Below are 72,089 nucleotides of genomic sequence, written 5' to 3' on the forward strand. Positions count from 1 at the left end.
GTTATTGTTGTGCATATATTGAATTATTAAGCTGTTCTATATTGTTTTTTGTAGCTCTACTTATTCTATGTTCATTTAAATGTGAAAACATAATTCTAATATGCATACATTTTTTTGTATGTTACAGTTTTACAATCAACTCTTCAGTAAACGCCCAAAAACAGCAAGAAGTCTTTACTGAAGAAACCATTCGCTATCTGTAAGGCTACGTTCAGACTGCAGGGCTTAAAGCTCAATTACGATTTTTTTGTGAAATCTGATGTTTTTGCGAGGTTGTTCACATTTCCAATTAAATGCGACTTGTATGTGACTCCAGTGTGAACATTAAACGGTGTCCCGCATGTGCACTGGAGACACGACGACATCAACCGCAGCGAGCGTGCTCTGTGTTTACGGAAGTTGTCCAAACATGAACGCAGCATCGAGCACCTGGAGATTTTAAAGTTCCTCTTGTACCGAAGTCAGAACATGAACAACTTACTTGTTTTAAGGAGGAGATTGAGAAGGAGAAGGACGAGGTTTTTGGTTGTGGTGTTTTGTGGGACAGCGGCAGCGACGTCCATTGAAAGGAACGTGTGGATGTGGAGACGGAGCCAAGAGTGGTGAGTGGTGATGTGCTTCGCTTCAGTGACATTAACAATTTTCGCCTACTTCAGCGCAGAATAGTGACGTTTGTGGCTTGTCGATAACATGTAGGTCGGATGAATGCACTTTGGCCGTTCAGACTGAAGTCGCATGTCAAAAGATCGGATACGTATCGGTTTCAGGATCACATATCCAAGTGGCCTGGGTCACATTTGAAAAAATCGGATCTGTGTCGTTCAGACTGTCATTAAAAGATCAGATACAGATCACATAGAGGAAAAAAAATCGGATTTGGGTCACTTCAGGCTGCAGTCTGAACACAGCATAAGGCTAGTTTCTAAACATTAATGGAGGCAAGAATAATTATAACAAAAACAATGTAATATCAGCCCTTTAAATAAAAACGCACTTCGTCAGCTATCTCTAGACAAACTTTATTGATCCACAAGGGAAATTATTTGGACACAGTAGCTCACACATCACAATATATTATAATAACAACGAGTAACAATATAAATGGTAAATACTAACATTTTATACGTATATGAACATGTGACTATAGCCCCCGCGCCGCACACTTGGACCACTTTGGCCCTTATGTTGTCCGAGGGGAGCGTTGCCTTTGACAATGGTGTCACGTCTCCCCCGGGGGGCAGCGTGGAGCGGTGATTTGTGGTGGGGGAAGACTGATGAAGTGCTATTGCCACCCTGTTTCTTTGCAAGATCAATTCTACATGTAGGAGTGGTGCTTTATGAATGATGGAGACCTCCTCTAGCCATCCATACAGCTGCCCACAGACACCGAGGCCAGCCCCCAGTGCACCTACAGGCAGGAATAAAGCAATCACTCTTTGTGCCGCTCCATGCGTTATATGGACACACACATGCAAACACACACACACATGAAGACGCACAAACACGCTAAAAGGCTGCGAGCGTGTTCATTCAACGCAGATAGAGATTTCAACCCAGAAGGCACGGCGCTCGGAAAAGTTTCAGATAATTTCGCTCAGTTCTGCAGTTGTATTGTTAAAGGTGCATTATGTAATTTTTTGACATGCTTATTTCTATGGATACGCCATTGCTCTGCCTGGAGTGTTCCACATTGTGACAGTAAACAGCTCTACCTTACATTTGTTCAATTACAAGTGGTTTTATAGCTCAAAAATACCTACAAAAACAGATATTCTGACTGTGAGCGGGGTCGCCTCTCCACAGATCTGACCTGTAACTTGGCCCGGTTTGATCTCCATGAAGATAGAAAGGTTTAATGCCATACTGTGAAACATTCCAGCATTTAACAGGCCTTACACCAGAAACATTACACAATGCACTTTTAAGTCTTTTTAGATAAATTTTACACAAAACAAATTCAAAGTAACAATCTATAGATGTTATAATTGAATACTAAAAACGCACATAAAAACTGTGTATTCTTTAAAATCATTGTGTATAGGCACCGTTTAATGTGATGATACAGAATCAATATCGTGGACTGCTGTATTGATATATCACCAAGAGTATTTTATGGTATATTTTACTAAATTATTTTGTTTTAACACTACAGTTTTGTTGCTTGTTCAGAGGAAGGAAACTCGTTTATGCGACACATTTGACATTTTCACTGTTTTGATGATTAAAATGTTTGTGTTTCATATGAACTTTGCACAAGAAGTGGTTTAACAAAGACTTTTAGTATCACAGCCATGATTTAGCCTTTATTTTTATTGAACCGTATCATATCGATTTGAAATATATCGTATCGAACTGGAAGCTCACTGTATGTTTAGAGCTGCTTAATGTCATACTGTGGAACATTCCAGGCAGAGCAATGACATATCCATAGAAACAAGCAGGTGACGGACTTTGAACCAAAAAGTTGCATAATAGTTTTTCAAAACAGCCTTTTTTCTTGCAAATCAGTAAAGATTACATAATTGAAATTATCCAGGTGATCCTAGTGAAGGTGTATGGAGTTTAAAAACACAGTGGAGCACTTCCTTCCTTTGTTACTACATGACATCACAATGTGGAACAGAGTGTTTTCTGTTTGAGAGAAGAACTCAGCCTAAATATGCAGAGTTTGTGTGTTAAACATGTTTGAATGAAACAAAACACAACTCCAGGTCTGTTTGTGATGATGAAACAACATTACAACAGATCAGAAAATGGTGCAATTTAAAGGTGCATTCTGTAACTTTTGGGTGGCAGGGTCCTTCAAATGTTTTTATCCATGAAAATATTGTTTTGCCTGGAATGTTTCACAGTATGACATTAAGGTAAAGCAAGTTTATTTGTATAGTAGTAAAGTGCTTTACAGAATATGAAATACATTAAAATCACAATACAAACAAATCAAAACAAAATCTACTTTCTACTATTCATGGAGACCAAACCAGACCAAGTTACAGGTCAGATCTGTGGAGAGAGGCAAATTATACAAATGTAAGGTAGAGCTATTTAATGTCATACTGTAGAGCAGGGGTGTCAAACTCAAATTCACAGAGGCCAAAATTAAAAACTGGGACTAAGTCGTGGGTCAAACTGAATGTTTATTGACATTTACTGACATCAGCATGTTTTCTCTTCTTTCGGGATATGTAATGTTAAACCTTTCCTTATTAAAATAAATGTTTAATAATAGTTTTGCTTAAACATTGAATCCAGAACAAGCAGAATATAAAAGAATAACACATTTTTTTCTCTAGTCTATCTGTAGCCGGTGGGCAGCTCTAATACATATTTGTTTGACATGTCTGCTGTAGAATATCTAAATTTCAGTGGACAATAAGATTAGGATCAGTCTCTAATAAATGAATATACAATAAGGGCCTGTCCACACAACAACGTTTTTTGGTCGAAATGGTGAAGTTTGTATCCGTTTTGGTGTTTTGTTCACACGGAGCTGGCGTTTCGGGTGGGCAAAAACGGTGATTTTTGAGAACGGGTTCCAGAGTGGAGAAATCTGAGAGCGCGGGCGTTGCGTTGTCGTGCGGACGAGCAAACCACAGCTTTTCGAAAACGATGACGATGGAGCGAAGGCCCTCGAACTGGCCTCCACGGACACCAAGAGCGTTGCCGAAATGTGACAGGTGTAGCCTACGGAACCGCCCCCGTCGTCCAGCAACCGAGACACGCTGCAAACGCTAATGATAACAACAGAATACGCACACGGATCAATAACAAAGATTACACACAGGTAATTAAACTGTTGGATTTTGAGACCCAAGTTATGGCAATAATTCTCAAATCTTATGGCTAAAAACGAATATTTATGTTTAACTTTTGCAAAACAAAACGGCGATATTTTTGGTATACATCTAAAATCGCCTAAAATACCTTAAAGTTTATTTAAAAAAAACAAAAACAAAAACGGTGATGACATCTGCATGATTTAATATTATTATCATTGTTAACAGCGCCACATACAGGTGTGGCGTATGTATTACCGTTTTCGCTCCGTGCTCCGTTGTCGTCTGGATGTGAAAATGTCTTTATCCGACACGTTTTTGGACGCAAATTTTTTTCAGCCCGTAAAAGAAAAAAAAATCCTGGCGTGTTGTCGTGTGGACGCAGCCTAAGTGAAAGTCAACATATAGGTGGACTGGCGTGGGTTTCGGTGCCAGGGCCCATTAGGCGGGTTCGTGCCCATGAGTCTGATCCGATGGCATTGAGCGATCACGAGCAGCACACGTCTGAAGTCTGAATGGCGGTGAATGGGAGCGTACATAGATGTCACGCCTCCCGCTGAGAGGTTGAAAGCAAAAACTAGAACGCAATGAATACTTGAGTGTTCGTCTGCGGGCTACGGAACTGAAAGGCCTCTCTCGTGTTTTATGTTTTTTTTTTACTCCAAAAGATTTCAATAGAGGAATACAGAAGAGCTCCAGTCCGCTTTAATCACAACTACGAGACGAACAAATCAATGCAGGTCCTGACAGATGTTTTACTTTTATCTTAATCTGGGTTTTATGCAGATATACTTGTTATAATACAGAAAACCAGCCTAACGGTGTGACTACTGTATATATAAACTTAATTTGAGCTTTTCTATTTTAATTTAGACAGCATAAAATCATTTAAATCAGTGTTTCCCAAACTTTTTTTTCCACAAATATCAGTCATATTTAAAAAGTCACAAACCTTCGCGACCCAAGTCAATAGAAATTATTCGTAAATCAGAAAATAAAGGTGGATTTGACCGTTATTGAATATTAATGAGGATATTTTATTGTTGACTGACTGATCGTGTCTCAATTAGTATTAAGTTTTAAACAATGAAAAACAGTCACTTAAGCAGCAATAATAGGGCAGTCGCGAGGTCTTAAAAGTCTTAAAAACGTCTTAAATTTCATGTTCTTAAATTAAGGCCTTAAAAAATCTTAACTGATGTTGTCCAAGTTATTTTTTTCACGAAGGTTTTTCTGACAAAGAGGGTCTTTGTTCCCATTTTTTCACTTTATTTCATTTACATCTATCAAGTCAAATAAACAGCTAAATAATTACTATCCCGGGTTTGTTTTATTTAATCTTTGTTTAGTTCAATTGATCACATTCACACAGTTACTTTAAATTAATTTTATTTGGTTATATCTATTCATTTTGCTTAACTTACCACCTTCACCTGTGACTCCACATGGTCTGGAGACAAAAGAGGGGGCGTGTCTATCGGTCGCCATATTTAAAGGCTCTGGGGGAGGTGTTGGCCCAGACCATGTGGAGGGAAGCCTCAGATTCGGTTCTTTTTGTTTTATGAAACTGGTTTGTAGGATTTTGGTTTCAGTGTTTCTAGTTTATTTGGGGCACTGTTTAATTTAAAGGGGGGTTTAGGCCTCAGATAAGAATCTTACGTAGCACACCGGGAAAACAGGGAAGTTGCAATAATCTAACCTGTGAGTTGGTGCAAACCCAGGGGGAGGGACTTCCTTTCTGGGCAGTATAAAAGTGGAAGCAGTTTAACCAGTTGGGGGATCATCATCAGTGCAGCCGGGTGCCTGTGGGGTATTTTCTTTTGTTCCGTTAATTTCTGTTGCTTTTGCTTTATTTAAGCACAGTTATTTTTGTAAATATGTATTTTAATTTTGCCCACAACTCGGTGAAGGATGCAATAAATATTTTTTGGTAACGGGACATTTTTTTTCATCTGACTCCTACTTCGACCACTTGGGCCAGCTTCCCGACAGTTTTAAATTTCATTGCCTATTTTTTTGTTTACTCAACCGGGCCGCAGTGCAATGTTAAATGAAGGGAGAAAAAACAACGTGAAATAGCGTCACGTCTAATTTGGAGCGTGCGCAAACAGTACTTCGTTTTTTGGTACCGGCGGCAAAGAGTAAACAATCAGTTCCGTCTACACTGCCCAAGACGCAAAACTCTGGTCAGATCTGCTCACGTCGCGTACGCGTTTACGTCACATATGTCACCACCGAGCCGCCCGTCATGCATACACAATCAAATTCCACACACTTTTGCTTCACCGTATGCACGCAGATTTCCTCCCGAAAACACTCATCTAAATGTGGAATAAAAACTAAAGACGCGACGCCACTTTTGTGTCTTCTGTTCAGATCGTCATCATATAAACGCAGCCTTAGATTCTAGATATAGTACTGGTAGTTGAATGGTCATTTTTAGAAGTAGACCTGATGTTTTTCACCCGCATAATGGGTGTGATGTTGGTCTTAATTTTCATTTAAGTGGACTTAAAAAGGTCTTTAAAAAGTCTTCAATTTGGGGTAGTCAAACCCGGGGATACCCTGAATAAAAGGATCCATAAGTCGCCTATTTGGACTTTAAATGTAGACTATTTCTTTTTCTTTTCAACATTCAATTGAACCATTCATAATATTGGAACAAAACAGTCAAGAAAATAATGACAAAAAGATTAGAAATTATACAAAACATGTCTTAACATTTCAACTTTTCTGATGAGATAGATGAGCCTGTCTGTTTTTGTGACGTGTTCCAGTCCAGGCTGCAGGAGGAGAGCGCATCAGTATATCAGTGTCAGAACTGTACAGTATATTACAGACCTACATACAGACAGTGTTGGGGAGTAACAGATTACATGTACCGGAGTTATGTAATCAGAGTACAAATTATGAGTAACTGTATTCAGTTACAGTTACTGTTTCAGTGAGTGGTAATTGGATTACAGTTACTTTGTTGAAATAAATGGATTACACGGCGGTATTTTCCTGTTTTCACATTTTGGGCTATATCTCCCTTTTTTTTTTTTTTCTGTAATTCCACTCATTGCCGGAAGCTAAACCAGGTCTAAACCAGGACAAAAACCAGGACTAAACTAGATCTAAATCAGGACTAAAACCAGCTCTAAACTAGATATTAACCAGATCTAAAACCAGGTCTAAACCAGGACTAAACCAGGACTAAACTAGATCTAAACTAGATCTAAATCAGGACTAAAACCAGCTCTAAACTAGATATTAACCAGATCTAAAACCAGGTCTAAACCAGGACTAAACAGGACTAAACTAGATCTAAACTAAATATAAATCAGGACTAAACCAGGACTAAAACCAGCTCTAAACTAGATATAAACCAGATCTAAAACCAGGTCTAAACCAGGACGAAACCAGGACTAAACCAGGACTAAATCAGGATTTAACAGGACTAAATCAGGCTGCGTGGACAGTGTCTCCTTCTCTTCTATCAATAATATTTTTAATTTGGTTGAGTAAAGTCTGAGCTTTTTTATTTTCTTTTACCAGACAAAACTTCTTATGTGAAGATTTCCTCGTCTTTGCTTCTCTACAGCAAACCAAGTAATCCAAAGTATTCAGATTACGTTACTCACTTTAAGTAATTTAATGGATTTCGTTACAAACTACATTTTGAGGAATGTAATCTGTAATCTGTAGGGGAATACATTTTAAAAGTCACCTTCCCAACACTGCATACAGATCATGACAAGGCGACCCCCCAAAAAATCTCTTGTGACCCAACTGAGAGTCGCGACCCAGTTTTTAAAGGGTCTGTATTACTCTATTTTTTGATCTATGTTATAATGTTGTTTCCTCGTCATAAACAGACCTGGAGTTGTGTTTTTTTTCATTCACACATTTTTAACAAGCGAAAAATGCTGGAAATTCTGTTTTTTTTTCTCTCTTAAATGGAAAACACTCCACCTTGTTCCACCTTGTGATGTCATGCAGTTATACATCAAGTGCTCCTCTGTGTTTTTAACGTCCGTACAGTTTCACTAGAATGATTTGGATGATTTCAGCCCTGGAGTTGACAATATTTACTAAACTAAAAGTAAAAAAGGAGCTGTTAAGTTGAAAACTATATCACTTCATGACGTCACAAGGTGGAACAGAGCATTTTGAGCTTTGGAGATGTGGACAGAGTAATAATAACTCAAACATGTGTGAATGAAACAAAACAAAACACAAGTCCAGGCATGTTTTTGAGGAGGTAGCAACATTATAACACGACTTTAAACTCACAATAGTCAATTTTGTGTAATATACTAATGTACATTCAGTCATTGTGGGTAAATTTCTGCTTTCACAATCAGGGGGTTTAAAACACTTTCAAGTTACTCACTGCATTTTCATCATCCAGAATATTTTTTTTTTATTTTTTTAAATATAAACACTAACAGTAAAAAGTTTGGACTCTTTTTCTATTTGTTTACTACCTTCTACTTCAGGGGGCCACATGAGAAACAGAAAACATTGTGGAGGAAAATGCTTAACTCAATTCTTCATAATATTAATTGTATTTCTTTATAAAAAAAAGCAGTACATATTATTGTTTTAATGAGCTGGTCAGACTGGTAAGAGTTTATGTTATGACTAAGCAATGAAAAAATGAGGTTGTCTTACAAAAAATGTCATTTAAAAACATCTCTAAAATAAAAACAACGCAGCTTTAGTTGATGCATGAGGCAAAATTATAAAATATGTTTATTTTGTAATTCCAAATGAGCTTAAAAGGGACGATCAGAGTCAACCAAAGGACCAGGTTTGTTCTACATTTTATATACACACAGAAGATGTTAGATTTGAAGTAAAACATGTAGAATTATGTAGTAAAAAAGAGTTAAAATCTCAAATATTTTAAACAATTCCATGTATCTTGGTTCATATATTTGATGTCTTCTGTATTTATCTATAGTAATGTATGTTTGCAACAAGTAAACAACACGATACAAAGCTACACCCTGGTTTAAATTAAATTAAATCAATACAATTCAGTGAAGCTACAGCAAGTATTGAACTGTTTGTAATTTTTTTTTTCAGTCAGGAGTTGCCCACTGAACCAGATTTTGTTGAATTTAAATGAAAAAACTACAGTAAAATGTGAAAGTGTGAGATTGGTGTTTTGGAGTTCAGTGCCTTGAGTGTCCACTAGAGGCAGGATTGCTTTCAGACACGAGGAAATTGTTGAAATTTTCTGCATTGTCTCGTAACCAGTCGTTCCAGCAACCTATAAATAACAGCTCCTGGCGTCTGAAATATTCGGTAACATTTTGCTTTTGAAGGTTTTAGGGTTTACCTCGGTTCACCTCCAGCATGAAATCAGACAAAAAGATACGTTTGTGTACGGATTTGCAAATTGTGTGTGTTTGTTTGGATTTACTGGCAATTAATGCATTTAATATTCATTCTGTTACATGTTCATGACGTTTTTTGGCTTTTTTGACTTAAAGAAAACAAGAATTAACCTTTACAGTCGACATATTTTGTAAAATTTTGCTGTTTTTAGATTGACTTCTGCAAGTTTAAGCGACACATAAATGAAAATGCGATTAACTTTTTCAAAAAAATTTTCTCCGTGGACATGTTTTTGCTTTGTCTGAAGTGTTTCACAGTATGATATTAAACCTTTTTTTTTTATCTTGACAGAGACCAAACGAGACCAAGTTACATGTCAGATCTGCGGAGAGGCGACCCCGCTCACATTCAGAATATACTTTCTTCGTTCTTCTAGGTATTTTTGAGCAATAAAACCACCTGTAATTGAAAAAAAAAAGTAAGGTAGCGCTGTTAAATGTCATATTTTGGAACATTCCAGGTAGAGCAATGTCATATCCATCACCAAAAAGTTACATAATGCATCTTTAAATTGATTCATGCACGTTTAAATAACAGAATGTGCAAAAAATTTGACAATTTTGAACAGAAAATCAGGTAATCTCCTTCTATTATTAAGCCGTTTTACACCAATATTATGTTTTTAATGTACAAAAAATGTATGATTTATAGTTGTTATAGTTTAATATAAAAACACAAAAACCAAAATGGTGTCTTCTTTAAAAAGACAGTGTAGAATCGCACCGTAACCTTCGGCGTATTCTCATTTTTTGTCGTAAAAAATGAGCTCCGACGCCGCCACACATCCAAAACGTGAAATAAGATAAATCAAAAGCTGCATTTCACTAAACACTGTCTTTTTTTAATGTCCTTCGGTGATAAACGTTGACATGGAATGGATCACAATTATGTTTTAACTCCGAGCGAGACAGATAACTTCATATGTGAGCCTCGCGGAAGCACCTCACCCTGGCCGTATCGTATTTATGGGTTAATCGATACAGTAGCTGGATGACACCATGTCCCTGTAATGTTCTGTCATCATGATGGTTCACTAATTTTAGGAAGGCCCCCGCTTTCTCCTGCTCCCTTTTGCCCGGCTCGAGACACTTTAATTTGGCCGTAAAAGCGCCAATCACCGGGTTACTTCTTGTTCCAGGGGGAGGTCACCATGGGGCCAAGTCCATAGGAGGAAATATATTCACATAGTTCTCCTGGAGACACTGCTAACCCCTGACATCCCATTTGGGTTGTAATTTCATGTTGTTAAAGTGACAGGGACCCGGGCTCTGTTCTCTTAAAGGCAGGGGAAGGTGGGAGGTGGGGAGGTGGGAGGGGCTTCTCTTCTTCTCTGCTCAGGATGTTATGTTAATAGTCTGTTAATTATTGTTTTCGTGCTGGGTAAGTTTCCACACACTAAAATAGTGTTTTAGCCGGTTTACAGTAGAAAATCCAGTCACCTTCACGGTTCCTGTTAAATGTTTATTTATTATGATTTTGTCTGTTGCTTATTTCCAATGAAAAGCTGTCTCATGGGTTATAAATGCGTCAATATTATTACAACATGCCTGATTCAGATGTTATGGTGAACAGAATTTCGCCATGTTAAGGTTGTGCTGTAGTTTTCCGTTATATTGTTGATTAAAAAAGCCTCGTGGTAAGTTTGTCTTTACCTTTACCTCTGCTCAGGTTTGTGTTGTTAAAATGAGTGAAAAGCTGAGCCGGTCTGCGCTGGAGCTGCGTAATAACGCGCTAATACCGTGTCTCTTCTTTCCCAGGCTGTGATTCCTGTAAAGACAGCGGTAGGAGGAGGACTCGAGCTCGTAGTGTCCGCCCTCTGACAACTAAAGAGTTAACCGCGTGGTGGGTTTACCCATTCTCCCACTGTGAGTGACGCGATCATCGCTCTTATCCCTCAACTTTGCCTGTTGCCAGAAGAAGCAGCCGCGGTGGACGCGCTATCGGCGCTTGTGTTTTTGACGCGATCTCACGCCGCAGAGACGTTCCTCCTCCACCTTCACGTCTCTATGTTTCCGCTGACTTTGACTGCTCCGTGCTATTCGTGACCATGATTTTAGTTTCCTGTCCGTCGGACTCCCCGGTGTCATGCAGTTTACTAAACGAAGGCGTGAGTCTCTTTGAATAGAGGTGGATCTTCCCGGATAACGCGAGGCTTTATTCACTAAAACAAGAGTTTCACCGAATCATCCGGATCAAAATGCCAAGAAGGAAACAAGAAGCGCCCAAACGCGCTCCAGGTATGTTGTAACATGCGTAAAATGATTTCTTGGATAGCGTAAAGCTGCGGGTGTTACCTTTGTTTTGTGAAGACCTGTTTACTGTCATTGCATTTCCGTTTTCACTTGACTCTCCAACTCTGTCGGTGCTTTTATTACGGCAACAGTCGCCGTTTTACAACAACGTTATTCTGCGCTCTGCTCTTATTTGGTTTGCTGCTCGGCGCGTCTAACTTTCGCTCGCTGCTCCTCCAAAAGTTACACCGTTCACTGTGTACATAGTGACAATAATATAGTATTTGTGCTGCTCGAACTCCTGTTGGATAAAAGTTTATTTTCTTATTGTTAGAAAGCGCGTGAGGCGTAGCACGAGGACCGTAAAGATCCCGGTGCGCATTCACACCAAGGGCATTTTCTTTTCTGGGGCGAGAGAAAGAGCTTTGCCTCTTTTTGTCCTTTCTACTCGCCCAAGTAAAAGATAAACAATTTGTGGACAGACAATGGAGTTTTGTGAGCTGGAAGGAGCCATAATCGACAGTTGCCATGTCGGATTTGACGGTTGATTGATTGGCTGTCATGCGGCTTTGATCTGATCCTCCCCGATTTGCATCAGAAAATCACTTCCCACCATGTGCTCCGGGCCCCTGACGTCACAGTGAAAGGGCCCGTAGTTTGAGTGCACGCAGACACACAGCCAGACTCTTGATGGTCAAGTGAGTCAGAAAAGAGTGAGAGAAGGGGGACAAAGTGGTTTCACAGTCAGACATCATGCACACAAACAGACGCGCAGTCTTCCAGCAGAGAACATCACACTGCCATGTGCACACTTGTTTCGGTGGGAGAGCGCTGAGCGGGAGGGAGGGTGCAGTGGGTTAGGGGTTGTAAAAGGAGCCGTGCGCTATGTAATGGAGGGGAGGAATGGGTTTGCTCTGTCAGACTGGGCCGTCACAACGGCTTTGTTTCATGTTTGATTTAATTGTCTCTCCCCTGACAGGCCCATTCATCAATGGCTTTAATGGTCAATCAGAGACAGGCTGAGTGAGTGCTCCCATTCTGTTTAGCCATAAGCTGGCCTGGGCTTTTATTTCATCAAAATGCCCCAGCCTAATGTACATGCTCACTGGCTCAGAGTGGCCGCGGGGAGCACATAAAGAATGACTGAAAGCTTTCTGATTTGAGATCAGTGAGGGATGTTTTTTCTCCATCTCCTCCTCTCTCCTCCCTTACTGCACGACTGCGTCTCTGTTGTCGAAGAAGAATAAAAGGCTGTAATATGGATCGTTTTGTGTTTTTAGAAAACAACTTTTCTCCCTGAAACCATGCCTCTTTGTTCATTCATTCATCTATTCATTTCTTCATTTTTTCGTGCTCCCCTTCCACCCCTGTCACTCAGCCTGTGCAGCTGCAAGTTATAAAGTTGTCAACTGTTCAGTGGCACACAAAGGCTGATGATGAATTGATTGCAGCACAGAGCATGGTGATAGAGAGAGCAAAGAAAAGGATGACAGATGATGGGCCTTGATTAGGGACTTAGGGGGAGAGTCTGCCCACTGCAACCTTGAGACTTGCATGAAAAATCTGCCCCCCTCCACCAGCCCATTGCTTTCTCATTGTCTCTCTAACATAAACCCTCCCCTGCTTCCTCCAGCGAGAGGGCCTTCTCTGCTCTACAAAACTTGTTTTGCCTGCTTCATTAGCGTTAGTCCAATTAGCCATGAGTCTGATGGAGTCCTGACAGCCCCTGTGATTGGAGATGACAAGCTCGAGGTGCCCACCCCAATGAGGTTTGCCACCACTTTGATGTAATCAACTTGATATTACACAGAGAGCTCGCCTTTGGTAGTGTTGTAACTCAATTTTCCGCTGCGGGTGACAAATGGGCTGCGTACCTGGGTCAGGTCTGAGTGCTCTTAACAACAGAGGGCAGTGGGCCACGTAAACAGGACAAATACACACGTCCTCCTCACACCTCGTCTGCAGCTGCTCATGTACAAACTGAAAATGCCTAGAAATTCGGCATCAGCTACACAACACGTGAACCTCGACGCTGCTGTTTAAGAGGAATGTCTAACGCGTACAGTATGCTGCAGTGTGCCTTTAGCGTTAGCACAGGTCAAAGGCTCCTCGGAGACACACATGACATAATACTGTAGGTTGCTTTTATAAAGCCTGGACCAGTTCCTGTGACAGAGCTGTTTGGTTTGGGCCTGTCTCCACAGCAGTCTCGTCTTTCTGCAGGGTCAGGACGCCAGCTGCCAGACTGGCAGCCATCACTCATGTATGTGTGTGTGTGTGTGTGTGTGTGTGTGTGTGCGTGTGTGTGTGCGTGTGTGTGTGTGTGTGTGAGAGTGAGTGTGTGAGCTGGAATCAGCCTCGTCTGATTTGTTAGCTTTGAGCTTAGAGTGCGTATGTGTGTTTGGCTTGTAATAGTGATGAAAGGAATTGTAACTGTAGACCACCTGCAGAGGTCAGACCATAATTCTTAGAAGCCGTTAAGATTTCCTTCCAGTTTCTCGTCAGTCTTTACTGGTGCAGACATTTGCCTAAAAAGAGAGCTACAGTGTTTATGGCGCACACTGTGGACACATGCACGAGGCCACTAAAGTGAAATTAAGTGAGCCGTTGTTATCTCAAGGCTGCCTTCCTGTTGTTTATGTGTGAAATCCTGACAGAGCCAGCAGGGGACAGTGGAATAGTTAAACTGACATACGGGCTGACTGTGTTTAGCCTTCTTTAACTGCCCCGCGCCCCTCCCTCTGCCGTTCTGTTTGCAGGTGCGAGCCCAGAAAAGTCTTTTGGCCTCATTGCTAATGAAAGTCCGAGATGGCGGCGAGCTTGAGTCACGTCTGTGATCTATGTGTCTGATAAGTGCATAGCTAATGAGTGGTGTGTACAGGGCCTGATGGAGCGTTTCCCACAGGTATTGACAGATGCCTTTTTGTTTTTGCCACAGGCCCTGACTCCATAAATCTGTGTAATGATAACAGTGCCACTCTGCCAGGGAGAGGAGAGGGGGGTGAGGAGAGGGGGGTGAGGAGGAGAGCAGTGCGGGGGCGCTGAAATGGGCCTTCTCCTTTTTAACACTCACTTGGCAGATGTCAGGCCACAGGGATAGCCATTGAAGAGCAGAGAGAGCAGTGTAAGTGCAGTAGTAGTGTCACAAATAGAAAAGCTGTAGCCGTACTTTCAGTGGTCTTTCACTGGAGCTTTTTCAGACCGACTGTTGTCTGGCTCTTTGTAAAAATAGTCCCAGTGTTGTTGTGATAGATGCAGCTGCACTGTGGTGACAATCGGACCAGGCCGGTCCCCTCCTGGTCCCAGAGCCAGGCGGGGTGTGTGCTGTTTTCGGGGGGAAGCTGAGCCGCTCTGGTCTTTAGGGGTCCTGAAACCCAATCCAGGAGGAGAATAGGGCGGCCATGCCACAGAGCCGATTTCCTTTTCAACACGCTCATTTATCACTGACCCACCCTTCGCTCCTGACACTGTGACGTGTGTCATTTATCAAGCAGGCTTTAGCAGACACACAGAGGAGGGAGGCAGGGGCAGGAGGAGAGAGAGAGAGCACAAAACAAGACAGAGACTGGACTCAGAGCAACAAAGAACAGGACAGGAATGGAGAATGAGGTGCAGTCAGTGGAGACACTGTCACTGTCTGCCTGTCTGCGTCTCCCAGCTTTTCCAGGATAAAATGAGTTTCCTTGGGCCCAAGAGGAGAGCCGTTTGGGAGGGAGATGTTTTGGAGATGACAGAGCAGATTGAGTTACACCGACTTGTGTTTTGATGAGTGACACAGAGTTCTTGTGTGACACGTCGCTGTGACATGTCTGTATGAAGTGGAGAAATGTTTTGTAACCCTAATAAGAATGATCCTGTTTGTGTGTGTGCTGTGAGCCTGTGCACAGGGCCCCTGAGCTGTGTGTGCACTGGTCCATATGGCGTCAGTGTTTAATGTGTGTGTAGATGTGTGCCTCTCCCTGATGAGCGGAGCTGACAGGTATCAGTCATGCAGCTGCCTGGCCTTTAAATGAACCCGGCCGCTCGCCTCTCCCGTGGCCCTAACAGGCTCTCTCCAAGATGGATGCTTCTTTAAAAATCAGATTAATGATGGATACCAGGCTTATAGTGCCATTTATCATGAAGAATATTATTTAGGCCGGCCGTGTATGGCTGTAACTGGAGCCAGGACGAGGAGAAGCAGGGTGGAAAGCCTGAGACAGACACTCACTGTGTGATGGATGACTGAGCCCTCTCTCTGAGTGTTACTAGACACCAGCGCCGCAGCAGTAGGCCATAATCAGATAGCCCAGGGATGTTTATCCCGAACTACACTACCCAGATTGCCTTGCCTGGAGGGTTGTTTTTATGAAAGGTATAGTCGATCATTATTATCGTCTTCAGAAAGTGAGTGGAGCCATAAAAGTGAGAGGATACAGGCAGAGTGTTTTTGGAGATTATTGGTATGTGTGAATATCTTCAGATGAGACTGATTGTAATGACTACCTTGGCGTGTCCCTTTGCCCTACACAATCATGAATAAAAGAGTACAGTGAGAGGTCAGGCCAGGGCCAGCTCCACGGCTGCTCCTGAAGAAAAAAAAAACAAAAAAAAACTCTTGTTTTGTTTTTTCGTCCTGTTCCTCTGTGGCTTCTGCCTCCTACACACTCGGTGATTTATGGTGGCCATCCATCTTCAGGCTGCGTCCATCACCTCCTCGTTGCTAGGCAATCATGCAGCAGCTGCGGTCGTGTTCCAGGGTTTTGGGGTGTCCCATTCCCAACACGAACCCGTGCACCCCGGCTCCGCAGTCTGAACCACTACGTCTTTACAGAATATAGACAAATCACAGATAAACCAACGAGCACGAAGCAGGACTGAACGTTCAGCTCCGTCAACGCTTTGAAAAAGAAGATTGACAGTTTTACAGGGGTCAAAGGTCAGGTGGGGAAGAGGTCACATGAGGCTTTGTCCAAATAAATGTTCGTGAAGAGAAGTGTGAGGAGAAAGTAAAAAATGCGGTTGAGGGTTTTTAATATTGATGTGGAATGTAAACTTAAGTGTTTATTTCTTTAACCACGTTATATGTGGCCATCAACAAACAAAACAAATATTACAATTTCAGATTTTAACATCCGTAAAACAAAACTGAGACAGAGGTGTGCACTATATGAAAACGATCACTAAGATTATGAACGCTGTTTTGAAGAAATTTACAAATCTGGTATATTGTTTAAAAAAAAATAAAATGAAAAATAAAAATAGTTGATTAAAAAACAACTCAACTAGAACATTCTAACACATAAACTACAGAGATATACATTTTTATCACTATCACCCTCCCTTATGTTGACATACAGTGTGTTGAGACAATAATAATCATAGTTTTTGAATCTTCTAAGAAATATTTTGTGTATATATTTGTATTATATTAAAGAAAGAGCCTTCTGCTTGTTATCACTCATGACTTGGACGCTACACAAGGCCAAATGTAGTTTTAAACAACATTTAAGAAAACACTTTAATGGTTAAAAGACAGTTTTCCAAGACAGTTGTAGAATCAGTCTCAAAAAGTTATAAACGATAAAAATATTTGAGTTTACGACATCATTTTTCTCAAATAAGTGATCTCTTTTATGAAATTTGTGAACATTACTATGGCGTTCTGTGTGTTTTAGTTATTAAAAACACATTGTATTTCTATTTTTATGTTGTTTTGTTTTAGTTTGCATTTCCATATTACGTCATGTTTCTCTTTTCAGATAATTGGGGGCAGAGTCTGATGAAAAGTGACAGTTTTTTCATTGTGTATTCCAAGCTTTAACCTGCAAAATGTAAAATAAATACAAATAAAACCACATTTTAGCAGGTAAATGTACAAATATCAGGCCATGTTATAGTAAATACAACTGCACAGACGCACAAAACAATAGAAAGGAAGAAACGTGAGTGAAAAGTGTGTGTGTTTTACAAAAAAGACAGTGTGTGTGTGATGACAAAACCAGTAAAAGTTTGGGACATACCCTCACAAATTCCTTTTTTCCTCTTTATTTTCACTACTTTCTAGATTTTAGATACATACTGCAGACATCAAATACTAAAAAAAGTGAGATAAATGTCAAATCAAATCACATTTAAAACAGCCAATGCTTACCGAAGTGCCGAACGACATTTACAGTGGAATAAAACATACAATAAGCAAAACAAAAGGAATTATAATTATAAAAATAGTAATAATAACAACAGCTAAGTGCCAAGGTTTCTCTTTCTAACTCTGGACAAATGCCAAAAGGAGAAAAGGTGAGTTCTGAGCAAGGATTTAATGTGCTTGAATTAAAGAAAGTGAAATAACACTACTACATTTTCCTCAAATCCTCAAAGTAAACATTTTTTAGTTCACTTTTTTTCTTTAGTACATAATTCTATACATTATGAGTCAAAAGTTTGAACACACAGTCTTTATTTTTACTACTTTCTACATTTGATATACACAGAATTCATCAAAAATATCAATCAAACTTCATTTATAGAGCTCTTTACAATGTTCAAGGTGACCAAATTGCTTTCCAATAAAACCAATAAACCAATAAAAACACAAAATATTAAACAATGAAATAAAACTAATTGTGCAAAATGTCACAACAGGCCCAAGTCTGTGATGATGCGCAAAAATATGAAGTAAAATAAATGAAATTATACTGCGAAAATCCTTAAAGTAGCCATCCTTTGCTTTGTCGAAAAGAGAGTTAGAATTAGAGAGTTATTTCACTTTTTACTTTAATATATTGGATTATTTGTTTTATTTTGGAGGAGTACGAAATTTTACAATAGAATATAACTTTAATGAAATCATAGCACAAATAATAACAACAACAAAAAGTAAAACAATTGGTCCAAAAAGGAGTGGGAAGAAGAAAACTTATTTAATCCCAATCCCGCTCTTCTAATCGAACACAAAGCGCTTTATTTTGCGTTTTTTCAGACATTTTACCTTAAACTATATGAACTATTTGCAAGTGCGAACAAAGAGTCACTGTTATAGTTCGGTAACAGAACTGTCCTGCAATAATACAGAAGGATTCCAACAATGGTGCGGAAACAACAAACGTAAAGCCGCACTACAGAAGGAAGTATTGTTCTAATATGGAGACCCGCTCTCTATATACTGTGACCAGACCGTATGTTTATCTATATAACGTGTATTTGATGTCTTCAGGATGTATATAAAATGTAGAAAGTGGTAAACATAAAGGGGGAAAAAAGAAAAGCAAAGAATGAGAGAGAGTGTGTCCAAACTTTTGACTTGTAGTGTAGGTTCATAGTGGTTATACTGTCCTGAAACATTAGGGATGCAACAAAAACTGAAATATCATGATATCGTATCGTCAAAAGTCTTACAATAATATCATGAGCTGTCACAATATATCAAATTACAAGTTCTTTCACTTAAATGTGTTGTTTTATAGTAGGAACAGCTTATAAACATAGAGAACTACGTATCCCATGATGCATTTCAGTGCAGACAACATGAAGAAATATGTGTTTTACTTGAATTCTTGAGATTATGACGGAAATAATTCACACCAAAATCTTGTCAAGGTATTTTAAAAGCAAAAAGGTGTCCTATCTACAATTATTTCAGCCTCTCCAAAATATCGCAATAAATATCGTACCGTGAGATGCATATCCTGATAAAATCGTATTTGGATATCATCATTACGTCCCTATTAAACATACACACATACATAATTCCATATAACTTACTTACTTCATGTATTTGATGTCTTATGTGTGTATAAAAAGTGTAGAAAGTAGTAAAAATTTGGAAATTATAAAAAAAATAAAAAAAACAGAATGAGAGTGTAGTGGCTTTATTCAAATTGACTTACGCATTTGTTTCATACTAAAACACGTCACAAAAATAGTTATACTTAATGCATTAATATCAATAACACCCGTATCAATATCAGTATCATCAATATTAGTATCAGTATCATTAGTATTAGTATTAGTATTAATAACACCAGTATTAATACTAATACTGTATCATCAGTATTAATATCAGTATCATCAGTACATCTGTATTAGTATCAGTATCATGAGTATTAGTATCAATAACACCAGTATCAGTATCAGTATCATCAGCATTAGTATCAATAACACCAGTATTAATATCAGTATCATCAGTACATCTGTATTAGTATCAGTATCATGAGTATTAGTATCAATAACACCAGTATTAATATCAGTATCATCAGTACATCTGTATTAGTATCAGTATCATGAGTATTAGTATCAATAACACCAGTATCAGTATCAGTATCATCAGCATTAGTATCAATAACACCAGTATTAATATCAGTATCATCAGTACATCTGTATTAGTATCAGTATCATGAGTATTAGTATTAATAACACCAGTATTAATACTAATACTGTATCATCAGTATTAATATCAGTATCATCAGTATTAGTATCAATAACACCAGTATTAATATTAGTATCATTAGTATTAGTATCAATAACACCAGTATCAGTATCAGTATCATCAGCATTAGTATCAATAACACCAGTATCAGTATCGGTATCATCAGCATTAGTATCAATAACACCAGTATCAGTATCAGTATCATCAGCATTAGTATCAATAACACCAGTATTAATATTAGTATCATTAGTATTAGTATCAATAACATCAGAAAGACAGTTTTAAATTTTGAAGTAAATGTTAAATGACGTGTATGTTTTATGATTTTATTATTATTATATTTTCTCTATATTATGTCATAGTTGAGTTCAAACACTTGGTCTGTCACCGTCACACAGTTTGAAGTAATATTTTGGACCTTCACAATATATCGAATCACAAGTCTCTTCGCTTAAATTGACAGTTATGGCGCAGCAACAGCTAAAAGAACAGAGGGAACTACATAGACCATGATCCTTTGCTCCATTTCAGTGCAGACTACAAGAAGAAATAACAGTTCTAAACACTTTTAAAGCTTAGTTCTTTGGTTTAAGTCTTTAAGAGGAAACAGTAACATATTCACAGTTTTGTTATTGCAGTAAATATCGGACCTTGAGATGCATATTGTGAAAACATCGCCCAGAGAGATAAATTATAGTATTGAAACTAGGACAAATAAAGCAGGATAATCCCAGTAACAGTTTTAAATACAGAATGATTAAAAGACAAAAGAGAGGCAAAAATATAGGGCAGAATCAGTGAAATGTTACACCCCTCTGTAGCTCAAATTTTATCTTAATACAACCCAGTTTCAGTTTCACAGTTTCAGTTTCATAATATGAACCGTATTTATCTCCACGGAGACTAGGGGCATGCAAAAATATCAAAATATCAGTGTATCGTCTTTTTCAATGTGCTGATACAGCATCAATATCGTGGGCTGCTGTATCGATATATCGCCAAGAGTATTTTTTTGGTGTATTTTACTTCATTATTTTGTAACAGTGCTACAGTTTTGTTGCTGGTTTAGAGGAAGAAAACTCGTTTATTGGACACATTTGACATTTTCACTGTTTTGAGGACAAATGTTTCATGTTAAGACTTTTAAGACTTTTAGACGAAGCGGTAGAATTCATATTTTTCAATGTATTTTTTACTGTAAAAAACACACTTTAATTAAATATTAAGCAAGTTTAATGCCATACTGTGGCACATTCCAGAAAGCAATCTCCTTAGTGTATCTCCATAGATGCAATCAGGTGCTGGACTCATACCAGGAAAGTTACGTAATGCAGCTTTAACAAGTAAGTCGATATAGTAATCATCTTTACAGGCCTAATGACAATAATAATAATGTCTGTTTTTTTATTTTATTATTATTATTAAAGGTGCACGGTGTAACTTTTCTGGTATTCAACCTTTCTATCGTCATGGAGACCAAACTAGAGCAAATTACAGGTCAGATTTGTGGAGAGGCGACCTCGCTCACAGTCAGAATGCTGTTTTTCGAGGTATTTTTGAGCTTTAAAACCACTTGTAATTGAATAAACGTGAAGGCAGAACTGACAGAAAAGTGAAGTATCCATGGAGACAAGCAGGTGACGGACCCTCCACCAGAAAAGTTACACAGTGCACCTTTAAGCGATCCGTATACGTGATAGCTGAAACCAAACACCGACTAACCTGACGCTCTGTTCGCACTCGTAGCCGCCTCCGGTCCGGTCGCAACCCCCCCAAAAAAGCGAGCAGACAATTAAACCTTTTCTTTCTCTTTTTGTCTTACCTCCTCCCCTCTTCTCTTCACCTCGTCCCCTCCTTCGCCCTCCACCTCTCCGTTCGCCCGTCCGTGCTCCTCCTTGACAAGGTTCAGCCCAAAGCTTTGCCCCAGGCCACGGCCATCTCTCTGTTTTTTCCATCTCCCTCATCTCCACACATCCTGCTCTACAATCAGCGGACACCGTGTATTCACAGAAGCATTAGGGGGTCCAGAACACACACAAATAAACACCGAGAAAGACATCTGCGGGGGCTTTAAACGCGATCGGTGTTAAAGGTGCACTGCGGAACATTTCTAGATGATTTCCCGACGTTTCTAAGGCTGTGCAGGTAATTGAATTTTGATCGCGATTTTTCGATTTGTGTGTCAAACGATCTCCAAACTCAAATAATCGAGTTTATTTTGGGATATTTTTATATAAACAAGATAGAGATAGCTGGATGTAGTTTATTTTGGATCCATTTATGTTTTTTTATGCCTTATGTCAAGTTCAAAGTATATTTTGTTCTTTTTTTTTTTCATGTTTACACGAGAACGTTTGCTTAAGGGTAAAAACAACAAAATATTTTATTGGAAGTGCCTTTCGTTTAGACGCTGACAGAGTTTTGGGGGCATGATCCATTTATTCAGCACTTCTCTCTCTCAAAAAAACAAAACAAAACACTTTATTATTGATAATTTACGCAAAACTTTCAAATATAAAATTAAATATAGGCTACAGATATGAACCTTAAAACAGTTTTGCGATGTATAAAACATAAAATGAATTAAATATACTTTGAACATGAAATAAGGCAAAGAAAAATATAAACCTATCTAAAATAAACTATATATCCAGCTGTTCTACTATCTCTATATTTAAAAAAATAAACTTTGCTATTTTGGATACGTTTCTGTTTTTCTTTGCCTTATTTCCTGTTCAAAGCATATTTTATTCTTGGTTTTTTTTGTTTTTTTTTCATGTTTTAGGGCCTGTTTACATGAGAACGCTTGCAGGTAACAACGATTAAATATTTTATTGGAAGTGCCTTTCGTTTAGACGGTGACAGAGTTTTGGCGGCACGATCCATTTATTCGAGTCTGATCCATCAGCCGGTTTTACTTCGTTTCACTTCGTAGAAACCGTCTGACCTTGCAGCCTTAGGATTTGTTTGCTCAACAGTAGGCGGGTACTTTTTAATCATTTAACCAATCGCTGCCATTTGGTGGTGACATATGTAATGTGCCGCTAACAGGGCTAACTGGTATATTAAGCTTTTCCCAAATCCTGTAGGAAGAAGGACAATAATGTCTCTCCCCTTGTTAAAATTCACCAAACATTCTCTTTATTTCTGGCTTTAAATCCTCGATCTCGGGAATCGTTGACAACACAGAATATATGACTCTTCGCTGATTATCTGGTGCCTGAACTTGCACTTCTGGTGTTTTTGCGAACTGTCTAGTGTATTTTGATTCTTGACCTAGTTGCTGGAGAGAAATGAAATTGAGCGGAGGCACTAAGGGGCACTAGCCTGACTACATTTATTCAGCTTTTCTCTCTCAAAAAAGAAAAACACTGTTATTGCTAATTTACGCAAAACTTTCAAATTGAAAATAAATATAGGCTACAAATATGTATCTTAGAACAGTTTTGTGAAGTTTCAAAGATACTTTGAAAATGAAATAAGGCAAAGAAAAACGTAAATGTATCCAAAATGAACTATATATCCAGCTGTTCTACAATCTCTATATTTAAAAAAAAAAAATTACACAAATCTACTTATTTATATAAAAATATCCCAAAATAAACTCTTGATTATGAGTTTGATCATTTGACATAATTTAGAATCGCGATCAAAATTCAATTACCTGCACAGCCTTAGAAATGTCGGGAAATCATCTAGAAATTATCCGCAGTGCAGCTTTAACACCGATCGCGTTTAAAGCCACCACAGATGTCTTTCTCTGTGTTTATTTGTGTGTTCTGGACCCTCTAATGCTTCTTATTTCATGTTCAAATTATATTTTATTCATTTTATGTTTTAGGGCCTGTTTACACGAGAACGTTTGCGGGTAAAAGTGACAAAATATTTTATCAGAAGTGCCTTTCCTTTAGACTGAGACGGCATTTTTGCGGCTCAAAAACACAAAAATCTGAAACTACCCTGCAGAGTGGAAAAGTTGAATATGCTCCGCCGTAGTGTTTCCATCTGCACTGCCCAAGACGCAAAACTCTGGTCAGATCTGCTCACGTCGCGTACATGTTTACGTCACATACAGCACCACCAAGTCGCCTGGCATGCAAACACAATCGAATTCCACACACTTTTGCGTCATCGTGTGCATGCAGCGAAAACGCTCGTCTGAACACTTAATAAAAAGTGAAGACGCGACGCCACTTTTGCATCTTCTGTTCAAACCGTCATAATATAACCACAGCCTTAAACATCGCAAAACTGCTTTAAGGTACATATTTGTAGCCTGTAGGGATGTAACAATATCCAAATCTCATTTTACGATGTTATTACGATATGCCCCTCACGGTACGATACTTATTACGATATTTTAGACAAGTTAACAGAACTGTACATATGCAATTTTTTTCCTTTTTAAATACCTTGACCAGTCTTCAGTGTGGATCATTACTGCCATATTCCAAAGAAATAACTTTCAAAGTGCTTAATAACATTTCACTATTTTGCATTTTAACATTTTACTGTGTAGTAAAAGCAAGTACGATACGATATTATTGTGAGAGTTCTGACGATACGATATCACGATATTTCCGTTATTGTTACATCCCTAGTAGCTTATATCGATTTTAATTTTGAAAGTTTTGCGTAAATTATCAATAACAAAGTGTTTTTAGTGAGAGAAATGCTGAATAAATACATCATGTAACTAAACAATAATCGTCTGAATAATCGTGATTTCAGTATTGACCAAAATAATCGTGATAATGATTTTTTCCATAATCAAGCAGGTCTACTATTTCTACTTTAAGACACCAAATATATTAATCAAGATATATGGATTACTATACAGTACTCTATAATATTACTCCAGAATTCATATATTTGATGTCTTATGTATCTAAAATGTAAAAATTAAGAATAAAACACACAAAAATAGTAACTTAACACCTGATGATTGGACACAAACTCTCATTCAGTGTTTTTCTTTATACTCCTTTTTACATCAAATATGTACTATACGATACAAATACTGTACTATATTACTGCTAGGGGAGTGCAAAAGTATTGAAATATCGCTATATCGTATTGTTGAATGTGATGATACAGTATCGATATCGTGGGCTGCTGTATTGATATATCACCAAGAGTATTTTTTGGTATATTTTACGCAGTTATTTTGTTACAGCTACAGTTCTGTTGCTTGTTTAGAGAAGAAAACTCATTTATGCGGCACATTTGACATTTTTACTATTTTGAAGAGTAAAATATTTGTGTTTTATATGAACTTTGCACAAGAAGTGGTTTAACAAAGACTTTTAGTATCACAGCCATGACTTAGTCTTTATTTTTATTGAACCGTATCGAATTGCATCGAATTGAAATGCACAGTCTCGAATCCAAAGTGCACTGTATCGAGACATGTATCGTATCGTGGCGTGTGTATCGAGACATGTATCGTATCGTGGCGTGTGTATCGAGACATGTATCGTATCGTGGCGTGTGTATCGAGACATGTATCGTATCGTGGCGTGTGTATCGAGACATGTATCGTATCGTGGCGTGTGTATCGAGACATGTATCGTATCGTGGCGTGTGTATCGAGACATGTATCGTATCGTGGCCTGTGTATCGAGGTATGTATCGTATTGTGTGTAACATATTTTATGTTTTGATGATTGTAAACAGTTTTTTTTTTTTTTTTTACATAAATGCAAAAATTTCAAATGCTACTTCTTTTTGTTTATTTATTTCATTCACAAAATCTAAAAAGACATTGTCAGTATCATAACAGTGTCAATCTTAATGGATTATCTGGAAAATGGGGCAGATCACTCTTATTTTTCCAGTCTCTACTGAACTAATAAGTAAAAAGTTAAGTAAAAAGTTAAAAGCTGTTAACCTGTGTCGGTGTTAAAGGTGCACTGTGTAACATTTCTAGTGGAGAGTCCGCCACCTGACGTCTCAGACGCACAGACATTGACACACCTTGGATTAAATTCATTTGATTCAAACATGAATTAAGATACAATAAGACATCCACAATCGAATGATTATCAAACATTTTCATTTCATTTCAACGTTTCTGATGCTGACACTAACCAAGATGTGAAAACTTTTATGGAAGACGGGGAAATCACAGTGCATTTACTGTTATGCACTGAACATGATGCTCAAATAAATACATAAATAAAATTAATAATAATAAATAAATAATAATAATAATAATAATAATAATAATAATAATAATAATACATAATAATAATAATAATAATAATAATAATAATAATAATGATTGGGAGCCTATCAGTAGCTCTCCACCCCTTTCCAAGTAGCTCGCCAAAGGATTTTTTATTTTTATTTATTTTATTTTTTTGTGCACATAAAGCAGATGTCACAGAAAAAAAAAAACAAAACAAAAAAAAAAAACCAATTACTAGTAATATGTGACAATTTTTTTAAATTCCCCCAAACCCCCCTCGAAGAAGAAGAAAATATAATAATAATAATAATAATAATAATAACAATACAGCTAAAAAATACAATAAAGTAAATTAAATATTTATAATAAAATAAATACAAAATTAAATAAAACTAAATAAATACAAAATACAATCAAATAAAATAAATAAAATATCCTCCCAGGCAATGACATTTCCATGGAGACACATTATGCAGAAAAGTTGCTCAGTGCACCTTAAAAAGAAAAGAGAAAAGCTTCAAGAATGTCTGGTCGTATCTGGACAATTATAGGTATTAATGTCAAAAAGCGTTAGCGTTTCAAAATGGCCGCGGCGGATCACCTGTTACACATTTTCTCGTGGGACTTTTCCGGGATCAAAGCAGGACTCCGTTTGATTGTTACTTGACAAATGCGTACAACAGAAAGGCATTTTAGGTATGTCAAAGATCTGCTGTGGTTTGACAGAATGAGGCCTGTTTTTGGACTAAATTATTCTAATCTATTTAAAGACGTTTTTTGGGGGGCTTCTGGGAAACTGGAGAAGGAGTGGAAGTCGGAGGGTGAGACTGTTGGGATGCAGGCTGATTGAGGTGACTTCCTGTTCTAAAGTTTGTTGTTGGAGCGGTTTCCTGTCAGGAGGAACCCCCCACTGAGGCGCCATGTTGGTTTAAGGACAGAGAGGACTGAGAAAATATGGGACATGAGTCAAGAGAACGGAGAAGGGGGAGAGGTCATGCGTGTGCGCGTCAAAATATCGCGCGATTTTCACTGTTAAACGTCCTATATTACATAAAACTGACTCTTGTGAGCTTTAAGTCACGTTATAATGTCGTCAAAAACGGACCTGGAGTTGTGTTTTGTTTCTAAACTAAAAATATAAAAAAATAAAATAAAATATACAATAAAGTAAATAAAAATATATGTAATAAAATAAATAAATAAAAATGCAATCAAATAAATATAAAATAAAATAAATGCAAAATAAAATAAAATAAAAATAAATAAAATATCTAAGTAAACAGACCTGGAGCTGTGTTTTGTTTCATTCACACAAGTCTGAGTAACTTTTACTTTTACTACTTCTTTTACGCACCTCAGCAGTGTACTGACGTCACAATGCGTTTACTGCAATGTACAGAAAATAAATACATAAATAAAATAAAAATATAACAAATAAAATAAATAATACAATAAAGTAAATAAAAATATATAGAATAAAATGTATTAATAAAAATAGAATAAAATAAATATCAAATTAAATAAATGCTAAATAAAATCAAATAAAATGAATAAAATATCTAAGTCACATGAGCTTTAAGTCTTAGAATGTTGTTATCTCATCAAAAACAGACCTGGAGTTGTGTTTTGTTTCTTTCACACATGTTTGAGTAACTTCTACTTTTATTACTTCTTTTATGTACCTCAGCTGTGTACTGAAGTCACAATTCGTTTACTGTAATGTACGGGAATAATGCTCAAATAAATACATCAATAAACAAAAATAAATAAATAATACAACAAAATAAAAATATAACAAATACAATAAATAATACAATAAAGTAAATTAAAAAAAATATAATAAAATAAATAAATAAAAATGCTATCAAATAAATATAAAATTAAATAAATACAAAATAAAATAAAATGAATAAAATATCTAAGTCACATGAGCTTTAAGACACGTAAATAAATAAAAAAAATACAATAAAATAAAAATATAAAAAATAAAATAAATAATGCAATAAAGTAAATAAAATGTATATAATAAAATAAATAAATAAAAAATATAATTGCATAAATATTAAATAAAACATCAATAAAATTAAAGGAATAAAGTATCATTTGAGCATTAAGTCACGTGAGCTTTAAGTCAAGTTAGAATGGTGTTATCTCATCAAAAACAGACCTGGAGTCGTGTTTTGTTTCATTCACACATGTTTGAGTAATTCTGAATTATTAGTCTGTCTACATCTGCAAAACTCAAAATGCTCTGTTCCACCTTGTGATGTCATGAAGTGATGGTGTAGTGGTGATTCTCAACTTAACAGCTACAGTTTACCTTTTATTCTGTCGAGATCGGCAATTCCAGAGCTGAAATCATCCAAATGATTCTAGTGAAGGTGTGTGGAGTTTAAAAACACAATGGAGCACTTCCTGTATTACCGCATGACATCACAAGGTGGAACCGAGTGTTTTCAGTTTGAGAGAAGAACTCAAATCAACAAAACACAACTGTCGATATTAGGGGTGTAACGACGTACAAGTCTCACGATATCGTCACGGTATGAAACTCACAGTACGATATTTATTGCGATATCGTGGGAAAGCTCACGATTAGGGATGTGGCAATATCCAAATCTCTCTGTACGATAATTTCACGATCCACATCTCACGGTACGATATTTATTGCGATATTTTGTGGAGACTAACAAAACAAAATAAAGTAAATATGCACTTTTTCCTCTTAAAATGCCTCGACAAGACTTAATCCAAAGAACTAAGACTTAAAATGCTTAGAACTGTTATTTCTTCCTGTAGTCTGCACTGAAATGGAGCAAAGGATCATGGTCTATGTAGTTTTCTGTCTTTTTTAGCTATTTCTGCACCATAACTCTTAATTTAAGCAAAGATATATTGTAATTCGATATACTGTGATGGTCCACGATATTATTGTGAGAACTTTGACGATACGATATCACGATATTTCGGTTGTTGTTACATCCCTAGAAGATATGTTTTTGGTGAGGAAACATTATAATAAAGCTCAGAAAATAGCGCAACATGGGATCTTTAAATACAGTTACACTCGATACAATTATGATATGTAAATTAATGTATATTTTGAAGTATTTCTCAAAAATGTCAGGCTAAAATGCATTTACAAACACATATGACAAGGTGAAAAGTCAGCTTGGTCTGTCACAAACTGAAAATAATTTAAAAAAAGGAGGATCACTGTCAACAAAAGCAAGGCACGTTTATTTATTTGGCCCCATTTGTACACAAAGTAATTCAAAGTCTTAATAAATGGCATGAAGTTTGATTGGTATAATTAAGATTTGGTTTTCAGATATTCACATTTTCATCACTGAAGCTTCCAGTTTGGTACGATCGTCTTAGTGGATTTGTTTTTATAATTGTAAGCCATGTTTATTACAATACATAAATCCTAAAATTTCAAATCCAATTCAGTTTTTGTTTATTTATTTCATTCATAAAACATAAAAAGACATTAGCAGAGTCCTAACAGTGTCAATGTTCATGTATTATCTGGTGAGACGACTCTTCTTTCTGCTTCTTTTCATTCATTTCTTGCATGTTTATGTCATGAAACTGTTGAAAAGTGACATAAATATATAGTTATATTTTTAATGTAAGGATTAATATGAGATTTTACATGTGGTGACAAAAACTTTTAAAAGAAACACCAAAACAACACCATGTAGTCTCTGTTTCCCATGAATATTAGTGTTAAAAATGAAAATGCTTTTTTGCTTTTTGTATTTTCATAAATGTATAGCAATAACTTTATGACATTTTTAATCTTTAAAGGTGCACTGCACAATAGGGCTGGGTCTCATTAAGGAGTTGCCGATACGATATATACCTCGATACATAAGCCATGATACGATACATATCTCGATACGTAGGCCACGATACGATACATACCTCGATACATAGGCCACGATACAATACATACCTCGATACATAGGCCACGATACGATACATATCTCGATACATAGGCCACGATACGGTACTTATCTCGATACATAGGCCACGATACGATACTTATCTCGATACATAGGCCACAATACGATACATATCTCGATACATAGGCCACGATACGATACATACCTCGATACATAAGCCATGATACGATACATATCTCGATACTTAGGCCACGATACGATACATATCTCGATACATATGCCACGATACGATACATATCTCGATACGTAGGCCACAATACGATACATACGATACTAGGCCACGATATGATACATATCTCGATACTAGCCACGATACATATCTCGATACTAGGCCACAATACGATACATATCTCGATACATAGGCCACAATACGATACATATCGATACATAGGCCACGATATGATACATATCTCGATACATAGGCCACGATACGATACATATCTCGATACATAGGCCACGATACGATACATATCTCGATACATAGGCCACGATACGATACATATCTCGATACATAGGCCACAATACGATACATACCTCGATACTTAGGCCACGATACGATACATATCTCGATACTTAGGCCACGATACGATACATATCTCGATACATAGGCCACGATACGATACATATCTCGATACGTAGGCCACGATACGATACATATCTCGATACGTAGGCCACGATACGATACGATACATAGGCCACGATACGATACTTATCTCGATACATAGGCCACGATACGATACATACCTCGATACGTAGGCCACGGTACGATACATATCTCGATACGTAGGCCACGATACGATACATATCTCGATACATAGGCCACGATACGATACATACCTCGATACATAGGCCACGGTACGATACATATCTCGATACGTAGGCCACGATACGGTACTTATCTCGATACATAGGCCACGATACGATACATATCTCGATACATAGGCCACGATACGATACTTATCTCGATACATAGGCCACGATACGATACATATCTCGATATAGTTCAAAACGATTCGATATGGTTCAATAAAAAATAAAGTAATAAGTCGTGGCTGTGATACTAAAAGTCTTTGTTAAACCTCTTCTTGTGCTACTTCTTTTAATCATCAAAACAGTGAAAATGTCAAATGTGTCACATAAATGAGTTTCCTTCCACTGAATACGTAACAAAACTGTACCCTGATTCATCAGCCGGTTTCACTTCGTGGAAACCGTCTGACCTCGCAGCATTAGAATTCGTTCACTTGACGGTAGGCGGGTACTTTTTTAAATTTAACCAATCACTGCTATTTGGTCGCGCCGCTGGTATATTAACCTTTTCCCAAATCCCGTAGGAAGAAGGGCAATAACGTCTTTCCCCTTGATAAAATTCACCAAACATTCTCTTTGTTCTAGCTTTAAATCCTCGATCTCGGGAATCGTTGCCAACACAGAATATATGTCTCTTCGCTGATTGGCTGGTGCCCGAACTCGAACTTCCGGAGTTTTTGCGAAACGTCTAGTGTATTCCGATTCCTGACCTAGTCGCTGGAGAGAAATTAAATGAAGTGGAGGCACTAGGTGGCACCAGCCTGGCTAACAAAACTGTAGCTGTAACAAAATAATTTAGTAAAATAAACCAAAAAATACTCTTAGCGATATATCGATACAGCAGCCCACGATATCGATACTGTATTATCACACTAAATGACACGATATATCGATATTTCAATATTTACACACACACCTACTGCCCAACCTTTCTGGTGTATGTTGCGCTACCTGTTTTTCTCCATGGTGATGTTATTGCTTTGCCTGGAATGTTCCATGGTATGACTTTAAACATATCTATCTAGCTTTTATTCATTACGGGTGTTAAAAATACAAAAATCTCCACAGATCTGAGCTGTAATGTAGCGTAGTGCTGTAAAATCCAAATGCAAATCCACTTTATTCTATAGCACATTTTACAAACAAAGCCGTTTCCAAAGTGCCGCACAGAGATTATAAAATGAAGACAACAAAAAGGTAAATTAGCTGAAACTTGGTCACACCAGTCCTAAAACAATAAAACCAGTAAAATCAAAGTAAAAGCAAAACCATAAAAATCATAACATAGCAGTAAATAGTAAAAGAAATAAAAGAAACCTGCTTGTCTCCCTCGTGATCATCTATACTGTGGAACATTCTAGACAAAGCAGTAACGTTTCCATGGAGATGAGCCACCGTAGTCTCTGTATAAACCTGCAGGAAACTTTGTCAAACTTTATTGATCCACAAAAGAAATTATTTGTGCACAGAAGCTCACACATCGCAATATAATATAAAAATAAAAAGCAAAAGTATAAATGGTAATAATAAATTCTAAATAAATCGCGAAAATAGCAAAAAAACTGATGTCAAATACGGCAGAATTATGTAAATTTAAATGTACAAGTCAAAATAAATATTTAGAAATATAGTGATATAAGTGTTTCTCTCAGTTATGGACAAAAGGTCATGAAGAGAAACAGTGCAAAGATGAAATAATGATTGACAGGACACGGGGTTTTCTGTTACATAAGGCTGAGTTGTTGTACAGTTGTGTGGAGTATGTGGTTTGAACTCTGGTGTAGTGTATGTTTAATAATAACAGCGGTACGTGTCAAAAGGTCCTTCCGTCTCTTGTTCTTAAAGGGTCCAAACTGCACTGTTTTCTGATCGGATTCTGATTTTTTAAAGTTGTTTCCTCATCGCAAACAGAGCTGGAGATGTGTTTTGTTTCGTTCACACTTGTTTAAAGCACAAACTCTGCAGATCGAGGCTGAGTTCTTCTCTCAGACTGAAATATATCACTGTTTTTAAACTCCATAAACCTTCACAAGAATCATTTGAATGATTTCAGATTTGGAATTGCCCATTTCTACTGAACTAAAGTAAAAGGTTAAGCTGTTTACTTGAGAACTGGTGTTGTAGTCAAGAGCGCGCTAATCGAGACCAAGACCTGTTCGAGACCACAGGGTCCCGAGACTGAGACAAGACCAAGACCTCTGAGAGTCGAGACCAAATCGAGACCAAGACCTCGCCCATCGAGACCAAATCGAGACCATCTTTGTCATTTACTATATTTATATTGTATTTTACAGTTACTTTGGCACAGATATAACAAAGTTTTTATGAATCTATCTCCATTTTATCACTTGTCAAGTGTCAGACCTTGAGACCGAGACAAGACCGAGTCCAAGCATCTTCAAGACCGAGACAAGACCGAGTCCAAGCATCTTCAAGACCGAGACAAGACTGAGTCCAAGCGCCTTCAAGACCGACACAAGACTGAGTCCAAGCATCTTCAAGACCGAGACAAGACCGAGTCCAAGCGCCTTCAAGACCGAGACAAGACCGAGTCCAAGCCTTCAAGACTGAGACAAGACCGAGTCCAAGCATCTTCAAGACCGAGACAAGACCGAGTCCAAGCATCTTCAAGACCGAGACAAGACCGAGTCCAAGCATCTTCAAGACCGAGACAAGACCGAGTCCAAGCGCCTTCAAGACCGAGACAAGACCGAGTCCAAGCATCTTCAAGACCGAGACAAGACCGAGTCCAAGCATCTTCAAGACCGAGACAAGACCGAGTCCAAGCATCTTCAAGACCGAGACAAGACCGAGTCCAAGCATCTTCAAGACCGAGACAAGACAAGACCGAGTCCAAGCATCTTCAAGACCGAGACAAGACCGAGTCCAGACAAGCATCTTCAAGACCGAGACAAGACCGAGTCCAAGCATCTCCAAGCATCTTCAAGACCGAGACAAGACCGAGTCCAAGCGCCTTCAAGACCGAGACAAGACCGAGTCCAAGCATCTTCAAGACCGAGACAAGACCGAGTCCAAGCGCCTTCAAGACCGAGACAAGACCGAGACCAAGCACTTTCAAGACCAAGAGAAAGCCGAGTCCTAGCACCTTCAAGATCGAGTTCAAGCGACTTTAAGGCCAAGAGCCAAGTCCAAGTGCCTTCAAGATTGAGACAAGAGCGAGTCCAAGTGCCTTCAAGATTGAGACAAGAGCGAGGCCAAACACACTTGACTCTGAGACGAGACCAAGACCGCAAAAAAAAAAAAAAAAAAAAAAAAACGTCTTTTGGCCGATCTCGAAACCAAGACACTATTGAGAACTACTGCTCCATGACATCACAAGGTGGAACTGAGCATTTTGAGCTTTGGAGACGTAGACAAACTAAAACTAAAAGTATTCAAACGTGTAAATGAAACAAAACACAACTCCGGGTCTGTTTCTGATGAGGTAACAACATTATAACGTGTCTTAAACCTCACAAGAGTCGGTTTTGCGTCATATAGGAGCTTTAACGTGAGTGAAATGTTTAAACTCGGTGTGATCCTGACGTCCGCCCTGCCTCCATCTGCCCCATAATCAAACATGACGGGCTTCATTTACACTGCATTTTTGTGGAACTCGAGATTTTTCTATGACATTCACAAAGCCGTCCCTGCACCAAGGAAAATAACGTGGGTTTCCTCTTCAGTTTTTGTATTTCTACTATTGACTTATGTCTTCTTTTAAATCCTGCATATGGTTCTGGCGGAGAAATAAACTGATTAAACTTAAAGATTAAAGAATAAGTTGTTGTTATGCCGTTGAATTTCTCACTTTAACTCTGAAAAAAACATCTTTGAATTATTTTTATTCTGAATTTTAGTTGCTGGGCTTATGTGTACATTTTCAAAGCGCTTAAAATTACATATTTAAAAAAAAAAATCACCTTTTAAATATTCAGCACAAATACTTCCTCAAATTCAACAGTCAAAATTCAGAGTGTAAAATTTGCAGTTAAAAAACTTCACAGGAAAGATCCAAGATGCCAAGGCAGAAGCAATCGATCCAAAGTGAACCGATCAAAACTCAGCTCTTATTTATATTTATATTTTTATTATTATTATTATTATTATTATTATTATTATTATTATTATTATTATTATTATTTTCATTATTTAAGTGTAAGCCCTGCCCACAGATGAGAACGGCCAATAGGAAACAGCCTCTGTCCTCCTCACTCACTCAGAATCGATTGCTTCTGTCTTGGCATCTCAAGTCTTTCTTTTGAAAATTTTCACAGCAAATGTTACACTCTGAATTTTGACTGCTGAGTTTGAATTTTTGAAATATTTTGAAAAGTAAACTTAAAATTTCAGCAACTAAAATTCAAAAAAAAAAAAAAAAAAAAAAGATCAAACATCTTTTTTTCAGAGTTAAAAAATTCAAAGTAAGAAATTCAGCAGTATTTAAAATTCAAAATCTGATGAAACAAATGATTTTCTGTGCTAGTTTTCAATGCAAAAATGACACAATCCAACTTTTTTGAGGGTAAACAGGGATGGGACAAGACACAATTTCAAAAAGACGAGATGTGTCATGAGATTCAGCTCACGAGAACGAGACAAGTCGAGATGCTGATACAGGTTTTTAATAAATAAATGGCGCCATTCAGTTCACAATTTTGTTTTGGTGCCATTGTAGTGCTGCTTTTTGGTATTACAGCTCCTCAAGGGGGGTTATTCAACAAAATTCACCTTTTTTATCTAAACCAAATATAAAAGAAATCTCATGAGATCATTTTGAGATTTTGTGGCTCGAGATCTTGTCCCATTTCTACAAATAAACAAACTTTAATAAGAGACGAGATGAGATTTTGACATCGTTTTTGGCGTTTTTTGTTTACTTGTATAATATTTTGCTTTCACTTTTTGCTTTTTGGGATGACAGCTTCTCAAAAAATTTAACTTAACAAATCCAAACGTAAAAAATCTCAGTCTGCACAATCTCGTGACAGTTTTGTCTCACGAGATCTTGTCCCATTTCTACAAATAAAAAAAAGTTATTAATAGGAGACAAAATGAGATTTTGACATTGTTTTTGACCTTTTTTTTTAAATTTTCATTTACTTATGTAATATTTTGCTTTCACTTTTTGGGTTTTGGGATTACAGGTTCTCGAAAAATGTAGTTTAACTAATCCAAACATAAAAACGTGCAAAAAAAAAAAAAAATCTCAATCTCTGCGTAATCTCATGACAGTTTTGTCTCACAAGATCTTGTGGCTCGAGATCTTGTCCCTTCTCTACAAATAAACTAAAGTTATTAATAGGAAACAAGATGACATTTTGACATTGTTTTTGACCTTTTTTTGTTTACTTATAATATTTTGCTGTCACTTTTTGTTTTCTGGGACTACAGCTTCTCCAAAAATGTAACTTGCAAGTATACTTCCAAATCCAAATGTAAAGACATGGGGAAAAAATCTCAATCTCTGCGTAACGTCGTGACAATTTTGCCTCACGAGATCTTGTGGCTCGAGATCTTGTCCCTTCTCTACAAATAAACAAAAGTTACTAATAGGAATGAAAATGAGATTTTGAAATTTTGACATTGTTTTTGACCTTACTTCGTTTACTTTTGCTGTCACTTTTTGCTTTTTGAGACTACAGCTTCTCCAAAAATGTAATTTACCAGTATACTTAACTAATTCAAACGTAAAAACATGTGGAAAAAAATCTCAATCTCTGCACAATCTCATGACAGTTTTGTCTCACGAGATCTTGTCCCATCTCTACAAATAAACAAAAGTTATTAATTTGAAATTTTGAGATTGTTTTTGACCTTATTTTGTTTACTCATATAATATTTTGCTGTCACTTTTTGCTTTTTGGGACTACAGCTTCTCCAAAAATGTAATCCAAATGGAAGAAAAACATGCGGAAAAAAACTCAATCTTTGCATAATCTCGCAACAGTTTTGTTTCAAGAGATCTTGTGATATGAGATCTTGTCCCATCCCTAGTTACTAATATAAAATAAATGTAGAATGTACAGTACATAGTGTTTTATTGTACTGCTGAATGAAGTTGTATTAGCCCGAGGATGTCGGCAAAGTGCATTTAACAGCAGTACGATACACTATAAGAATATTAGTGCTCGTATAATATCATAATAATCACAGACGCACCTTTACGCTGTATTATAAAATGGATTTAGACTTTTTTTTATATCATTATTATCTCATTTAATCTCTCATCAGCCTTTATATCTTTTTACGTACATGTAGTTGTGTTATTTAATTAGATAAAAACAAAACAATCCCATCTATTTTCAGTTGTTTTCTTTGTTTCTTTGTTGATCTGCTCGTCCGTCTGCGCCTGTGACTGAACTTTTATAGGAATTTCAGCGTCAGTGTCTCATTTTTAGCTATTTACTAAGAGTCATGTTAGACCAATAGACTTTCATTCATTCATTTATTTATTTTATTTGAGCAAATTGTTGCAGAGTGTAGCCCAAGGAAAACATTTTTAAAATAAATACTGCCGAAAAAGGAGTAGACAGAAGCAAAAGCCTATCACTTCTGGCCATAGATTTAAAAAAAAAACTGCAAATTTTTACATCCATGACCATACTCTATACTACATATATACATACATAGAGTCAATTCTGAATCTTAGTTTGTTTATATTATTTAACCGTATCACAAAAACACATGTAATCACCATTAAAACATTTTGTGCACAGAGATAAATCTTCTGTGCCCATGATTACATTTTTTTCAGCTCTCATTATCAGTTTCATTTTGAGGAATTTATAAGAGTTATGAGTCATTTTCAGCAAATACACCAGACCAGAGTCAATTATAAATCCTAGTTTGTATTCTTAAACCCTGTTACAACAACTCATGTCTTGCAACTCTCGTGTAATCACCACTGAAACCTTTTGTGCACAGAGAAAACTCCTCTGACTTTGATTACATTTTCAAGAAGTTCAGCTGCCATTTTGAAATATTTTAGGAATTTATAAGAGTCACGTTTGACCAATATACTACATATATGGTTGCATATCATCAATTATAAATCCTAGTTTGTATTTTAGTTTGTCTATAACCCTATTAAAACCACATGTTTCCAGCTCTCACGTAATCACCATTAAAACCCTTTTGTGAGCAGAGATAACTCCTCTGACTTTGGTTACGTTTTCAGTCTTATTTTCAACCAGTATACTTCATATACGAATACTCACCGTCGATTATAAATCCTAGTTTGTATTCTTTAATCCTACCACAAAGACACACATCTTGCAGCTCTCGTGTAATCACCGTTAAAACATTTTTTGCACTGTGCCTGTGATTACATTTTCACTGTGTACATTTTGTCGAAGGAATTTCAGCTCTCATTTTCAGTCTTATTTTTAGGAATGTTTAAGAGTTATTTTCAACCATATACTATATACTGTACACGATTACTCAGTCAAATATTAATCCTGGTTTGTATTCTTCAATCCTATTACAACACGTATTCCAGCTCTCATGTAATCACAATTAAAACGCTTTTCTGAGCAGAGATAACTCCTCTGACTTTGATTACATTTTCCGTCTTATTTTCAGTCAGTATACTTCATATATGGTTACTCACAGTCGATTATAAATCCGAGTTTGTATTCTTTAACCCTATCACAAAGACACACGTCTTGCAGCTCTCGTGTAATCACCGTTAAAACATTTTGTGCGCAGAGATAACCCCAGTGCCTATGAGTAAATTTTCACTGTGTACATTTTGTCGAAGGAATTTCAGCTCTCATTTTCAGTCTCATTTTTAAGAAATTTTTAAGAGTTATTTTCAACCAATATACTACACACTGTATATGATTACTCACAGTCAATTATAAATCCCTGGTTTGTATTCTTCAACCCTATTACAACAACATGTTTTCCAGAGCTCATGTGATCACAATTAAAACCCTTTTGTGAGCAGAGATAAATCCTCGGACTTTGATTACATTTTCAGTCTTATATATACTACATATACTTCATACATGGTTACTCACAGTCAGCTATAAATCCTAGTTTGTATTCTTTAACCCTGTCACAAAGACACTTGTCTTAAAGCTCTCATATAATCACCATTAACATATTTTGTGCACAAAGATAATCTCTGTGCCTATGATTACATCACTGTGTACATTTTGTCGAAGGAATTTCAGCTCTCATTTTCAGTCTTATTTTTAGGAATTTTTAAGAGTTATTTTCAACCAATATACTACACACTGTATATGATTACTCACAGTCAGTTATTAATCCTGGTTTGTATTCTTCAACCCTATTCTAGCTCTCATAGAATCACAATTAAAACCCTTTTGTGAGCAGAGATAACTCCTCTGACTTTGGTTACATTTTCAGTCTGTATACTTCATATATGAATACTCACAGTCAGTTATAAATCCGAGTTTGTCTTCTTTAACCCTATCACAAAGACACACGTCTCTTGTGTAATCACCATTAAAACATTTTGTGCGCAGAGATAACCTCTGTGCCTGTGATTACGTTTTCACTGTGTACATTTTGTCGAAGGAATTTCTAATCTCATTTTCAGTCTAATTTTTAGGAATTTGTAAGGGTCATGTTTGACTCTTTAAGTTATGAGTTATTTTCGACCAGTATACTACATATATGTTTGCACAGAATCAATTATTAATCCTTGTTTGTATTGTTCAACCCTGTTACAACATCACACGTCTACCATCTCTCATGTAATCACCATTAAAACACTTTGTGCACAGAGATAACTCCTCTGACTCCTCCTTGATTACATTTTTTCAAGAATTTCAGCTCTCATTTCCAGTCTAATTTTAAGTAATTTGTAAGCGTCACGTTTGACTGATATACTACACACTGTATATGGTCGCATCAGTTATAGTTTGTGTTCTATAACATTATCACAAAAACACATGTTTTTCCAGCTCTAACGTAATCACCATTAAAACACTTTGTGAGCTTAAATAACCCCTCTGCCCATGATTACATTTTCAGTCACATTTTAAGGCATCTTTAGGAGTTATTTTAAAAACAATATAGTACAAATATATTACACAAAGTCAGTTATTAATCCTAGTTTATATCTTCAGTCCTGTTACAAACACACGTCTTGCAGCTCTCATGTCATCACCTTTTAAAACACTTTGTGAGCAGAGATAACTCCTCTGCCTATGACTACATTTTTTCAAGAATTTCAGCTCTCATTTTCAGGAATTGATAAGTCATGTTTGACCAATACACTACACATACAGTTACACAGAGTCACGTACATCCTGGTTTGTATTCTTCAACCCTTTTACAAAACAACACGTCTTGCAGCTCTCGTGTAATCACCTTTAAAACCCTTTTGTGAGCAGAGATGAACCTTGTGCCTATGATTACATTTTCAGTCTCATTTTAGGAATTTATAATCGTTATTTTCAACCAATATATTACATATACGGTTGCATATGATCAGTTATAAATCCCAGTTTGTGTTCTTTAATCCTATTGCAAAACCATATGTTTTCCAGCTCTAACGTAATCACCATTAAAACACTTTGCGAACTTGGATAACCCTCCTGCCTATGATTACATTTTCAGTCCCATTTTACGGCATTTTTAGGAGTTATTTTAAAACAATATAGAATGAAAGTATGTTACACAAAGTCAATTATTCATCCTCGTTTGTATTCTTCAGTCCTGTCACAAAAACACGTCTTGCAGTGTTCATGTCATCACCATTAAAACCCTTTGTGAGCGCGGATACAAAGCTTGCCTTTGATTACGTTTTCACCCTCACGTTTGGGCATTTTTAGGAGTTGTTTTAAACCAATATACTGCACATATGGTAACAGAGTGTCAGTTATAAATCCTGCTTTGTGTTCTTCAACCCCGTCACAAAAACACATGTGTTGCAGTGCTCATGTCATCACCATTAAATCCCTTTGTGCACAGAGATAACCCCTGTCCTTTGATTATATTAAACCTAAAAAATATCCAAATTTGGAAGAACGAGTGCGGGTGTGTTTGCAAAAATCTGAAATATAATGATGTGTAAAATGAGTCGTCTGACCAGTCACTTTAAGGTAACATCAGGCCTGTCACGATAAATCCTACATCGACTTGAGTATGTGATAGCTGGAACATTATATTTTGGTTCTCTATATACATATAGTGATAATAGTTTTTGTAATATAATAAAATTTGGACTGTAGGGTTGAGTAAGTAGCTTCTAAGGCTCATTTTGGAGTTCATTTTACGGTCTATTTTACATTTTTTCAAGAATTTCAGCTCTCATTTTCAGTCTAATTGTTAGGAATTTATAAGAGCCACGTTTCACCAGTGCACTACATATATGTTTGCATATCACCAATTACAAATCCTAGTTTTTTATTCTTTAATCCTATTACATACATACATTACATATTGTCCAGCTCTCATGTAATCACAATTAAAACCCATTGTGAGCTTAGGTAACCTCTCTGCCTATGTTTAGTATGTTTTTCAGTCCCATTTTAGGAGTTATTTTAAATCAATATAGTACAAGTATGTTACAAAAAGTGAATTATAAATCCTGGTTTGTCTTCTTCAACCCTGTAACAATAACACATGTTTTCTAGCTCTCTTGTAATCATCAGAATTTCAGTTCTCATTTTCAGTCTAACTTTTAGGAACTTATAAGAGTCATGTTTGACCAATACACTATTGCATATAATCAATTATTAATCCTAATCTGTATTCTTTAACACATGTCTTGCAGGTCTCATGTAATCACCATTAAAACACTTTGTGAGCAGAGATAAATCCTCTACCTTTGCTTACATTTTCAGTCCCATTTTAGGCATTTTTAGGAGTTATTTTAAACCAATATACTACACATACAGTTACAAAGAGTCAATTATAAATCCTGGTTTGTATTCCTCGACCCTCTCAGGAAAACACATATCTGCAGCTCTCATGTAATCACCTTTAAAACCCTTTGTGAGCAGAGATACAAAACTTGCCTTTGATTACATTTTCAGCCTCACTTTTACATTTTTTGTCCCATTTTTAGCAATTTTTCGAAGTTATTTTAAACCAATGTAGTACAAATATGGTTACACAAAGTCAATTATTAATCCTAGTTTGTATTTAATTTGTATATAATTCCTAGTTTGTATAACCTTGTCACAAAAACGCACGTCTTAAAATCACCTTTAAAAACCTTTGTGCACAGAGATAATTCCTGTGCATATGATAAAATTCTTTTTGCCATTTTTAGGAGTTATTTTAAACCGATATACGACATTTATGGTAACACAGAGTCAATTATTAATCCTAGTTTGTGTTCGTCAAACATGTTACAAAAACACATCTGAGCAGAGATACAAAGCTTGCGATTTTGATTACATTTTCAGATTCACTTTTAGGCATTTTTAGGAGTTATTTTAAACCAATATAGTACAAATATATTTACACAAAGTCAATTATTAATCCTAGTTTGTATTTAACCCTGTCACAAAAACACTTGTCTTAAAATCACCTTTAAAACCCTTTGTGCACAGAGATCATTTTTGTGCCTATGATTACATTTTCAGTCCCATTTTTAGGCATTTTTAGTTTTTTTTTAAACCAATATCTGCACATACGGTTACACAAAGTCAATTATAAAGCCTGGTTTGTATTCCTCGACCCTCTTAGGAAAACACATGTCTGCAGCTCTCATGTAATCACCATTAAAACCCTTTGTGCGCACAGATAACCCCAGGGACACATGTACAGTACAAAAGGTGTGTTTGGAGACGTTTCCTGCGCCCCTGCCCGGTCCCTGTCGTCCTGACGGCCACAGCAGTACTGCAGTATTTCGATCAGATCAGCTCCGCTCTCGTCTGCGCTCCTCCTGTTTATGAAAATGATCCTCTCTTGGAATGCGCCGTGAATGCCAACGCGACGCTGTCTTTCCTCACGCCGCACGTCCACCGAGTGTGTGTTTGTGTACGGAGTGAAGTCGCTGTCAAAATCAAGTGAGCGGCTTTAGTAGTAATTACATACCGGACTTAAAGCTGCATTCTGTTACTTTTCTACTGGTGGATTTACGTTTTGCTTGCCTATTTGTCTCCGTGGTGATGTTTTTGCTTAGCCTGGAATGTTCCGTAGTGTAGCATTTACTCATTACGTGCGTCTCTGTTGCTCAAAAGTGCAGTAATTCCTTATGTGAATAGGGACGCCTCTCCACAGATCTGACCTGTAATGTGTGCTGTAAAATGCTGTAGTAGCACTGTGGAACATTCTAGACAGAGCAATAACATCTCCATGGAGACAATCAGACGGCGAACCTTCCACTAGAAATGTTACGCAGTGCAGCTTTATGACGGATTTTTAAGATTTTCTCATTTTGACGTAATTTGTTGGGATTATAAGTATTGTAAAAATAAATTTGACTTTTACCCAAATCACGAAGCGATCTGAAGCGAAATTTTGATAAATATGTTGAATGAATGAATGTTTATTAAAAACATAAATACATAGATCATACAAAAAGTAAATATTTCTTTCCTATAATAATAAATAAATCACACAGATTTCACTTGTGTCCGAAAAAGAATAAAAATTATATTGATACTTCACCAAAATAAAGGTGTTTTCTTACATTTGTATTCATCAGATAATCATTTCTGTGTACATTAGACGAGTTTTTCGAGATAACATTTATGAATTCCCTTGTGTGACGTCACGATTTTTAACCAAAAAGTAAAATTTTAAACCTAAAAATTGTCCAAATTGTGAAAACGAGTGTGAGTGTGTTTGCAAAAATCTTAAATATAATGACGCCAATTGTGCTTTAGTAAAATGAGTAGCAGGGAAGTAACGAAATCCAAATCTCACGGTACGATATTATCACGATATGCATCTCACGGTACGATATTTATTGCGATATTTTGGAGAGGCTGATATAATTGTAGATGCTTTTAAAATACCTTGACAAGATTTTGGTGTGAATTATTTCCGTCATAATCCCAAGAATTCAAGTAAAAAACATCTATCTTCATGTTGTCTGCGGTGAAATGAATCATGGGATATGTAGTTCCATATGTTTATAAGACGTGGCTACTGTAAAACCATGAATTTAAGCAAAGGAATGTAAAATTTTATATTATTGTGAGACTTTTGACGATACAAAATCACGATATTTCAGTTATTTTTACATCCCTAATGAGTAGTTTAATCTGTTTTAGGCACTTTAAGGTAAATCCTACATCGACTTGAATAAATAAAAGCTGGAACATTATATTTTAGTATAGTTTGTGCAGTAGTGATATTAGTGATTTTTTAAAGATACAATAAGATTTTGAGCTGTAAAGTGTTGAGTAAGTAGCATTTAAGGCAAATTTTTAACTTCATTTTACAATTTATTTCAAGGCCTGTCATGATAATTACGATATTGCCTTATGGTTCAATATATGAAAACTGGAACGGTATATTTTTGTGCTCTCTGTATATGTGTGTACATTTTTGTTGCAGTAGTGGAGACATTGTTTTGAGCCGTAAAAAAATGTGTGAGTAAGAAACTCCTGAGGCTAATTTTGCAGTTCATTTGGCAGTTTATTTCAAAAGCCTGTCACGATAATAACCATGTCGACTTATCTTTCAGTATATGAAAACTGGAATTATATTTTTTGGGTGTCAATATTTATCGTCTGTACATTTTCTTTGCACTGCTGGGAAATCTTTGGTTATTTTTTGGTTATATGATAAGATTTAAGCTGTAAAAGGTTAAATGAATAACTTTTATGACTCATTACAGACGGAAACTAAATACTGAAGTGTTTCATTCTACTGTTTATTTGCTGCAGCTCATGTTTTTTTTAACAATATTGTAGATTTAGAATAGTTTTTGTGGTTTCAATCTGCACTTGAGTTTTTTGTTTCAGTGGCATAAATGAGTTTCAATATTATCATTTATATTTACACCAATATATCTTTTTTTTTTATCTTTTAATGACACTGTATAAGAAAAAATGGGGATTACTGGGATTATGTTTCTGTATTTTTGCCTGCCTGGTCACGATAGCTGAAGTAAATATAGACGATAAATGATAAAACTGAAACTAATTTATGCCACTGACACAAAAACAGAGTTAAACCACAAATATAAATTATGATATTGCTGAAAACATAATAAATTTAGCAGAAAAAGTCACTTAAATGCTTAGTTTGTGTCTATATTGTCATTAATTCAACCTTCTATGCTTCAAATCTCATTAGGGATGTAACAATAACCAAAATATCATGATACCGTATCGCCAAATAATATCGTGGACTATCAATATATCGAATTACAAGTCTCTTTGATTAAATTAAATAACTATTAATTAGAGAACTACATAGACCATGATCCTTTGCTCCATTTCAGTGCAGACGACATGAAGAAATAACAGTTCTGAGCACTTTTAAAGCTTAGTTTTTTGGATTAAGTTTCATCAAGTCTTAAAAATATCGAAATAAATACCGTACCGTGAGATGCATATCGTGAAAAAAAGAGGTTTGGGTATCGTTACGACCCTAAATCTTATCATAAAGACAAAAAATAACAAACAAATCTGTAGTGCAAAGGAAATGTACGCACAAAAAATACTGACTTCTTCAAAATAACGTTCCAACTTTCATATTCCAGACTCGATATATAGTAATTATCATGACAGGGGTAAGTGACATAAAGTATTTTCAGATTAATATTGCAGTTTTTTATCATGCTTCTGTTACTACGCGCTGTGTCTATGGTGGGGATTGGGTAAAAGTGCACAAAAGAATCCTTCATGGGAGCTAATGATTCTTGTCTCGTCTCCACATGGCATCCGCTCACTTCATCATCACGAGAACACTCTCACTAGGAGAACTCATACATTGGCCCTGCACCATATGCTGAGATATTAGTTAAGACTGCGTTCAAGAGTATTGTTGTATTCATAATCGCCATCTTTTTGATTCTAAGTGAGCCTCTTTGCTGCCATCACCTTTTATTAGGTTGATAAATCACCTCTGTTGTCAGTCAAGCCAGGGAGAATAATTGGATGTGGTTGTCGCCCTGTGTGATGGATTATCAGTCATTGGGGATTAAATTAACAGATAGTGCTCAGACATAATGGTTTTTGTTTTGCATTTTAAATTGCCTGGGAGCCCACCAAGACTCGCTAGGTTTTTATAGCAGGCGCGTTCGGACCTTTCTCGGTGACAAATGGAGAAAAACCCATAGGGCAGCCAGTTTATTCATATGAATTGTAAAACATTTATGACTGCGCACAGAGACAGGGCCATGAATCTGCTAACATGATGTGAAATTGGGGATGGCAATTTTTGATGAAAGCGGCAGACAATGTGGAGATATGTGTCGAATATTTTTGGGATGAAAACGCGAAAGGTGACCTGACAAGTTGGTCAAGCGATGTGGCTGCAGCCTGATGCGAGCTGACATCTGTGACCAGCTACTCAGGACACAAACGCATTAGGCACCTCATCCTGGCTGCATTTTCTCTTTCCAGTGAGAATCTGACACAAAAACCCTCCACCAGAGAACAGCACAGATCTGAAGGGGAGCAGGGCTGCAGCTACAGCGCACATTTCTGTGTGGCGTGTTTGCCCGAGCGTGAGAGATTTACCTCCTCGCCTTTCCTCCTCCTGCAGACCCCTCCCGCTCCTCCAGCTCACATTATCATAATTGTGTCCAGAACATGAGGGGCCAGGGAAGTGATCATGTCATTTTATTTACACCCTGCTTGGCCCTTTTTACAAACGACATGCCACTAACTGCCAAGCGGACTGGGCCCCGACGACATCTTTTGATCAGGCCTGTCGAGGCCTATCAGCGGAGAATGGCAGGTAATGGATATCCAGTGACAAACCAAATCTCCGGGAGGATGGAGAGTGGGGCGCACCTGCCAGGTCTCCATTAGGCTGGCCTCTCACTGGGCTGCTGCTGACTCTGCCCCTGGGGCCCAAATCACAGCAGCGCCAGCCGCATGGCTGCCTACAGATTGGCTGTTAGCACTGGAAATGAGAGTTATTTCAGCTATGACATTTTTGTTTAGACTGGACGCATGTGCATGGGGCAGTTTGGGGAATGAAGGATTTCGGGTGTGTGGCCCTCCCTAAACAGAAGTGAAACTCAGAGTTTGGAGCGCAGAGAGTGTTCTGAGAGCACTGTGTTTGCCCAATGTTTCCACTGAATGTGGACATCATTTGTTTATCCTTAAGTTGAGTGGGTTTGTGAGTAAGATGGACAGGAAGTAAAAGAGACCGACCAGAGCATGAGTGTTGGGTGAGTTGGAGGGTGCGGTAACATAAACAGTATTGGGAAGAATTCTCACATGCCCATGTCATTCACAAACGTATGTATCATCTTCATCTGTCTTATAACAGTGTGACAGGCTGCTTATGCATCACACTCTAACCACACTCAAATGTCAAACTTCACCGTGCATGAGTCTGTTGAGTTTCAAATCGTTCTTTCTTTTGGCCTGTAGACTTGATCAATGAGGTGTGGCGAGTGGAGAGACATCCTGCAAGTTCTCAGAGGTCGAACTCACGACTCCAAGGCTGACATATGCTTCTCTGTTGTAGTCAAACGCATTGATCACTTTTTTAAATACTTTTCAGACTCTTCAGTAATGGCTAAGCTCAACATATTAAAACACTAATGAACCCACTTAACACTGTTGGATATCAATCCACCATGTCAAGATCTCATCATCAGAATGTGACGTCTCTTTCTGAGTCTCTCCTGATTGTGTGTATGTGTGTGTAATCAGAGGAGAGGCAGATGAAGAGGCGTCAGACATATTAACTGACAGATGGAGGTTGATCCAACTCATTTATTACCCCAGAGGAGAATGCCACAGTGAGATTGGGCTTCATTAATTTCAGATTTAGTTTTCATTTCAAGCTGTTGCGCCCTGAGATAAATAAAATGGTGCATTATGTTTTTGCCAAGATATTTCTTTTTTGTTTTCCTCCGATAGAAGGAGTGAAAAGAAGGGAGGCATAAGTTCCGTGTGGCTGGGGTAGTATATAAATACAGGCTCGCCTAGAGGAAAATAACACCTCAACGGTTGATGAGGTGAAATGGGATGACTGTAATTTCTCAGCTCAGCTTTAAAGGCTCCCACACAGATGGCTCATTTATCCCTGGGAGTCCTCGGGCACACATAGCAGGAAAACTTTTTCTGCAGTTATTCTAACATAGCGTGTTTACTCCCTGCAATTTAACTCATCTCTTTCTTTTGTCCCTTTGTCTTTATGTTACAGCCTATTCTCCTGAGGATGTGATGGAGCAGAGCGTGGACACAGAGGAGGCTCGTGCTGAGGTCCAGTCCCCGGCTCCTCAGGAGGAGCTTTCCACAAAAGAGGAGTTTGAAGAACAGAGTGAAGGCCCAGCCAAAGACCAGGCATGTGAGCGTGAATCTGCAGGAGGGACAGAGATCTGTGGACAGGACATGGACAGTGAATCACATGTGAGTGAGACGAGTGATCGCCTCTCAGACTTCGAGAGTCCCCCCAGAAAACCTGAGCTGGTCACAGCCCCTTTGAATGGAGGCGCTAAGACTCCCCCCATAGGCATGGACACTCTGGAACAGATGAAAGCCATCTACTCCAGCTTTCTCAGCACCTCCTTCTGGTCGCCTCTGAACTTGAATTCCACACAGTCCCCGACACAGCCAGCCCCCGCTCCCTCTGAAAAGCCCACACGCAGCAACAGCACTAGCAGCAGTAGTAGCAGCAGCAGTAGTTATGACTGGCACCAGTCCGCTGTGGCAAAAACTCTGCAGCAACAGCCTTCCCAAAGTCGCCACAGCGCTCAGGCAGAGCCCAGTCTGTTCAGTACAGTTCAGCTTCACAGGCAGAACCCAAAGCTGTTTGGGTCCTTGTTTACAGGGGCCAGTAAATTCCGCTGTAAGGGCTGCAGTGCTGCTTATGACACTCTAGTGGAACTGACAGTGCACATGAATGAGACAGGCCATTACAGAGATGATAACCAGGACAGAGCAGGCCCAGGGTCCAAGCGCTGGTCCAAGCCGCGTAAACGCTCTCTGCTGGAGATGGAAGGGAAAGGAAGACGCAGAGAAAGTCCTGAAGTGTATGTACTGCGGCCACTCATTTGAATCTCTCCAAGATCTGAGTGTCCACATGATAAAGACCAAACACTACCAGAAAGTGCCCTTAAAGGAGCCCATGGCCCCTGTGGCAGCCAAAATCATATCGAATAAGAAAAGGGGGCTTGTTGGTTTGGATCTGTCTTCTTCTCGAACAAAAGAAGAAACCCCTAAACCTAAAACAGAGCAGAGCGAATCTTCTCATAAAAATCCGCCTTCTAGTAACCGCTTGGCAGTTTGAATCTAACAAATTACAAATCCTGAAGTGCATGGAGTGTGGAAGTTCCCATAACACACTACAAGAACTGAGAAGTCACATGATGGTGACGGGACATTTCCTAAGGGTGACTAGCTCGGTTGGAAAGAAAGTTAAAACACTCCCGGAAGCCACCTCCCCTAATCCTGCAAGGGTCACAAGTCCCACTGAACATAGGGTACAATCTGTCCCTCTTGCCCCGACCACTTTCTCCCCCACGCCCCTCCAGACTCCCCCTGCTACGTCTCCTCCTCTCTTAGAAGTAAAGAAAGAGGAGGTGGAAGAGGAATGCACTAAACCAGAAAATGACACAAAAGAAAAGTTTGTTTCAGTCTTGGCTGGAAAGGAGGAGGCTGTGGAGAAAGAGGAGAAATATGACATTTCAAAATACAGCTATCTCACAGAAGAAGACTTAAAGGAGAGCCCGAAAGGAGGCGTTGACATTCTTAAATCATTAGAAAACACTGTTACCTCAGCTATCAACAAAGCCCAGAGTGGAAATCCAAGCTGGGGAGGCTATCCGAGTATTCATGCAGCCTACCAATTCCCCAGTGCCCTTAAACTCCAGCATAGTAGCCTGGATAAGAACTCCCCAATTAAGTTTTTGTTCAATGGAGGTAGCACAGTCCCCTCTATTGCCAAGAACCAGCCTCTTATTTCTCCTCCTCTTACACAGTCCTCTCCCTTCTCCAATAACAACTTCCAAGCAATGGAGGACCTGGTGAAAAAAGTGTCTGAGAAAGTGGCCAAGGTAGAGCAGAGAGTGAAGCAGTTGTCACCTAAGCTGGAAAACAATCACTCTCCCTGTAGTAGTGAAACCGGAGATTCACACAAAGGTGGGGAGTCTCCGGGGGAGTGGAGGGCGGTCACTCCAGCCAATAGTGACAAGGGAAGCCATAGCGACCGTGCATCCCCAGTAACAGAGCCCAAGAGGGAGGCAGAGGTTAAATCCCCACTGATTTCTACTCTCAAAAGCAGCACAGCAATTATCACCGGCCACGCTCCTCCAGAACAGCCTTTCGTCAACCCTTTAAGTGCTCTTCAGTCCGTCATGAACATTCATTTAGGGAAAGCAGCCAAGCCCTCATTGCCAAACCAAGATCCCCTGAGTCTCCTCTCGAGACTCAGCCAGAGCATGGCCGAGAAAGCCGCAGTCGCCACGCCCCCTTCCCACACCAAAAAACACGAAAGCATAGCAGACAATAGCATCTGTCTGCCCTGCGACGACCAACCGATGGACCTAACTAAAGGAAAGAGCGACAGGAGCAGCTCCGCGTGCCCCGCCCCTTCCACCCCGTCCTCAACCGCTTCCTCCATCTCGCCGGCTTCCCTCGTCACCCCGGCCAAGCTCACCGTCGTGTCCCCGTACACTTCCAGCAGCCCCCTGCACGAAAACGCTCTGTCGGATATCTCGGACATGCTCAGAAATCTCACGCAGTCGAACCACGTCTCAAAACCGCCCTCCCGTCTGAGAATACCTGAAAAAGTCGAGCTGGTCGGAACCACCCCTGACGACGACGACGCCTCTCTCCACGGCCACAAACGCAAAGGCCGTCACTCCAACTGGAACCCGCAGCACTTGCTCCTCCTGCAAGCCCAGTTCGCTTCAAGTCTCCGGCAAACTTCTGAAGGAAAGTACATAATCAACGACTTAAGCCCGCAAGAAAGAATGCACGTGTCTCGCTTCACCGGTCTCTCAATGACCACTATAAGTCACTGGCTGGCCAACGTTAAATACCAACTTAGACGGACTGGACGGACCAAATTCCTCAAAAACCTGGATTCCGGTCAACCCATATTCTTCTGTAGCGACTGCGCTTCCCAAATCCGAACCCCGGCGGCATATGTGTGCCACCTGGAAGCTCACTTGGGGTTCAAAATCAGGGACTTGGCCAAACTTTCCCCGAAACAGCCTGTAAGGGACTCTCACGCTCTAACTGACAAACTGGTGCCCGTGGAGTCCTTCCTTTCAGCGCAGTCTTTCGATGACTGCAGTAGCAACGGGGCTGTGTACCGCTGCCAACTCTGCGTCCGTAAATTTGCCACTAAGCACGCCATCAAGCTTCACCTCAGCAAGAGCCATGGGAAGTCTCCGGAGGACCATCTGCTATATGTGTGCGAGCTCGACAAACACTAATGTACCGCAGAAAGAGAAAATACTAAGGCTCTTTAGATTGTCTATAGGGTTATACATACAGTGTGATAATGCACAAAGATGCCACAAACTGCTGTTCGAACGTCAGCACAATGTGTTTACATGTGTCAAGCCTGTTCGCATTTCTCAATTCCATGTATTTCAAAAAAAACTATGTCACTGTCAAATATATCTTGTAGGTGAGAGATATCCAGCTTGGTGTCAGCTTTGTTGTTCCCTCACTATAACTATCTTAGGCTGAATCCAGTGAATCTCTTATTAAGAAGGCCAGATAATAACTTGAAGTATTTTAACTTAATTTATTTTGTATTTTTGTGACTCAGATTTGCTGGTAGACTGCATGTTCTCAATTGCATTTGTACAGTCTTGTCTAGTCGAAATTTCAGATCCTTTTCAACTGCCCCAAAATAGCCAAACACCTGGGAGAGCTCCTCGAAAAGTGTTTGCCAAACAAAACTCTTTTGCCTGTTTTTATAGTTTCTCGATCTTTTGGTTCTGCTGATTGTAAAAGCTGCCTTGTTCTTTATCACTGAGTAAGGGGTGCTCCGAATCCAGGTTTATGTAAAAATGTACATATATAGTGTATAAGCTTACAACTTAATGTTTAAATTATGCATATTTTACTTGTTATATTTCCTAATTTAAAAGGATGACTATCCACTGGTGCAGAGCCTTTCAAGAAGATGACAAAGGACATTGTTTTGCACAATAGTTTTATAAATGTTATTTGATAAAAAACAAAAAAAAATACAAATATGTTAATGCCTTGTGCTTCTATGATTAAATTGAATTAACTGCTGCATAAAAGATTTTTGTTGGTTTCATTATTTTTAATACAAGTGTCAAAGAAAAGTGTTAGGAGTAACATTTTTTTCCTTCATAAAATATAAAAAAGACATAAACCGTGTGTTTACATACAAGAAATGAATAAGAAGGAATTAAAAGGAGCAGAAAGAACAGTTATCTTATGTTATCTGCAGAACGTTGACAAAATATTGGGCCCCCCTTTAATATTAATTAATAGGCAGAGGTTCCAGTTCTGGGCCCCTAAGATCCTGGGGCCCTGGACAACAAACCTCTTTGTCCACCACGTCGACTCCTCTTGTTATACTTAAACACTAATAGACACTCCATGTAATTTTCCATTCACTTCTTTCCACTCCCAGTATTAGTCTGAACATTCTGCCTGTGTTTTTTTGAGGAGAGTGTGTTCTGCCTGTGTCGTCCATGTCTTTTTCCATTCACTTTTTTCCACTCCCAATATTAGTCTGTATGTTCTGCCTGTGTGTCGTTGAAGGGGAGAGTGTTCTGCCTGTGTGTCGTTGAAGGGGAGAGTGTTCTGCCTGTGTGTCGTTGAAGGGGGAGAGTGTTCTGCCTGTGTGTCGTTGAAGGGGAGAGTGTTCTGCCTGTGTGTCGTTGAAGGGGGAGAGTGTTCTGCCTGTGTGTCGTTGAAGGGGGAGAGTGTTCTGCCTGTGTGTCGTTGAAGGGGGAGAGTGTTCTGCCTGTGTGTCGTTGAAGGGGGAGAGTGTTCTGCCTGTGTCGTTGGGGAGAGGACTCGAGAGGTGTGAGCCGTGCCACTGCCTGCGAGGCGTCTGGCAGGTGGTGTGTGCTGCATGTAAACCACCAGATGTTTCTGAAACGAGCCACTGGAGGAGGAGGGGGGGTGGGCAGGCGGGCGGCAACAGCAGGCTGAGTGGGCTGATTACCACGGGGGCTTGGATGCCATCAGGAGCCCTGGGCACAGGCAGCAGATCTGGCACACACCTGGACTCTGAGAGTGTCCCTTGGAAAAAATAAAGGGGATCCTATATATGTGCACAGAGACGAGCTGACAGTGGTGCAGAATGCACCGACAGGTGCTATTCCCTCAAAGCAGACTTTTGGATCTAACAATATTACTGGCAGGTGTTGATGCTATCAGAGTAGTCACAATTCAGGCTCGCTGCCATGTAATGAGAAAGTTTTTTTATGGTTTGCAGTGAACATTATGAAACTGTGTGTGCACAGACACACAGGCGCTCCTCAAATATTCTGCACTTTAACTTATTACTCTTTAAGGCTGCCTTAGGACACCGTGTTCTTTCTGTTTGATGTTCCCAGGCTTTGCTTGTCATGACTGACTGACTGAGTGACTTGGGCCAGGGGAAGTTATCTGGTTGCTATGGTGACGGCCATTTGGCCAGCCTCTAACCCATGCTCACTCACTCAACAGAGGACAGCTCGAGTGCAGCACACCCATTTACTCTCTTAAATCTCATCATCTCGCTTCAGTTCCTCCCACCCGGGAACAGATTAATTAACACACACACACTGTGTCCTGACCCCGTCTTCTCACACAAACTCATTACCGCCTCAGACTGCTCGCGGCCCACCGACGTTTAGGATACATTGGCCTAACGTTGTGGGAGAGCCCAGTGATGACTCACATCTGACAAGCAGAATAAAGCCCTTAACAATAGATGATAATTGAAAGATGGGTTTCAGACCGGTAGCCATTGATAATGCAAATGAAAAAGGCTTTGCTGCCTTATTGAATCTCTGCTGAGCTTTCTGAGCTCCCTCGGCCCATTTAAACCTGCCGCACACGTGACCATCCTTCAGAGCTCTACTGTATGTGTTGATGAACGCTATGGGCGCCGTGATGGACTCAGGGTGAAGATGGCTGGGGGCGTTAATGAGATAGTTGACACTTTTGGGGTTAATGAGGGGCTGGAGGGAGAGGGCTAAATGATTGGACTTCTGCTTGGATGAGCTTTATAGTGGCTGTTTTAGGAGCGCAGAGGACAAGCTTACGATCTGCTGCAGCCAATTATGAAGCATGAAAAACACAAGTCCTCAGAATCATATTTCTCCCTGCTATAAAGTGCAGATTAGATGTATGTCTCCTATTGTTCTTTGTCTCCAGCGTCTCTCAGGCCTGTTCAGTTCCACACGCTGCTGCGCCTCACTGCTCCTAAAACAAAGTCAGTAGTGAAGAGGGTGAGGCAGGCGGACACGGCCGGGGAAGAGTCCCTCTCTCCTCCACGGCGCGCACAGATCTCCCATCAGCTCTTGTCATCCCTCTAATGAATATCAGTTAAATTGCTGTGTGGATCTGAGGAGTTTGGATGTCAGCGTGATTTGTGTGAGTGTGGCGGATAGAGGGGCGCAGACTAATGAAAGGCGAGTCGGGGCTGACAGAGTGATGAGCATCAAACCCATCAGACCAATCACGGCACAGCTCCTGACAGCACGGACAGACAGGCAGCGGGCCTCAGAGACTATGTATTTAGGAAAACAAAATGGCTGCCAAAATAGTGGTAGACGTCGTTAGAGAATATTGATGTATATCGCTCCTGTCTTTGGGCCCGTGCTTCTGCTGAAACTGATTCAGGTGTTTGAGAGAAGCTGAAGTGGGGATTCTGCTGCAATAAATGAAAGGAAATGATTCTTGTTTTTGTTAAAATGCATTTGATGTGTTCGACTACTCATTTCTAATTAAGACAGTAGTCACATAATTATATTTAAAGATTCCCAAAAATACTGCATTGCATTTTTTAAGTTAATGTTGGTGACGTTTATAGGCGTAATTTTACTTTCTGGTTTGACACGGGCAGTAGATGTAATTGTTAAGTAGAAACCATAAAGTTAACACAGAACAAAACTTCAAAAAATATCTACCACAGATTCTAGCGATAAGATATGTAACAGTAAATGAAATATCGTGATATCTTCAAAAGTCTCACAATAATATCGTGGGCTGTCACAATATATTGAATTTTAAGTTCCTTTGCTTTAATTCATGGTTTTATAGTAGCAACAGCTTGTAAACATCAGAAACGACATATTCCATGATTGATTTCACTGCAGACAACATGAAGAAATATGTTTTTTACTTTAATTATTTGGATTACGCTGGAAATAATAAGACCAAAATCTTATCAAGGTATTTTAAAAGCAGAAAAATTATATACACCTCTTCAAAATATCATACTGTGACATTTGGATATCGTTACATCCCTAATATGTGTCCAACATATTTTGGGTTGTTCAGACACTTCATAAACGGTTTTTGCAACTCATTATTCAATTGTGATTTTATCGTGTTCTATCAAAATGATTAAAACATAAAATTAATGTCATAAAGCATGTGGACATATAAAATACAATTCTTTGGTTTTGCGCTCATCAGGTCCCAAATAATAAAGAGAAATCACATGAAGCCATGCAAGAGTTTGGGTTTTAGGACTTTAAAACACACACACAGAACATTAGTTTATCATTTTACAGGTTCTGTAGTACACAAAGTTGAATCTTGTGAACTTTAAGACATGTTAACTCAAATGCACAGAGGCTAAAATGAAAGTTGTGGGTCAAACTAAATGTTGAAAAATCTCAACACCATCTGCATGTTTTCACTTCTTTCGAGATATGTAATGTTAAACATTGTCTTATTAAAATAAATGTTTAATAATAGTTTTGCTTAAACACCGAATCCATAATCTTATCTTAAATGATCTTGTGGGCCAAATATAATTATATCGCGGACCAAATTTGGCCCCCGGACCTGAGTTTGACATGTCTGTGTTAGACTGATCAAAAACAAACCAGGAGTTGTGTTTTGTTTCATTCAGACATGTTTGAGTAATTCTTTATCATTAGTCTGTTTACATCTCCAAAGCTCAAAAGGCTCTTTTCCACTTTGTGATGTCATGAAGAGGTAGTTTTCAAATTAGTAGCTACCTTTTACTTTTAGTTTTGTAAAGATTAGAAATTCCAGGACTGAAATGATCCAAATTATTTTAGTGTGAAGGTGTTTGGAGTTTAAAAACACAGGGGAGCACTTCCTGTATCACCACGTGACGTCACAAGGTGGAACAGAGTGTTTTCAGTTTGAAAGCAGAACTCACCTTAAATATGCATAATTTGTGTGTTAAACATGTGTGAATGAAACAAAACACAACTCCAGGTCTGTTTTTGATGAGAAAACATTAGAACATAGATCATAAAACTGTGTAATATGGGCCCTTTTAAATGTTCAGTTCAAGTTTATTTCTATAGCACATTTAAAACAACATCAGCTGACCAAAGTGCTTCACATAAAAGTCAACAAAACAGAAGAAACAGTTACACATACATATATACAGAAAACATGAAAACTACAATAAAAACACCAAGACAACCTGAGCAACTCGTACTAAAAGGTGAGTTTTCAGTCTAGTTTTTCACTCAATCTCTCCTCAAAACTGTCATTTTCATTGGTCCTTGATCACGACAGAACTTTAATTTGACCCAAGATTGTGACTAAAGACACCGTGTCCATTGTCTCATCTTCTGCAGCAGAAATGACGTGATGATCTCTGACAGCGATGGAGTCATGTGGCGTGGAGCGAGCCTCGGTGCCGACCTCTGATCCCTGTTTACATAAATGGGAGGAGCCGCGCATCTCCGGTTCATTACGGAGGTTGGGAGGCCTCTCGGTGCGTATAGGAAAATGTCATCTAAATATAGCGTGCAGATGGAGAGAAAACGTACGTACAGGCTGCAAACAGATGGAGGGGGAAGCGAAGGAGCGCCGTTTCAGGTGGTCCGCGCTAATGTACTGACTGTCGCTGGGGAATAGTGCGTTTCATGGCTCCCTGTTGCAAACGGCTCGTGCCTCAGAGCTGTCAGCGGTGTTTTGGTGTGATTCCTGACAGATTTGCTAAAGACACTCATCCCGGGGCAGCTCCTCTATATATCGTTAGTTTAATGCACAATGACGTGACCAATTATAGGCAGCTCCGTGCTCAAACAGCATGTCAAAACCTGTGTATCAATCCATTAGATCCTGTCTCCCGTCACATTAAGTGGTACCTTTAGCTATCTGTTCGGCACATAAGAGAAAAATGCTGACGGAATGAGAATGCAGCTTCCACGCTTCATGTTTTCGAGCTATCGGAGTCTCTCTCTCTCTCTCTTTTTCCCTCTCATCTTTTCTTCTTTGTCACTCCGTGTGTCTCTTTGCTCACAGCAGCAAGTGCATAAACAATACATCTCGATAATGGCCTGCATTGTTTACTTAGCTCTGAAAATGTATTTGAGCAAAACTCTAAAATGCATTTAGCACGAATCACTCACTGGGTGTAGAGCCTTGTTGACACTGGGGTGCTCTCCAAACGGGGAGAAGTGTCATAACAACATCATACATCAGCGTATCAATTGGAATAAAAGGATGTGAAGCGGGTAGGTGGGTAGGCCGGCGCGCTCCGGTCTGACTGCGGGGAGGAGCTTGGTGATTGAGCGCGGTTGCCCCTAACGACCTGCCTGTCCTTGCGGTGAGGTCATGCCACCCTCGGGCGCTGGCACCTCGCGTCTGGCACCGCGCCCGCCGCCGTGACTGGCAGCGCGTCCGCATACTGGGACCACCCTGATAGATTCTCCCGGTGTCACTTTTATGAAATCACTTTTTCATTTGATGTTTGGGTTTGATTTTTTTGCTTTTAACATTATTATTTAATAGGGATGTAACGATATCCAAATCTCTCGATACGATATTATCACGATATGCATCTCACAGTACGATATTTTGGAGAGACTGATATAATTATAGGACCCTTTTTTCGCGTTTAAAATACCCTGACAGGAATTTGGCGTGAAGTATTACTGTCACAATCCCAAGAATTCAACTAAAAAACATGTAACTTCATGATGTTTGCGCTGAAATGCATCATGGGATATGTAGTTCCCGATGTTTATTTGCTGTTGCTCCTATAAAACAATGACACCGTGATCTAAACGCGTGAATAAAAAACAAAACACAACTCCAGGAAACTACTTTATAACGTAGATCTGAAAACTGCATCATATCTAATAGATAATGATGAGAACTCACAAATTAATTAGTAATACATGGGTAGTGCTACTAATGATATAACAGTACTGTAGTAAACTTGTCATGTAGTGGAAGTTTTCAAATTAACAGCTCTATTTTACCTTTAGTTCAACAGAGTTTGGACACTACATGGCTGAAATACTGTATTTTTGGACTATAAGTTGCGCTTTTTTTCAGGGTTTGGGTGTTTCCTGCCACTTATACTCCGGTGTGACTTATATATATATTAAAATGTTCACACTGACAGTCGTGAGAGGCTCTAGTCTTGTGTGTGAGTATCTGCTGCTCCTGTTCCTCCTGTACCACTGTCACTTCACTCTACTGCACATGTCTCCTGCAGAAAGAGCCTCTGTCCTTGTCTGTATCATGTCAGTCGATCGAAACATTACTTCTGCACCACTGAACAATTTAACATTTAAACAAAATTATGAAGACGACCGAGAAGACAGAACACAAATGCCTCCAAAGAGAAAATCATATTTTGCAGATTACAAGCAGCACATAGTGAAATCTGCAGCCAAAGAAGATAATCGAAAGTTTGGAGTGAGCGAGAAAGTTGTGACACGGGGACGATGCGCCATGCAACTTTCCTGGAAGTCACTGGATGGATGGACAAAGCCTGGACTTCAGTGACACCGAAACCATCCTGTCGGGATTCAGAAAGGCCGGAATAATTCTAACTGATGCTGAGTCTGACGACAGCGACACAGAAGAGGAAGCGGCGCTCTGTTTACCTCCGGAGGTCGTGGAGTTGCTCAGAAGTGACACCGAGGATGAAGAATTGAATGGATTTAGTGATTTGGAGTGAGATGGAGAGTTTGTTAAACTTGTTCTGTTCTGTTGTTTATGTTATAGTTTATCTGAAGAACTGTTCATATGTGACATTAACAATCTGTTATAACTTGCGTTTCATGATAAAATGTCAGTTCCTGGTCTCTGATTTTATAAAATACATTTCCCCCAAAAAGTGCGACTTATATATGTCTTTTTCTTCTTCATTACTCACTTCTTTTTTGGCTGGTGCGACTTATACTCTGGAGAGAAATACAGTAATCCAAATGATTCTGGTGAAGATGGAGTTTAAAAACACAGTGGAGCACTTCCTGTATTGCCACATGACATCACAAGGTTGAACAGTGTTTTCAGTTTGAGAAAATAACTAAATATGCAGATTTTTGTGTTAAACGTGTGAATGAAACAAAACCCAACTCCAGGTCTGTTTGTGACGAGGAAATATTATAACATAGATCAGAAAATAGTGTCATATGGTATTTAAAACCCCAGAGCGGTACGTGATATTACAGACCTTTACCTGCGTGAGAGATCGGCATTTTAGCGTCTTTTGTCCATCCGTGGCCACCGTACGAAGCTCGGTGCCCTGTGGCTGAGGCTGCTCTTTGCGATGTGCCATTTTGCAGGAAACACATCAATAAGACGCGATTACAAGGCTGACAAAATTAATCCGAACTGTCATTTCACACAGCTCCGATCTGAGAGTGCTCTGATCAAGTTACATTAGCGCGAAGCCAGTGAATGATTTGGAGAGGAATCAAAATGTATTTCGCTTCCCTTCTGTTTGGCAAGGGCTTGTTATTATCATGAAGTGCACGATACAAATGACAGTTTATGAGAGCGTTTTAATCTAAGTTGTTCGACGTGATACTTCTAATTCTGCAAAACGGTGGGAGTTTGTTTTATCAGACGCTGCGGTTTCATATCAGAGTAAGAGGCAAAAGGCAGAGCTGGAAGAAGTACTCGGTTCTGTTACTTAAGTAAACGTTCAGTACAGTCTGTCACCTGCTTGTTTCCATGGAGATGTCATGGCTCTGCTTGGAATGTACCACAGTGTGACATTAAACAGCTCTACCTCACATGTATTCAATTACAGATGGTTTTATCGCTCAGAAATACCAAGAAAAACAAATGTGAGCGGGGTCGCCTCTCCACAGATCTGACCTGTAACTTTGTCTCGTTCTGTCTCCATGAAGATAGAAAGGTTTAAAGCCATACTGTGAAACATTTTAGACAATGCAAGAGTTTGACGGACCCTACAGCGGAAAATTGAATCAGTGCACGCAAGTAAAAGTACAGATAACAGAGCAAAGAAATACTCAAGTAAAAGTAAAAGTATCACATGAAAAATCTACTTAAGTAAAAATATTAAAGTACCTGTTTAAAAACATATCTAAAAAGTATTTTGCACAGATTTTATGGTCTAATAAAGCTTCAGACGTAGTGATTTTGATGAAGATTTGTGTCAAATTTTGTTCAGCAGAAACAATTAAATAGACCAGCAGTGACATCTCCATGGCGACAATTAGGAGACAAACCCTCTGCCTAAAAAGTTGCGTACGTCCCACTGGTGTGAAAAATCCCTCAATCATCCAGGTAGAATTCATAATCCAGGCTGGGCCCACCTAGTGCCTCTGCTCGATTTAATTTCTCTCCAACGACTAGGTCAGGAATCAGAATACACTAGACGGTTTTCAAGAAGTTCGAAGTTGTAGAGCGCACACCGGCCAATCAGAGAAGAGCTGTGAAGCCATGACGTCAAACTTAAGCATCTGTCTGGGTCCTTTTTGTGGAACAGCACAACAGTAAACAAAGCGTCGAGATGGATGTAGATGAAGGCAAACATATTATTTTGGCAACAATTCCTGAGATCGAGGATTTAAAGCCGGAACAAAGAGAATGTTTGGTGAATTTTAACAAGGGGAAAGACGTTATTGTCCTTCTTCCTACGAGATTTGGTGCATTACATACGTCATGACCAAATAGCAGCGACTGGTTAAATAAAAAAATACCTGCCTAAAAAGTACCCACCTACCATCAAGTGAACGAATCCTAATGCTGCGAGGTCAGACGGTTTCTACAAAGTGAAACCGTCTGATGAATCAGGCAAAGAATTCATGGCAAAACAGAAATTAAATTTGTCAACTGGACAAACATTTATTTAGGTCGAATACGTTTCGCAGCTCATCCAAGCTGCTTTTTCAGTTCTGTTCAGACTCTGGTGGACACTTTCTTATATCTGCCTGCAGGGAGGAGCTAACTACAATGAAACTACTCTGAAACTAACACAGCTACTTGTTCACTCAGTACGGCTGAAAAGTTCTCGACCTAAATAAACATTTGCCCAGTTGACAAATTGAATTTCTCCTTTGCCATAGGTTCCATTTACGTTCTGGGTGGTTATACTGATAAACTGGAGCCTTAAAGATTTGACCACCCACTCTGCAAAAAAAAAAAAAAAGAAAAGAAAAGAAAAGAAAGGAAATCTGGACAACAGATTTCACTCACTGAACATGGAACACTGAAGGTTTAATTTCACTTTGCCGAAAACTGGTACGCTTTAAAGGTGCATTGTGTCACTTTTCTGGTAAATGTTAGAGTAGAATAGAATGTTCCACACTATAGCATTAAAGATTAACCTCCATGGAGACAAGTAGGAGATGTTACCAGTCAAATTACAGAAAAGACCCCACTCAGGGTGTATTTTCCTTCTAATTGAATAAATGCAATATAGATGTTTAAGTTTAAACCATAAGTTGGAACTTTTAAGGATCCATCAAATGCTTTTCTCCATGGAGATGTTATTGTTTTGTCTGGAATGTTTCACAGTATGGCATTAAACCTTTTTTATCTTCATGGAGACCAAACCAGACCAAGTTACAGGTCAGATCTGCAGAGAGGCGACGACGCTCACTTTGTTTTCTAGGTATTTTTGAGCTGTAAAACCACTTGTAATTGAATAAACGTAAAGTAGAGCTGCTTAATGTCACACTGTGGAACATTCCAGACAGCGCAATGACATATCCATAGAAACAAGCATGTGACAGACCCCAAAAAGTTACACAGTGCAGCTTTAAACTCTGACAGCCCCAAAGAAAAGCCAGTTTCAGTCACTCAGAAACCACATTTGTCGTGTGGTGGAACTTTTGAGTTCTTTGTCCGTTTGAGAAAATCAAACCGGGGACATCTGCTCCTCTGCTGCTCACACGCACAGACGGGAGATGTGACGCCGCTCGTCACTGAAATGTGAAAAGACAGGCGTCATGTTTTACCCCAGTGTTTTGGAAAAAGCTGTGTCTCCGTCGCCGCGGCTACAACTGACGAGCATCATTCTGTCTCCTTCTCGAGCGTCGCCACGGCAGCGGAGGAGGAGGAGACAGGAGACAGTAAAAGTATAAAAGTACCCGTTTACAAATGTACTTTAAGTGTTTATGACAGTTTGGACTACTCATTTCACTAAAACACAGTTAAGACCTTTATATTTAAGATTTTACTTTTTAAAAAATTACAATTCTATTTTTTCCAATTTGGATTTTTTTATTTTTTTTATTTTATTATTATTATTTTTTTTTTGATTTACCTAGCAACCATCTTGTACTCTGAGCCAGAACTCTTCAAACATTCACAGAAATTATGATTTGACAAATAAAAATGTAAGAAAACGCAATAATAAAGTATCGTTTACAAATGACAGTTCAGACTCCTCATTTCACTAAAACACAGTTAAGACTTTTATATTTAAGATTTTACTAAAAGAATTACAATTCTTTTTTCAAACATACACAGAAATTACGATTTGACAAACAAAAAGTGTAAGAAAAACGCATTAATAAAGTATCCATTTCACTAAAACATAGTTAAGATCTTTAAATTTAACCCTCCTGCACTTCTCCGTAAATTTTTGTACATTTCAGCTTTTCTTTTTTGCATAACTTTGGCGTTATTTCGCCAAACAGCACCTAAATTGTCCAGTTTGTGGATTTTATGATGCATTTTTAATTTCTGTGTTTTCTTTCCACATCACATTAATTGAACAGGCTATAATCAAAATACTCAAACCCGTGGTCCTTTGGTACAGTTTTGTCCCATTGACTTCCATTCAAAATGGCTTTTTTACTGTTACTGGCATAACTTTGCAAGTATATTTTTACTTTATGATTTATTTTTCATTCTTTGGTGTGGAAAACCCTTCAAAAATTGCTGTTTTAGTGTCTTTAAACATTTATTTATTTTTTTTTTATTCCCATGTTTTCTTTCAACATCACATTAATTGAATAGTCTATAATCAAAATAGTCACACCCGTGGTCTTTAGACACAGTTTTGTCCCATTGACTTCCGTTCAAAATGGCTTTTTTACTGTTACTGGCATAACTTTGCGAGTATATTTTTACTGTTTGATTTATTTTTCATTCTTTGGTGTTGAAAACCCTTCAGAAATTTTTGTTTTAGTGTCTTTTTCAATTGTTTTTGATATTTTTTTCTTTTTACTGTGTATCTTCCATCACAAGGTTATATCAATAGAAAGACATTTGTACATATTTGTCCACACTGAAGTCCAGAGACGTAGATATTTGAGGTTAAAATGATCTGGGTGTGTTCTAGAGGAGCCCCCAGCCACTAATAATCCCAACACAAACACATTAAAATTACTTGAAAGATATAGAATTTCTTTTTTCCTGCTCATATTTTGAGACTTTTGCTCACAAAAATGGCATTTAAGGGGATAAAATGTCAGAATATATTATATAATATTTGGTATATATGATTAGGGCAGAAGTAAACAAAGACATTGATATAAAAAAGTTGGACAAAAATCTATACTGCATAAAAATATTGTGGTTCATTTTTGTCATGAAAGAACACAGGTGCACAAGAGTTAAGATTTTACTTTAAAAAATTACAATTCTTTTTCCTAATTTGGTCAATTTTTTTGTTTTACCTAGCAACCATCTTGTACTCTGGGCCCGAACTCCTCAAACATACTCAGAAATTATGATTTGACAAATAAAAATGTAAGAAAGCGCCATCATTTTGTCAAAATAAAGCTTAAAGTATCAGAAAAATGTGTTTCTTGAGCGTAAAATGTGTTGAACTGTTGGACAGAATTCTCAGACAAAACTCTCTACTTCTTGTAATTCTCAACATGTGTTTCAACTTTTCTTCCCAAACTGCTTCTTGATTTATGTAAAACTATAATTTACTTTTACAGCCGGTATTATCCCTTCAAATTAAGTCAAAATTTAAGAATCACCAAAACCTGCCACACGTACTTGAAGTTGTAAAAAGTCAAAGTATTTGGCGCAGATTTTGAGCTTCAAAATTGAGATTTGAGCTTTAAATGTTCTGAATTTGATACAGATTTGTGCTGAATTTTGGTTTAACAGAAACATATAAATTAAGTTTTGTATTTGTATATTTTTGTTTGCTCAAATTATGAACGTGTTAAAAATAAACCTTCGGCCTTTTCAGCAGGTCTCAAACAGTAAGAAAAATACTTTTACTTTTCAGTCCTGTTCAAAAATGTAGTGGAGTAGAAAGTACAGATACCTGCTCTTGTATGTAGTGAAGTAAAAGTAAAAAGTATCCACTGTAAAATGTACTTAAGTAAGGCACAGATAGCTGAAATGTATACTTAAGTGCAGTACTTTACTACTTTTTACTACTTTTTAGGTTAAACTGACAAACTTATTGATCCACAAGGCTCACACGTCATAATATATTATACGAACAACAAAGAAAAAATATAAACTGTAATAATAAATTTTAAATAAGTAGCAAAAATAGTGAGAGACTGGTGTCACACTGCAAAAAAAAAAACAATATCTAAGTAAGTTAAAATGACTTAAATTAAGAACGTTTTACTTTATTTCAGTCGATTCAACTTGACAGGTAAAATTATCTGCCCATGGAATAAGTGTGTTTTTCTTCATTCAAGCAACATTTGACTTTGTTTCTTTATTTAAGTGCAAAGAGTTGTTGTTTTTCTTATTTTAAGGTGTAGCAAGATGTGTTTTCATATTTTAATTACAAAATGTCCCCACAGACAGACAGTGGAGAGTTTTAAGACCCACTTTTACTTTCTGGTTTTTAACACTGTGTGAGTCGTGTGGTCCTCCGTATCTTTTATTTAATTTATTTATTGTATTTATTTTATTGGCTTTATTCATTTATTGCTATTCTATGATTTTGCTCTTATTTTATTTTACTGGTTTTATTATTTAAAGACTAATATGATTAAATCTGTGCGTTTATTTCATCATTTTATTACCGTATTTTCCAGACTATTAGGCGCTCTGGATTATAAGGCGGACTGTCATTAAATGGTCTATTTTCGAGCTTATTTCACAAATAACACACTTTAAAATGAAACACAACAGTTGGATGGGTGAGTGGGACTTTGTTTGGTTCGTTCACGGTGACTCTGGGCTTTGTTCAGTTGTGGCGTGTAGGGAGGGTGCTGTCTGGGACCAACGGATTGTCGGCGTGTTCGCAGTGACTCAGTTGTTCAGTCGTGTCTAGAAGTGGCACATTGCGCTCGCTTTTTCGGTTCGTTCTTCCATTCCGTTCCTCGCCGGCGTGGAGTGATGAGTGTGGCTGTGGGTGTTTTTCGTTGCGCGGTCGCTGTCTGCTCCGTGCGTGTTTGCGACTTTGTAGTTTACTGAAGTGGTGCTGGGACACTCGAGTGAATTTGTGTATAGGTTAGTCTGGATTGTGGGGCGCACAGTCGTTTTTTGATGGGGTTGGAGGCTGAAGAGTGCGCCTAATAGCCTGGAAAATACGGTATTGTTGTTGTTGTTATTATTATGTATTTGTGCAGCACTTTGGAAACTGTTTGTGTTGTAGAAATAAAGTGGATTGGACAAAAAGTCTTGTTCCACTGGCAGATAATTTTACATGTCAAGTGAAATTTACTCAAATCATGATAAAACTTTCTTAATTTGAGTGATCTTAACTTGACTAGATTTTAGTTTTTGCAGTGTAAACAAGCGCAATCAGAGACAGCAGCCTGGTCCCTGTCAGGGAATTTACCCCAACCTCAAATATTAAAGAACACGCCAGGGACACAGTGGTTTGTTTTACTTGCGCAAGGAGTAGGAGAGAGCTCTGCCTGTCTCATCCTAACTGAAGCTCTACTCTCTCCAACGTCCTTTTATTGTATAACACACAATTATCATACAGTAGGTTAGTTTGAATACAGTACCTATTGTTCACATGTTGTCTCATGACTGACAAGCTTCCACTGACACAGCCCCCCATTATACACAGATTTCACATTCCAGGTGGTAGAAAGTCTCTAGCAATTCCCCAGAGCTCTGTGTTAACCTCATGATGTTTACCATTACTATTTGTTTCTCCTGGTACATTATCTTTAATGAGTCAGCCGACTCATCATCCATATCACCTGATACAACTTGAACACAACAAAACAAGACAAAACAAAAAGCCAGTGTTGATAACTTTATACTACATCATGATTACCTTTACATGAATCGGCCTTTAAATGATTAACACTTTAAATGAGAAATGTCCCCCATGAGGCGTCGGTGGGTTCACTTCAGCACAGAAGCAGCTCATGAGGAGTCCAGCCCATATCACATGATCGTTATATCCACAATGCAAAGTGTGTATCTGTACAGGCCCATGAACATTTGTGTGATATTGGTCACACATGAGAATGTGTGTAATGAAAATGCCATTTTTCATGCTTTGTGTATGTGTTAGTTGTGTGACTGTAGATCAGTGTGTTGTGTGTCACCAGAAAAAGAATGGAAATAATTTTTGTTCCAATTAGAATTTTAACGGCTACACTGAAAGAGAAAGGAACTGTTATAATTTGTGATTATCTCAAAAACTATTAATATTTTATGATACAAATGCATAGAATTATAAATAGATAATATTTATTTTCTGAGATTTTGAGACACTCCCATTGCTCGAGCTCGATCCTTCGCGAAGTTATGACCAAAAACACATATTTGACCTTGGTCACCTTGACCTTCAACTGACCTTGACCGGTTTCAACCTGTAACATCCAGTGTACTCTGGTTATGTGTGTGCCAACTTGTGTGATGATTGGGTGAATATTTTAGGCCGCAGATGGTTCAGAAATTGCCGAAATTGCCTATAAGTTATATCGACCCGTGTGACCTCAAATGACCTTGGATCGTCACCAAACTTTTTTTGAGGCATTAGGTACGGGGGCTTGACCCACATTCCGAATTTGGTGACAGTCGGTCCATAAATGGCGGAATTATCGCAGGACAGACACAGATACACAGGGTGAATACAAAACCTGGTCAACTCTTCGGAGACCAGGTAATAAGACAAAATTATATAAATGTAGATGTACAAGTGAAAAGAAAATATCTCTTAGCCTTACAGAAGAGGTCGTAAGGAAAAAAAGTGCAAAGATGATGCGATGATTGACACGACATAGGTTATCTGTTACATCCTGAAACATAATTATCTTGTATTATTACGTAAACAAATAGAAACGAGCATCTTTCTGTCTCCATCTTGGGCGTCGTCATGGCAGCGTGGGCGGCGTGGAGACAGGGACAGAGGGACAGGCAGAGGGACAGTCCGGTAAACACACGGGGAGGAGAGAGAGACAGAGAAAATAGGAGTCAAACCCGTGACCTCTTCGGACGTGCGTCGTGTCTGGAGTTGGCAGGGGACCCAATTGAGAGTGACACTCCTGGTTGGAGCTGCCAAACTGCCACTTCCTGTCCTCTTTATTCACACGTGGCGGGAGCGGGGCCTGATGCTGAAGAGTGTGGAACAGACATGTGTCTCCTTGTTGTCATTATGGTGGGACATGACTGCTCCGTCAAAACGCTGGCCTCAGATTAGCTCCTGTCCAACCAGCACGGAAAGAAAGAAAATACGGTTTCATTGTGTAAAAGGTGTCAGGTTAAAAGTACGAGTTGTGGGAGTTATTTTGTTGTTGTTTTTTTATGTTGTATTTTTATTTATAGAGGAAGTAAAGAAATATTTTTAAAGACTTGCTTGGCCAATAAACTGCAAAAACTTCAATGCAATAATTTGAAATACATTACAGAATAAGAATAACATTAAAATCACAATATAAACAAATCAAAACATGAAGCTTGATCGCTGTAAATAAGGTTTTGTTTCCACACATAATATTAACATTAACATCGTTGAAGCTTCCGTTTTGGTACAGTCTTCTTGGTATTTTTAAACCATGTTTTTTTTTTACAATAGATAAATGCTGAAATTACAATTGCTGCACTACAAGTTGCTTTATTTATGTATCATCAAGTAAAAACGTTTGCATATTTCAATTTTTCCGCCTGTCCACCATGTTTGTCTCCATGGAAATGTTATTGTTTTGTCTAGATCAGGGGTCACCAAACTTTTTTTTTTTTTTTCTGGGGGCCATATTATCGCTCCAGACTGTGATGGTGGTCGGGGTCGGGTCGGTCGTATAACAGAATCGTTTGACCCTGACGACGCAGATTATATTCTTTGAAAACCGCCGCACTTTCTTTACATATCAGACAAACTGCACGGTCCTTACACTGAACAAAAAAATATTCAGTCGTCCACTGTTCTTTGAAAACTCTGCACTCTCTGTAAAGTTTTTGTACTTTAAAACTCGTCGTTTTGCTGTTTTTAACTGCACTACAGAACTCTGCACGTGTGTGACTGTCACTGTTTGATCTCGAGTTTGTCACGTGACGAAAATTCTGCAGCAAATATAACTATGCCATATAATTATTAAAATTTACATATAAATACTTCATATAAATATCATTTTAAAATTGAAATAATCAATAAAATACCAGATGCAGACCTGTTATTATTTGCCAAAAAGTAATAAAAAAAATAGTCCATGACAACTTTTGAGGATTGGCTCATAGGGCCAGTTCAAGAGGTCGGGGGCAGAGCAGCTGGGGGGCCTGTCAAAGGGGCGTGGAGGGCCGGAGTCAGCCCACGGGCCTTAGTTTGATAATCCCTGGTGTCGAATGTCCAACAGTATAGATTAAACCTAGAGACAAGCAGGTGACAGCACTATGCTACATTACAGTTCAGATCTGTGGAGAAGCGCCTCTATTCACAGAAGGAATTATGGTGTTTTTAAAATGAATAAATGCTAGATCACGGGTCTCCAGTCTGTAGCCCCCCAGTCCAAGAAGCTCTTCAAGCAATTTCTGAATTACACTTATAATAAGTTTAAAAAAAAATTAAGTAAAATTTGATGAATGAAATGCCTTTTACCATTGAACATGTATCATTTTGATGCCTAACTTTGTAGACTAATAAATGGATCATGGTTTATGTTTTATAGACATCTAACTGTACCTCATCTAAGGCTCGGCGTGGTTCTTATATTTGCTCAATTTCTTGTGACCCCTAAAACTAGTAGCTCTCTGGCATTTTCATTTTGCAAAAGTAGCTCACCGGAAGAAAAAGTTTGGAGACTTCTGTGCAAGATGGATATGTTTAATAAAGGGACAGTTCGGAATTTTGGACATAGGACCTCATTTCCTAGTGAGTGTTGGAGACATGTGGAGACACTTAGAGAAAAGTGTTTATATTTAGAGAAAAACATAAAGAATAATGTTTGAAATAAAACTAACCTTGCATCACATGAATCGTCGCATGTTGAGGGATTATTTTCTCATAGATCAATCCGCCGCTGTCAAGCTTTCTGTCAGGAAGTACAACTCACTGCTGCTGCTCAGACATAAATCCTTCAAGTACAAGGTTGGTTTTACTTCTAAAATTATTCTATCAACACAGACGTTTATATTGACAGTCTGGCATATTAATACATTTTCTTCGGGTGTTTTGTGGAGTGGGTAAGACTGTTTTTAGTGGCAGGATAACTATGGCCATTGACATGCACTAGTCTAGCACCAGTGACCTCTGCAAATACAAGGACTGGATGGAATATTTTAAAAAGTGTCTCCACACGTCTCCAACACTCTGGCTCACTAGGAAATGAGGTCCTATGTCCAAAATTCCGAACTGTCCCTTTAACATTAACATCGTGGAAGCTTACGTTTTGGTACAATCTTTTATTTTTATTATCTTTTATTAAGTTTATTCATATTTGGGGGGATCGCTGTATTCAGGCCAAATTGGAGGGGTCTTATCAGAACTGGGCGGTTTTTGAAATGATTGCCAAAGAAATGTCTGAGCATGACTACAGACAATGTCAACAAAAAATAAAGAGCCTGCGAGCCAAATACAAGGAGGCCAAAGACTCAAACAAACGAAGCGGCCGTGGATGTGTAACCTGTCAATTTTATGAAGAACTGGACCATATTTTGAGAGACAAGCCCAGCGTTTAGGCGACTTCCGTAAAGACTGAGCACGCTCGCTGTGTGTGTGACGTTGTTGTGTCGTCCAGTGCTCATGTGGGACACTTTTGGGGCTTTTAAAGTTCACACTGGAGATCAAAAACAAGTCACATTTAATTGGAAATGTGAACGACCTCGCAAAAAAATCTGATTTCACAAAAAAATCCAAATTGGGTTTGGACCAAGTCCAAGCATGTTCAAGACCGAGACAAAACTGAGTCCAAGCGCCTTTGAGACCGAGACAAGACCGAGTCCAAGCGCCTTCAAGACCGAGACAAGACCAAGTCCAAGCTCCTTCAAGACCGAGACAAAATGAGTCCAAGTGCCTTCAAGTCCAAGACCAGACCGAGTCCAAGCTTCTTCAAGGCCGAGACAAGACAGAGTCCAAGCTCCTTTAAGACCGAGACACAACCGAGTCCAAGCGCCTTCAAGACTGAGACAAAATGAGTCCAAGCACCTTCAAGTCTGAGACAAGACCGAGTCCAAGCGCCTTTAAGACCGAGACAAGGTCGAGTCCAAGCACCTTCAAGACCGAGACAAGACCAAGTCCAAGCTCCTTCAAGACTGAGACAAAATGAGTCCAAGCGCCTTCAAGACCGAGACAAGACCGAGTCCAAGCTCCTTCAAGACCGAGACAAGACCGAGTCCAAGCTCCTTCAAGACCAAGACAAGACCAAGTTCAAGCTCCTTCAAGACCAAGACAAGACCAAGTTCAAGCTACTTCAAGACCGAGACAAAATGAGTCCAAGCTCCTTTAAGACTGAGACAAGAAATCCAAATTGAGCATTAAACCCTGCAGTCTGAACCTCTGACTTGGTCTGGTTTGGCGCCCACGATGATAGAAAGATTTAATACCACACTGTGAAACATTTCCAGACAAAGCAATAACATCTCCACGGAGACAAGCGGCACAACCCTCCACCAGAAAAGTCACACATTGCAGCCTGAAATTTGCAAATTAAAAAAAACCCAACAACAACACATAACTAATCACATAATCTATCTTGTCTGATTCACCAATGTTTGAGTCAATAACTGAGATTACAAGTACATTATCTTGAGGAATATGAGTCATGTCAAAATGTATTATGTCACTTTTACGGTGTCTGCTCCAGTGTTCCTCCGTCTGATTGGATTTGGGGGACCTTTGTGGCTTCCCGCGATCAAACGCCTGCACCACGCCTGAAATTGCGCTCATAATTTCACCCATTTCTTCTTTATGCCCATTTAACTTTGTTAGAATCAACTTTGTCACTCAGGCGCTCCTCCTTTCTCCTTTTAATGGGTTTGTTTTTCTGTTTTTCTCCTCGTGGCCTCGCCCTAATCACGCTCCGCTCCTCACGCCTCGCGCCCCGCCACCGATACAAACGCGATTTAAAGGTGCATTGTGTAACTTTTTGGTTGATGGTCCATTACTTGCTTGTTTCTACGGATATGTCATTGCTCTGTCTGGAATGTTCCACAGTATGACTTTAAACAGCTCTATTTTACATTTATTCAATTACAGGTGGTTTTAGAGCTCAAAAATACCTAGAAAAACAGACATTCTGACTGTAAGCAGGGTCACCTCTCCACAGATCTGACCTGTAACATAGTCTGGTTTGGTTTCCATGAAGATAGAAAGGTTTAAAGGTGCACTGTGTAGCTTTTTTGGTGGAGGGTCTGTCAAATTCTTTGTTATTGCTTTGTCTGGAATGTTCCACAGTATAGTAGAATGTCTAATTTTCTAGGTATTTTTGAGCTATAAAACCATCTGTAATTGAATAAATGTAAAGTAGAGATGTTTAATGTCATACTGTGGAAC

General features: G+C 38.5%; 1 protein-coding gene across 1 annotated transcript; it reads left to right on the forward strand.

Annotated features, from left to right (window-relative positions):
- Positions 1-10,940: 10,940 nt before the first annotated feature.
- Positions 10,941-52,113, forward strand: tshz3a (teashirt zinc finger homeobox 3a). The gene is given in 4 exon segments (XM_020926056.2): positions 10,941-11,404; positions 48,051-48,847; positions 48,849-49,120; positions 49,122-52,113. Coding segments are annotated over 4 exon segments (3,276 nt in total). The 5' UTR covers positions 10,941-11,364; the 3' UTR covers positions 51,289-52,113.
- The last annotated feature ends 19,976 nt before the right edge of the window (positions 52,114-72,089 follow it).

This window comes from Boleophthalmus pectinirostris, unplaced genomic scaffold (genome assembly GCF_026225935.1).
Source record: "Boleophthalmus pectinirostris isolate CB_2022bp ecotype Guang Dong unplaced genomic scaffold, ASM2622593v1 HiC_scaffold_2, whole genome shotgun sequence".
Taxonomy (NCBI): Eukaryota; Metazoa; Chordata; class Actinopteri; order Gobiiformes; family Gobiidae; genus Boleophthalmus; species Boleophthalmus pectinirostris.